Source organism: Lactuca sativa, chromosome 6 (assembly GCF_002870075.4).
Source record: "Lactuca sativa cultivar Salinas chromosome 6, Lsat_Salinas_v11, whole genome shotgun sequence".
NCBI classification, from domain to species: Eukaryota; Viridiplantae; Streptophyta; class Magnoliopsida; order Asterales; family Asteraceae; genus Lactuca; species Lactuca sativa.
Genome location: NC_056628.2, coordinates 38,384,531 through 38,456,619, shown reverse-complemented (window position 1 = coordinate 38,456,619; position 72,089 = coordinate 38,384,531). Strand labels below are relative to the sequence as shown.

Here is a 72,089-nt window from a genome sequence, read left to right as displayed (position 1 = left end):
TCACAAAAAACTCATTTATTTAATTTACAAATCACAACTCCATAATTGTTTGATTAAAATCCAGGATCCTCAAAATATAACTCTTTCATTGGTGTGTACAATCAAGCCGGTGCCTTCTTGCGATCCTGAGAAAAACCTGAAACATATAACACATAACACGGTAAGCATGAAGCTTAGTGAGTTCCCCAAAATACCACACACATCTCATTAGCCACTCGAGGCTATAACACAATAAGACCCTCCGATCAATGTGTCTCAGTGGGACCCTCCGGTCCCACAACTCGGGTGGACCCTCCTTTCCTAACTCAGTAAGAACAGAATAATACACAACATAAATCACATAGACATAATGCAAGATATCACAATACTCAATATACACACATAAGACCCTCCGGTCACACAAGAATTACCAATCTAGGTAAGGTATAGTAAGAAGACTCGCCTCAGATGATGAACAACCCCTAAAACGTTGCAGCTGTGCACCGACCTTTATCTCTGAGCCAAACCCACAAGTAACCAAATTAGGAACTAAGTCCAAACTCTCACTCATTAGGCCTAAAGATAGTCCACTAACCAGCCCATCAATAATCTAAAACCCATTGGGCCCACCAAGGCCCAAATCTCAAATCTAAATGGCAAGCCCAACACAAGGGCCCAAAGCACACACACACACACACATACACATATATATATATATATATATATATATATATATATATATATATATATATATATATATATATATATTCATGTGGTCCAAAACTCTAGTGCAACAAGCCCGAACTCCAGGCCTAAAATGAGACTTATCCCAAAGTCCATAGTGAGGTTACGCAGGACGTACCTCCCTTGGTATGCTCAGCGTACTCATGAATCCAGATTGGCCATCAGGGACACTTGGTCAGTACGCGGGGCGTAGAATTACGCTCAGCGTACGAAGGATTGTTTTTCCTACTCCTTTGGTCTTAACCCACTAAGAAATCAACTCAAATCCTAGATCTGGACTCCCTAATGGCTCTTACTCCATAAAGTCAGTGATTTTAAGCCTTTGCATGGCTGATAAGGTCACCAACACATAAAACTCTCATTCTTCTATCATAAAATTCTCATATCTTATGCATGGCTTGATTCCAACGTCCAAGTCTTGATTTTTATGACATTACATGACTTAATACACTCAAAGGGATTGATCAAAGTCTCTGGAGCTCAATGTCTCATAAAGTCTCCAACTTTTGGGACAAAACTCTAAAATGTTCTACTAAGATGCACAAATCAAAAGAGTGAGAAAGTTTGAAGCTTTATACCTCTATATGAAGCTCCCAACATAGATATGCTCAAATCCAAGGGCATGGACTCTCACTCCTTATTCTCCAAAGCTTCTTCTTCACTCCAAGAACACACAAAAACACTCAAAGGTTCTCAAATGCACTTGTAAGCTCCATGAACGAAGGTTTTGGGTTTAAGAGGGTTTCCAATTTGAGGATGGTGGCCAGGAATGAAGCAATCTCATTCTTTATATAGGGACACCCTCATTAGGGTTTTTCATTCAGTGCCTAGTACGCCCAACATACTAGGTGGCTCCGCTTAAAAATCACGCACATGAATACGCTAAGCGTACACACACGTACGCCCAACATACTCATGTAACAACCCAATTTTCATGACCAAAAATTTCGTTTTAAAAACATCACTTTTAGAGGATATAAAAGGACTAAAACATTGTCTGATCAAAATATCACACCAGTGAACCGTGTCTAAAAACCAAGTCATACATTTAATTAAAATATCAGAGTACAAATCCCAGTGAAGCTCGTAAATGCGGAAATCGGAGAGTGTGTGCGTGACGTGCCGCTACCGCGCCGGCTCCTTTCCCCTAGCTGAGGAGATACCTGAAACCAAAACTGAAAACTGTAAGCACAAAGCTTAGTGAGTTCCCCCATAATACCACATACCATGCAACAAATAACAACCATTATTCAGCTAGGAGTTACGGGCCTTGCCCACACTCGGGAAGATACGCGCCCTGCCCACACTTCGCTAGCCGGGAGATACGGGCCTCGCCCACACTCGTGAAGATACGGGCCCTGCCCACACTTCGCTATCTGGGAGATACGGGCCTAGCCCACACTCCGACCTCGGCGAGATACGGGCCCTGCCCACACTCAACCACTAACCCATAACATACAAGTATCACGCAGACAACAAGTATAAGCAATTCTATCATATTAACACATATACCGTACTTAACTACAACAGAGATACGGGCTCGGCCCACACTCTAGTACTATCATCTCGTCTACACGGGTCGGCCTTGGTGCCCTAGACCCGTTCCTACTGGGAAGGAAACTCACCTCGAAATAGCTGCTGGTCTGTGTGGAAACTGATCACCTACTACTGCTGCTGCTGCTCCGGAAACCCTCCGGCTGCAATTCCCACAATATACTCAATCAAACACTGCTCACTGACCTTTGGGTAAAATGACCATTTTACCCCTGACCTTGCCCCAAGTCAAAGTCAGAGTCAACTTTCAGTTGACCTCGACTCGCCGAGTTGGCTTTCCGACTCGCCGAGTCCCTACGCAAACGACTGCCCTGAATCCCGATCCTACCCGTCGAGTTAGGCGACGACTCGACGGGTTCGCCTTCAAGACCACTATTCAAGTCCTTCATCCTACTCGCCGAGTTGTATGAACAACTCGTCGAGTCCATCTTCATCCGAAGAACACCCATGCTAAGACTCGCCGAGTTGTATGAACAACTCGTCGAGTCTGTTCTTGATCTAAGGAGATTGCCTTGAACTCGCCGAGTCGGGGCATCGACTCGTCGAGTACCTCCATAGATGCGTTAAGCTTCCGACTCACTGAGTCACACCCTGTGACTCACTGCTCACACGACACTACAAAAAGGGGGACAAACTCGAAGACTCGCGAGCAGACTCGCCGAGTCACATGAACGACTCGCCGAGTCGTTGCCATGCACTCCTTAAATATACCTATTTGCTCGATTCCAGTCCATGCCATTCATAGATCTGGACTTCTAGGACACGAATCACACGTAAAGTTTCCAACTTTACGTGTGGATATTCACCAATATGGATTTTAGGGCTCAAAATGTCTCAAAAGGGTAGATCTAGGGCTAACAAGCCACATGGGGCCAAAAAGCTAACAGATCTGAGCTCCTGGAGCTCAATCTTGCATAGATCCAAAGGCCAAACGCCTTATTACGACATATAATGCACATACAAACTTGGGAAATTGACCAAGAAGGACCCAAATGAAGTTTTAAGCATAGAATCAAGGGGAAAACGGGTTATACCTCAAAGGAACTGCTGGAAGGACACAAATAATGCTTGGATGGCTTCCCTTCTTCTGGATCTACTTCCTTCCTCTTCCAAAGCCTTCAAAAACACACCCACTAACCTCAAACTCTCAAAGAATAGCTTAGAACGAGAGATACAGGGCTTTAAGGGTCAATGGGGGTCGGCTTGGGGCTGATAAGTCCTTTAAATAGGGTGCAAACCCCTGAAACTTAGGGTTTCATCCAACAGCTGTGACTCGCCGAGTCCAGGATATGGACTCGCCGAGTCACCAACTTAAACATGTCCCGGGTCCCGCATCCACTCGGCGAGTCGGACCTATGACTCGCCGAGTCCAAGGCTAAAAGAAAGGAAATACTCAAATAACATTTACGTACCAGGAACCGGGTGCTACAAATCTCCCCCACTTATTTTAGACTTCGTCCTCGAAGTCTGCCGCTCGATCTTGAAATAGCTCGGGGTAGTGCTCCATCATCTCGTCTACCGGCTCCCAAGTCCACTCCGAACCCTTGCGGTGCTTCCATTGCACCTTCACTAGCTCCACCCTCTTGTTCCTTAAATCCTTCGACTTTCTTTCGAGGATTGCGACTGGGCGCTCAATGTAGTTCAGGCTGTCGTCAACCTGAATATCCTTCAAAGGTACTACTGCAGAATCGTCCACTAGGCACTTTCGCAACTGCGAAACATGGAAAGTGTTGTGGATCTGGCTAAGCTCGGCTGGCAGATCCAGCCTATATGCTACCTTGCCCACCCGGGCTACGACCCTGAACGGTCCGATGAATCGCGGGCCCAACTTGCCCCGCTTCCTGAATCGGATGACGCCTTTCCACGGCGACACCTTCAGGAGAACCATATCCCCGACCTGGAACTCTAAATCGAATTGACGCTTGTCGGCATAACTTTTCTGCCGACTCTGAGCAGTCTGAAGCCTACTCCGGACCTGTTGGATCCTCTCAGTCGTCTTGAGCACCACTTCGGTGCTTCCCATGACTCTCTGGCCAACCTCACCCCAGCATATCGGGGTCCTACACCTCCGTCCGTACAACATCTCGAAGGGAGGGCGGTCGATACTCGCGTGATAGTTGTTGTTGTAGGAGAACTCGGCCAGGGGAAGATAGGTATCCCAGCTACCACCGAAATCTAGCACGCACGCCCGCAGCATATCCTCCAGAGTCTGGATGGTCCGCTCGCTCTGCCCATCCGTCTGCGGGTGAAAGGCAGTGCTAAAATGCAGACGAGTGCCCAACTCGTCATGGAATCTTTTCCAAAACCTGGAAGTGAAACGCACATCCCTGTCCGAGATCACCGATACTGGCACCCCATGTCGTGCCACAATCTCCTTGATATAGGTGTCGGCCAATTTCTCGGCCGATATGCTCTCCTGAATCGGAATAAAGTGAGCACTCTTGGTCAATCTATCCACGATGACCCAAATCGAATCCACCCCACGTGCGGTCCTGGGAAGCTTCGTGATAAAATCCATCGTGATATCTTCCCATTTCCACAGTGGAATATCCAACGGCTGCATCTTGCCATGCGGTCTCTGATGTTCGGCCTTGACCTTCCTGCAGGTCAAACATCGCTCGACATACCATGCCACACCCCGCTTCATGCAGGGCCACCAATAGTCTAGACGAAGATCCCTATACATCTTCGTCGCCCCGGGATGAATAGAGAATCGGGACTTGTGCGCCTCCTCCATCAAAATCTGGCGCACGCCTCCGTGATACGGCACCCACACCCTATGGTGTAGTGTCAATAACCCTCGGCTATCATAATCGAAGGAGGAAACCTGACCTACTACACGCTCGCTCTTCCGATGCTCCTCCTTGATAGCCTCCTGTTGAGCCTCCCGAATCCGCTCCAACAGGGGAGTCACCACGGTCATCCGCATGCAAACGTCCCTGATCGGCGCCGCCTTGCGGCTAAGCGCATCGGCCACCACATTGGCCTTCCCCGGGTGGTAAAGGATCTCGCAATCATAATCCTTCACCACATCCAACCACCGACGCTGCCTCATGTTCAGATTCGGCTGATCCATAAGGTACCTCAAGCTCTTGTGGTCCGTGTAGATGGTACACCGAACCCCATAGAGGTAATGTCGCCAAATCTTGAGGGAAAATACCACCGCCCCCAACTCCAAATCGTGCGTCGGGTAGTTCGCCTCGTGAGGCTTGAGCTGCCTCGAAGCGTAAGCAATGACATGCCCCCTTTGCATCAGCACCGCGCCCAACCCAGAAATGGACGCATCACAATAAACCACAAAATCCTCTACGCCCTCTGGCAGGGCTAAGATCGGCGCCTCACACAATCTCTGTCTCAGCGTCTCAAATGCAGCCTGCTGCTCGGGTCCCCACCGAAAGACCGCGGCTTTCTTCGTCAGCCGCGTCAGGGGCACGGCTATCTTGGAGAAATCCTGAATAAATCTCCGATAGTAGCCTGCCAATCCCAGGAAACTCCGAATCTCAGATGGAGACTTCGGAACCTCCCATCTCATCACGGCCTCGACCTTGGCCGGATCGACCAGAATCCCGTTCTGGTTGACGAGGTGTCCCAGAAATTGCACCTTGCGCAACCAAAACTCACACTTGGAGAACTTGGCATACAAGCTCTCCCTCCTCAGGGTCTCTAACACCTCTCTCAGATGCTCCTCATGTTCCTCCTGGGTCTTGGAATAAACCAAGATATCGTCGATAAAGACTATCACAGACCGGTCCAGCATCGGTCTGCATACACGGTTCATGAGGTCCATGAACGCAGCAGGAGCATTGGTGAGCCCAAACGGCATCACCACGAACTCATAATGGCCATAGCGCATCCGAAACGCGGTCTTCTGCATATCCTCCTCCCTGACCCTCATCTGATGATAACCCGAACGCAAATCAATCTTGGAGAACCAAGATGCGCCCTGAAGCTGGTCAAAGAGGTTATCAATCCTCGGAAGCGGGTAACGGTTCTTCACCGTTACCTTGTTCAGCTCCCGATAATCTATACACATCCGATGCGACCCGTCCTTCTTCTTCACAAACAGAATCGGGGCTCCCCAGGGCGAACTGCTCGGACGAATGAACCCCTTGTCTAGCAGCTCCTGCAGCTGCGTAGACAACTCCTGCATCTCGGGAGGAGCCAACCGATACGGTGCCTTGGCTATCGGAGCCGCACCAGGAACAAGGTCGATCCTAAACTCCACCTGTCGCTCCGGAGGTATCCCAGGAAGCTCCTCTGGGAAGACGTCTACAAAGTCCCGAACCACCGGAACCTCGCTCATCGATGCATTACCCGCCTTTCGGGTATCCATCACATACGCGACATAACCTGCGCATCCCTGCTGGAGATAGCGCCTAGCCCTCGCTGCTGAACATACAGCGGGTCTACACTGCGGCCTTTCTCCATGAATTACCAACTCTCCCCCACTTGGGGTCCTGACCCGCACTAGCTGCTGCGCGCAATCTATCACCGCCCCATTAGGGCTCAACCAATCCATGCCAATAATCACCTTGTTCCCACGCAACGGTATGGGAACCAAATCTACCAAGTAACGCTCCTCGAACAACCGCAGAACGCAATCTCGGAATACCATCGATGCTCGCACCGAACGATCATCAGCAATCTCTACCTCTAAAGGACAATCTAACTCTCCTGAAGCCTCATGAAACCTCTTGCTAAGCGCAAGAGAAACAAACGATCGGGATGCCCCCGAATCAAACAATACCTGAGCTGGGATGCCATTCACATGGAACGATCCTAAAGCATACAGAGCACATATCAATATCATAACATCATAAAAATAAGATAGAGGGAAAGAATCATACCCGTCACCACATCGGGTGCGGCGCGTGCCTCCTCGGTAGTCAGCTGAAATGCCCGGCTCCTCACCACTGGAGCCTCTGCCTTGCCCTGCCGACCATCCGTGATCCACAGGGTCGTTGGAGCTGGCGCCTTCACTGGCGCTGAAACTGTCAACTGGGGGCAATTGGCCTTCTTGTGGCCCCTCTGATTGCAATGAAAACACAGCAACTCCGATGTCTGAATAGCTGAAACTGGAGCAGTACAATCCCTGCTAAAGTGCCCTGCCTTGCCGTACTTGTAGCAGCCTACTGAACCCATCCTACATGCCCCCACATGCGACCTGCCGCATTTCCCGCAGCGGCTCGGTCCTGACTGACCTTTCGGCCTACCATCTGATCCCTTGGGCTTCTTCCCCGAAGCCCCTCCTGCTTGACCCTCCTCTAGTTTCCGTTTCCGGATGTGCTCCAAATCTATCTCCCTCTCCCTTGCCCTGGCAATCATGGAGTCCAGGGTAGGACAAGCCGAAAAGCTAACATGCTCCCGGATGTCAGCTCGTAGCATATCATGGTAACGAGTCCTCCTCATGTCCTCGTCACCGGCATACTGGGGCACCAACAAAGCCCTCTCCCTGAACTTGGTGGTGATCTCCGCCACAGTCTCCGTCGTCTGCCTCATGTCAAGAAACTCCCTGGCCAGCTACTGAAGCTCGACCGCCGGCGCGAACTCTGCCCTGAACCTGGTCACAAAGTCCGACCAGGTCATAGCCTCGATAGCTGAGGCTCCCAACGAGTCACTCACTGACTCCCACCAATCACGGGCTCGGTCCCGTAGACATCCCGCTGCATACCTCACCTTCGACCCCTCGGGGCAGAAGCTAGTCAACTGGGCAGACTCGATGTCTGCAATCCATCGCCTGGCAACAATGGGGTCTTTCACCCCATGGAAATCCGGCGCACCGCTGCCCCTGAAGTCCTTGAAGGACAGCGTGCGAGATCCTGATTGGCTAGATGCCATATCACTCCTGAATGCCCGAAGGCGATCCTCCATCAAATCCATGATCCCTTCCTTGATCGACCCAAAGATAATGGGAGTCGACTCAAGGATACCCCTGGTGATCTCTGACGCGATGAACTCGCGTAGCCCCTCATCAATTGGCTCGGAACCTGATCCCGAACCTGACCCCTCTCCTGAGCCGCCATCTACCGGCCTCGATCGGAGTACCACCATTCTGCAATACATCACAACAATCATTAGTGATACTGATACTCCCTGAGGGATCACATCTACTTACAAGTTCCCTGGTCTTATCTTGGCCATCCTTGGTTTGGGTACAGATCCTCTGCTTTCAGTAGTACGGGCCCATACTACCTTCCACATCTATCCGTACCTTCTTCAAGGATTGCCTCGACTCCACCAGATCCCTTTCACTATTGCTGATCACTGCTATACTCATCCTAGGCTTGCCCTAGGGAAATCTCTAGTTCCACTCTAACCAGTCCTCAGCTGCTACAGGCCTCCTTGTAATGCCAGTTAGCCATTACCCGAATACCATCACATGTGACGAGGCCCAAATAATTCTTCGAGTATCCGACTCGTCCCTACAACGGTTGGACTCAAACAAGAGCTGCGCAGTAGGATCAAATCCGGCACTCTAAGATTATTCAACCCTGGTCACACGTGGCGTGACGTATTCGCCTAATGGCTAACTCCCATTATTCAGAGTCCCACGAAGCACGAAGCAAGCAGCATTCAGATAAGGGGTAACAATCTCAACTAACTCTATCACCTTCAGGAACTGAGCTAGCATAAAGTGCTAAGCTCATACTACCAGGCATAACCTAATCAGGCTATCCTACTTACTGTCTACCCGATAACTAGCATGCAAATTTTCATACAACTAAAACACAAATAGCAGGCACATAAGGTATCACTCCTAGATCCTCAGTCCTATTCTAGCATGTTGTTCTACGGAAGCTGATAAACATAACATAAACTTGTATGGGTACTTTGGGGATAACTTACTCGAGCTCGGCCGGTCGCGCACATCACACACTTCGTTCTTCCTCAAAATTCTTTTCTCAATTTTCGAAAACATTTTCTTTTAGAAAATCTTTTAATCCCTCGATTTGAGTTCAGACACCCCCGAAGGTGTGTCCGAATCCCTCAAACCAGGGCTCTGATACCAACTTGTAACAACCCAATTTTCATGACCAAAAATTTCGTTTTAAAAACATCACTTTTAGAGGATATAAAAGGACTAAAACATTGTCTGATCAAAATATCACACCAGTGAACCGTGTCTAAAAACCAAGTCATACATTTAATTAAAATATCAGAGTACAAATCCCAGTGAAGCTCGTAAATGCGGAAATCGGAGAGTGTGTGCGCGACGTGCCGCTACCGCGCCGGCTCCTTTCCCCTAGCTGAGGAGATACCTGAAACCAAAACTGAAAACTGTAAGCACAAAGCTTAGTGAGTTCCCCCATAATACCACATACCATGCAACAAATAACAACCATTATTCAGCTAGGAGTTACGGGCCTTGCCCACACTCGGGAAGATACGAGCCCTGCCCACACTTCGCTAGCCGGGAGATACGGGCCTCGCCCACACTCGTGAAGATACGGGCCCTGCCCACACTTCGCTATCTGGGAGATACGGGCCTAGCCCACACTCCGACCTCGGCGAGATACGGGCCCTGCCCACACTCAACCACTAACCCATAACATACAAGTATCACGCAGACAACAAGTATAAGCAATTCTATCATATTAACACATATACCGTACTTAACTACAACAGAGATACGGGCTCGGCCCACACTCTAGTACTAGCATCTCGTCTACACGGGTCGGCCTTGGTGCCCTAGACCCGTTCCTACTGGGAAGGAAACTCACCTCGAAATAGCTGCTGGTCTGTGTGGAAACTGATCACCTACTACTGCTGCTGCTGCTCCGGAAACCCTCCGGCTGCAATTCCCACAATATACTCAATCAAACACTGCTCACTGACCTTTGGGTAAAATGACCATTTTACCCCTGACCTTGCCCCAAGTCAAAGTCAGAGTCAACTTTCAGTTGACCTCGACTCGCCGAGTTGGCTTTCCGACTCGCTGAGTCCCTACGCAAACGACTGCCCTGAATCCCGATCCTACCCGTCGAGTTAGGCGACGACTCGACGGGTTCGCCTTCAAGACCACTATTCAAGTCCTTCATCCTACTCGCCGAGTTGTATGAACAACTCGTCGAGTCCATCTTCATCCGAAGAACACCCATGCTAAGACTCGCCGAGTTGTATGAACAACTCGTCGAGTCTGTTCTTGATCTAAGGAGATTGCCTTGAACTCGTCGAGTCGGGGCATCGACTCGCCGAGTACCTCCATAGATGGGTTAAGCTTCCGACTCACTGAGTCACACCCTGTGACTCACTGCTCACACGACACTACAAAAAGGGGGACAAACTCGAAGACTCGCGAGCAGACTCGCCGAGTCACATGAACGACTCGCCGAGTCGTTGCCATGCACTCCTTAAATATACCTATTTGCTCGATTCCAGTCCATGCCATTCATAGATCTGGACTTCTAGGACACGAATCACACGTAAAGTTTCCAACTTTACGTGTGGATATTCACCAATATGGATTTTAGGGCTCAAAATGTCTCAAAAGGGTAGATCTAGGGCTAACAAGCCACATGGGGCCAAAAAGCTAACAGATCTGAGCTCCTGGAGCTCAATCTTGCATAGATCCAAAGGCCAAACGCCTTATTACGACATATAATGCACATACAAACTTGGGAAATTGACCAAGAAGGACCCAAATGAAGTTTTAAGCATAGAATCAAGGGGAAAACGGGTTATACCTCAAAGGAACTGCTGGAAGGACACAAATAATGCTTGGATGGCTTCCCTTCTTCTGGATCTACTTCCTTCCTCTTCCAAAGCCTTCAAAAACACACCCACTAACCTCAAACTCTCAAAGAATAGCTTAGAACGAGAGATACAGGGCTTTAAGGGTCAATAGGGGTCGGCTTGGGGCTGATAAGTCCTTTAAATAGGGTGCAAACCCCTGAAACTTAGGGTTTCATCCAACAGCTGTGACTCGCCGAGTCCAGGATATGGACTCGCTGAGTCACCAACTTAAACGTGTCCCGGGTCCCGCATCCACTCGGCAAGTCGGACCTATGACTCGCCGAGTCCAAGGCTAAAAGAAAGGAAATACTCAAATAACATTTACGTACCAAGAACCGGGTGCTACAACTCAGCTGCCACCTTTCTCAAATAAGGGATTAATCCTGCCAAAACTTCAAACTTCAATTGCTTACTCGATATAACTCCGTTTCCCATGAACCTTATATCCACATAAAGGTGACGATATTTCCCTACTCTTCTAGCAACTTGTCGCAACCCCACGACTTCCTCATGCCCGGGTTGCAGCCCACGAACCCTAATCACGGGTGATCCGAAACAGAATGTTACACTCTGATACCAACTTGAAACAACCCAAAAATTTCATTTTAAATCATTACCAAAAACCATGAATATCAAACTTCACATCAAAACATAAGTCATGTAACTCGAAACATCATAAAAATTTGTCAAAGTATCAGTCCCTGTTTATTTAATCGGTCTTTTTTGATCACTAAATTAATTTCAAATTAATTCTTGATCAATACTAATTAAAAACATATGATTTCTCAATTAATATATTATACTTATAGTATATTAATAAATCACAAATAACCTCTTTCTTAAATATCCATCTTATCAAATTATTCTGGTGAAGGCATGGACCATGCTACTATCAGGTCAAGTACATACACATTATAGTTATGGGCTTAGACACTTAATCCAACAATCATAACTCAAAATCTAACAGGATATCAATCCATTGGTCCGGCCTTGGTGACTTCGACCGACAAGTACAGTGAGGAAAACTCATCTCTCAATCTGAAGCGAATTTTGAACAGAATGCAGCTCCAAAAGTCAACACTACCGATCACCTAAATGGAACAAGGACTTAAGCTTAAATAATAATCCCAAGGCCTAAAATATTCAAACCACTTTTAGGTGAACATTGTCAAAGGTCAAATTCGACAACTATAACATCACGACTTTGATTTATTTTCAACTGTAACCCTATGTTTGAGTAAATATGGAAATTTATCCCTTGAGTGCAAGAAAGAGTGCAAAATGGCCCATTGTGATATTTAGTGCTAAGGAAAGTACGTCGGGCGTACGTTGTGTATGTTGAGCGTACTAGGGCGGACCCAGATCCAAAATCAAGGGACGTCTTAAGGGATAAACTGTTTGAATTTATCCATTTGCGTGTATTCAAGTGGGTAAAAACTCAAACCCTTGGTCCAAAAGTCACCCAAAACTCCCAAACTCTTGCATGGATTAACAAAAGTGTCCAAGCTCTCCTTTTTATGAATCTAGAAGCTCAAAACTATAGGAAACTACATTTCAAGGACATGGAGTAGCTCATATTCCATTAGACTAAACTATGAGACCAAAATGCATACAACCTCTAGACTAACAAGATCTAAGCAAAATGACACATCAAGATCCAAGCTTTAAACCTCCCAATGAAGATTGAGGGCAAGATACTTCTGAATCCAAGATGCCTTGAGATTCCAAGTTGATTCAACTTATTTCTTCTTCTTTCAAGATAACCAAAAGCACACTTTTAAGCTCAAAATGCTCACACAATGGGTTAAGGTTAGCAATGGATGATTTGGGAGATGGAGGCTGATGAGGGAAGAGGTCTTAGAAAAATAATGATGCCTAAATAGGGCTCAATCCCTAAAAATTAGGGTTTGACCCTCACGTACTTACACCCATCGTAAGTTGGAGTACGCCGAGTGTACTAGGAACACACGCGATTTCCACTTAAGGAGCCAACATACCAACTTTGCAAATATATTTCATATTAAGGGCATAAATGGGAAGTACTAGGATCACGGTGTTACACATCTAAAAACAGTTCTTAACAAATAAGTGTATACTTCATTTAAACGATGCATTAATACGACGCTCGAGTATAACACTTGTTACACTTACCACATAAACCTACAGCTAAAATCGTGGACATGATCTTCATAGGATTATATTTTTCTATTTGAAAAACAATTAAAATATATATATATATATATATATATATATATATATATATATATATATATATATATATATATATATATATATATGTTACCCATTTGATGGTTGAAATATATACATGAGCCGACTTACCAAATTATTTGGCATCTTGGATCCTTATCACATAACACCTTTTTCGATGTGAATCTATTATTAGATATTTTTATATTTTTGATAAGAAATTTATCGGTCTCCTTAATATGAACATCACTCGTCAAACTATTACTACTTTAGTGATCATTGTCATGGATGCATAATCATAAACATATTAATGTTGTAAAAATAAAAACTTCCATATGCGATATGCCGAAAGAACATTGAACATGTTATCACTATTAATCTAATCATATTAATATATATCCTCGATATGATGTCGTGTACCATATTATTTAACCTATTAACTTCATTATTTTTTTGTCGATGTATATCGTGTCTAATTATGTATGATTTGGTTGCTTATAAGGAAACAAACAACATATTTTTTTTGTTTGTTTATTTTTCTAAATAGATATATCCTATAGATATGACTACATCCAAAACCACATATATATATATATATATATATATATATATATATATATATATATATATATATATATATATATATATATTAATATTATTTTTACTCTCAAGTTAATTGTTTTTCCTTTACAACTTCAATGATAACAAAATAAAAACCAAAGCAAAATATATCTATCATTTTGTTTTTAAAAAAAGCATTCAGGACTTAAAAAAGGAAAAAAAATAAAAAAAGGAAATGGTTGGAAAATATCTTGGATTTTTTTTTCTTTATAAGCTGGGAGTGTTGGAGAGGGCTCCACATTCGTCAAATCCTAGGTTTTTAGGTCTTTCTTGTCTTTGCAGATTGATGCGGCTCAATCTTCCTCGAAGCAATTTATTTATTTATTATTTTTTTTAGTCCATCCTTTGTTCTTACAGATTGATGCGCAATCTCTTACATTTTTCTATGAATTGTTTGTCGCAGATTGATGCTCAATCTTACCTTTTTTTTCATCAAGCTCTTACCTTTTTTATGAATCAAATTTTGTTCTAGATTGATTTTGTTTTTAACAGATTGATGCTCAATCTTACCTTTTTTTTTATGAATCAATCGTTGTTTTCACAGATTGATGCTCAATCTTCGTCAAGCTCTTTCTTTTTTTATTTTTTTTTATTTTTTTTTATGAATCGGTGCTTGTTCTCACAGATTAATGCTCAATCTTGATCAAGCTCTAACCTTTTCTTTATGAATCAATTTTTGGACTAGATTGATGGCTCAATTTTCATCAAGCTCTCTTTTTTATTAATCAGTACCTGTTTTTAACAGATCGATGCTCAATCATCAGGCTGTTACCTTTTTGTATGAATCAGTGGCTTGTTTTCACAGATCGATGCTTAATCTTTGTCAACTGTTTCTCTTTTTATGAATCAATGCTTGTTCTCACAGATTGATTCTCAATCTTCATCAAACTCTTTCTTTTTTACGAATCAATCGCTGTTCTCATAGATCGATGGCTAATCTTCATCAATCTCTTTCTTTTTTATGAATCCGATTGATGATTCAGTCATCGTTATAGTCAATCATGAAGATCTCACTAGATCCGAATGTTAATAGTTTTGGTTCACCAATACTAAAAATAGAAAAAGAAAGAAAGATCTACGATCTGTTCTGGTATGGAGAACACCGTAGACGGTGTTCATTTCTTCCGGAAACGACGTTTAACAATCGAAGTCCAAATGATGACTTCGTAAATGTCGACAGATCCAAGGAATAAGAAAATCGTTGTGTTAAAAGTGGAAAGTATTAAGTGAAAAACGCGATTCAAACAAGGAAGCTTTTGGATCTGAAAGTTTGATGAAGATTGAGTTGAAAAATCTTCGATCAACATCAAGGAACAAGGTAGATTGCTTCCTCAGTTTCTCGTAATCATTATTTCCCTCATGATTTTTATAGTAACCAAAACCAGAAGTTATGTCAATTGTAAATGGTTTCAGGTCTTGCATGAATACATCTTAACCACTTAGAGAAACTCAAACTATGCAAAATTTGATAGTGTATGTACTATGTAGGACAACTATTTTGGTGTTATGGAAACTAGTTCCCGAAAGTACTATGTTATGCTCTTTAATGTAAGAGACTAATAGTTAATGTATAAGTTAGGTGCATGTTAGTTGAATTGTATAACTTACATGCTTGTTGCTTATTATATGGACACCCACTCTAGACTCTAGTATTTATGAATCTAATGTAAGAACTTAAAATGCTCATCGTATCTTGTCAAATTTCTAATATGAGCTCTTTCATTATTTTTGATTTTTGATTTTTCAATTCTTAAATAAATCGTATAACCTGTAAATACTAATGTAATCCTTTTGACTTGACCATTGCTGTAAATTTTTGCAGGTTGTTTTGTTGGTTGAAGGTTTTACAATACAATTAAAGTGAGGACCTTGTAAATGCAAAGTGAGAAAGGATTGTTGTCTTTGCAATTGTGCCGATGAGGTATTATTTCTTATGTCTTTTAGTATTATTTGGGTTCTTTGAGAAAAGTCATAATGATGACTAGTCATATGTGACACACACTCACACATACACAAACATGACTAGTTGCTACGATTAGGGTATTAATTTGAACCTTTTTTGTATTTTCATTTTTGTTGCTTTTGATCATAATCGAAATTGGAAGGTCTAATTTCTAAAGATTCTTTCCATTAGTTTTTAGATACACTCTCATTAATAATATTTATTATTAAGTTTTTAATGTTAATTATAATAGCATGTCTCATATGTGGGACCCTCTTTTGAAATAAAATAAATTATAAATTTGGGTGGTTGTTTGGCATTTTTGCTATATATTTTTAGTAGAAGTTTTGTGCATTAAATGTAGAGTAGCAGTTTCAATTTGGAACATTGTTTATTTCTAAAAGTTGTCCCTCTAAAACAAGAACACATTTTTTATGCATTAAATGCTTAAGTTGTATAAGTTAACAAGATAGGTTGTTAAGTTAGACAATCCAGGGATATAATTAAAAATCAATATTAATTAAAAAGTTGAAGGTAAAAAAAAAACAAAAAAAAAAGAAAAACTTTGGTGTTTTACGGGAGGTTTGGACAACATGAACTGCTTCAAAATGTGAGGGGCTAACCTGATAAAAGATTAAAATGAAAGGTTATTTTTTTTACTATGTATTTAAAAGTATAAGGGGTTAAGGTTCAAAAAGAAAATGCCTCGGTATTGTAGCAAAAACAAAATATTTCACGGTCTCAATTGTAACCTTTTAAGATTATATTAAAAAAAGAATGTTAGATGATTGGAATAATAAGTTGATTTAAAATTTCAAATTTGTTATAAAGTTTCTTTTTTTTCTTTTTTTTTTTTTTTGCTAAAATGAATTTGTTATAAAAGTTTACTACCATTCCATAAGAAATATATAAACTACTTTAGCTCCATTAGGTAACTCATCTTCTTGAGATACCAACCGATTCATTTGCTGATCCATTTATAAATGAACATCTCGAAAGACTAAAAAACAAAAAAAGAACGGTAATCATGTAGTTTATGGTTACCTCTTAAATCACACGATTAGAATGAAGAGCAACAATGAAGATATAGAAAATAAGAAAATATCTAATTAATACCCTAAGTGTAGCAACTAGTCATGCCCAATTTCCATTAAGATGAAGAGCATCAATGAAGATATATAAAATAAGAAAATGTCAAATTAATATCCTAAGTGTAGCAACTAGTCATGTGTATATAAGAGAGAGAGAGAGAGAGAGAGAGAGAGAGAGAGGGGGGGGGGGGGAAGAAAGAGAGTGCCACACATAACTAGTCATCATTATGACTTTTCTCAAAGAGCCATAATGGGGAAAAACATTATAGTCTAGTAGTGGATTTTAGTTCATAGGGCTTTGCCTTTTTAGGTTATATTGTAGTATTTGCATTTGTCAAAATTTTCTATTGGGTAAAAGGTGTAATGTATATCTGTTCATGTAGGTTGATACTAATGTACTCAACATGTATTCGTTCTATGGTTTATTTGTTATTTTAGGTTAATACTAAGAAACTTATCATAATTTCCTTATAATTTATATTCTATACTTTTATGGCTTTATCAAGGACTTAGCTTCAAATTTTCATTCTAACTAAAACAAAGAGGTGATAAGACTAATATTTGGAGCTTATAGAAACACATAACATAAATCACCAAAACATAATATCAATACGCTTAAATAATACTAAAATACATGAGAAGTATAATCTCATTGACACAATTGCAAGACCAACAATCCTCTAACTTCGCATTCAAAAACTTCTCACTTGCATTATATCATAATACCCTTGACCAACAGAACAAACTGCAAAATTTATAGCAACAATCAAGTCAAGAGGATTACATTATTATTTACAGGTTATGATTTATTTATGAAATTAAAGATAAAATATCAATCACTAACCTAGAACCCTCTGTCTCCATATTGAAATATACTTGATATTCAAGGCCAAAGTTTTGCATAATGAAGTGTTCATTAGCAAAAAAAAACATATAAAGTGGCCTAAATAACAACAAAAGTTCACTAATGGACAAAACTTTCTTTAAGGCTTTTATCATTGAAACGAGTCTTATATTGCTATACTTTATCATAAACACTTGATTTGAGATAGATAATATTCGTCTTTATTATAACAACTTTATGGCATGAATGAGTCGGCCACCAAATTCGGTTCCGAATTTCTCAAAAAACCTTATACATTTCAAAGTTCTTTATCTTCTAATAATACCTAAAGACTTTGATGTTTCAAATTTCTTAAAACACTCTTCAAAGTTGAAATTTCCAAATCCCCTGAAAAGCACTTCAAGTTTCAAAGTTCCAAATTACTCAAAACACCTTGCAGAATTCAAAGTCTCATATCCGCTAAAACATCATTCAGATTTCAAAGTTCAAATTCCCCAAAACACCATGCAAAGTTTAAAGTTTCAAATCTCTCTGAAAATCTGCATGCTTCAAACTTCAAAGTTCCCCAAAATGTCTTGCTAAATTCAAAATTCCAAATTTCCTATAATGACTTACAAATTTCAAAGTCCCGAATCCTCCATTTAGATTTGCAGATTCCAAAGATCCAAACTCCTCAAAAAGCCATACAGACATCAACAACTACACAAGTTAAAAAGGAAGCTATAGAAATCTTGGTAGTATATGTTCTTTTATTAACCTACATGATTATAATAAAGGGTACATATGTAAAAAATGCTCTTAAACTTATACTCTCTTTTGGCAATCGATTCAGGTCATCAAGGTCTACTTCTGGAATTACACCAAGCACAAGTGCAACTCAACGATCCTCACTGATCAAGAAAAACACAAAACTAAAATTTAAGATGATTTTTAATTCTAACCGTGTACCTCTAAAATCACATGATTAGAATTAAAGATCAAATTGAATTTTAGCTTTGTGTTTTTCTTGATCTGTGAGGATCATTGAGTAACACTTGTGGCTGATGGAATTCCAGAAGTAAACCGTCATTACATGGATCGATTGTCCAAAAGAGATTATAACTTTAAAGAGCATTTTTGACATATGTATCTTTTACTATAATCATGTTGTTTAATAAAAGTGCATTTACTACCAAACTTTCTATATCTTCCCTTTTAACTTGTGTAGTTGATAACTACGTGGCTTTTGGAGAGTTTGGATCTTTGGAATCTGCGAGGCTAAGTGGAGGATTCGGAACTTTGAACTCTGCAGGGTTTTTTGCGGAATTTGGAAATTTTAATTTAGCAAAGACATTTTGGGGAACGTGGAAATTTGAAGTATGCATGGTTTTCAGGGGGATTTGGAACTTTAAACTCTACATGGTGTTTTGGGGAATTTGGAATTTTGGAATCGGCATGGCGTTTTGGGGGATATGAGACTTTGAATTCAGCAAGGTGTTTTGGGTAATTTAGAACTTTGAAACTTGCAGGGCTTTTGGATGGATCTGGAACTTTGAACTCTACAGGGTGTTTTGAGAAATTTGAAACATTAAAGTCTGTAGAGATTATTAGGGGATAAAGAACTTTGAAATATATAAGGTTTTTTCAGGAATTTGGAACTGAATTTGGTGCCTACTCATTCATGCCATAAATTTGTCATAACAAAGACGAATATTATCTATCTCGAGTCAAATGCTTATGATAAAGTGTAGCAACATAAGACCGGTTTCCATGTTAGATGACTTAAAGAAAATTTTGTCCATTAGAGAACTTTTGTTTTCATTTAGGTCACTTTATATTTTTTTGCTAATAAACACTTAATTATGCAAAACTATGGGATTAAATATGAAGTATAAATCAATATGGAGACGTAAGGTTCTAGGTTAGTTTCTGATATTTTATCTTTCACTTGATAAATAAATCATATAGCCTCTAAATATTAATGTAATACTCTTGACTTTGATTGTTGCTGTAAATTTTGCAGTTTGTTCTTTTAGTCAAGGGTATTATGATACTAAAATGCATGAGAAATATAACCTCATTGACACAATTGCAAGACCAACAATCCTCTCTCTTTGCATTCAAAAGCTTCTCACTTGCATTGTATATCACAATACCCTTGACCAGCAGAATAAACTGCAAAATTTACAACAATAATCAAGTCAAGAGGATTACATTAATATTTACACCTTATATGATTTATTTATGAAGTGAAAGATAAAATATCTGAGGCTAACCTAGAACCTTCGGTCTCCATATTGAAATACACTTCATATTAAATGCCAAACTTTTGCATAATGAAGTATTCATTAGCAAAAAACATATAAAATGGCCTAAATGAAAACAAAAGTTCACTAATGGACAACTTTTTTAAGGCTTTTAACATCGAAACGGGTCCTATATTGCTACAGTTTATCACAAACACTTGACTTGATATAAGATAATATCCGTCTTTATTGTGACAACTTTATGGCATGAATTAGTAGGCCACCAAATTCAATTCTGAATTCATCAAAAAACCTTATAGATGTCAAAGTTCTTTATCCCCTGATAATACCTACATACTTTAATGTTTCAAATTTCCTAAAACACTCTACAGAGTTCAAATTTCCAAATCCCCAAATGCCTTGCAAGTTTCAAAGTTCCAAATTACCCAAAACACCTTGCTGAATTCAAAGTCCTATATCCCCCAAAACGCCATGCAGATTTCAAAGTTTAAAATCCCCAAAACAACATGCAAAGTTTAAAGTTCCAAATCCCCCTGAAACCTGCATGCTTCAAACTTCAAGTCTCCCAAAATGTCTTGCAAAATTCAAAATTCCAAATTCCCTAAAATGCCCTTTAAAGTTCAAAGTTCCGAATCCTCCATTTAGTCTTGCAGATTCCAAAGATCCAAACTCCCCAAAAAGCCATACAAACATCAACTACACAAGTTAAAATAGACGATATAGAAATGTTGGTAGTATATGTTCTTTCATTAAACTACATGATTATAATAAAGGCTACATATGTCAAAAATGCTCTTAAACTGATAATCTCCTTTAGGAAATCGATTCAGGTTATCAAGGTCTTCTTCTGGAATTACACCAAGCACAAGTGCAACTCAATGATCCTTACAGATCAAGAAAAACCCAAAACTAAAATTCAAGTTGATCTTTAATTTTAATCGTGTGATTTAAGAGGTACGCAATTAGAATTAAAGATCAACTTAAATTTTAGCTTTGTGTTTTTCTTGATCTGTGAGGATCACTGAGTTGTACTTTTGGTTGGTGTGATTCCAGAAGTAGAGCTTCATTACCTGGATGATTGTCCAAAAGATATTATAACTTTAAAGCGCATTTTTGAGATATGTAGCTTTTACTATAATCATGTAGTTTAATAAAAGTATATATACTACCAACCTTTCTATGTCTTCCCATTTTAACTTTTGTAGTTGATATCTACATGGCTTTTGGGGAGTTTGGATCTTTGGACTCTACGAGGCTAAATAGAGGATTCCGAAATTTAAACTCTACAGGGTACTTTGGGGAATTTGGAATTTTGAATTTAGCAAAGAAATTTTGGGGAACTTGGAAGTTTGAAACATGCAAGTATTTAGCGGAATTTGGAACTTTAAACTTTGCATGGTGTTTTGGGGAATTTTAACTTTGAAATCTACATGGTCTTTTGGGGGATATGTGAATTTGAATTCAGCAAGGTGTTTCGGGTAATTTGAAGCTTTTAAACTTTTAGGCTTTTGGGGGGATTTGGAACTTTGAACTCTGCAGGGTGTTTTGAGAGATTTGAAACATTGAAGTCTGTAGGGATTATTAGGAGATAAAGAACTTTGAGATCTTTAAGGTTTTTTGAGAAATTTGGAACCAAATTTGGTCATGCCATAAAGTTGTCATAGTAAAGACGAATATTATCTATCTCAAGTCAAGTGTTTATAATAAAGTGTAGCAATATAGGACCGATTTCCATGTTAAAAGCCTTAAAGAAAGTTTTGTTCATTAGTGAACTTTTTTGTCATTTAGGCCACTTTATATGTTTTTTTTTTCTAATGACCACTTCATTATGCAAAACTTTAGCCTTGAATATGAAGTATACTTCAATATGGAGATCAAAGGTTCTAGGTTAGTCTCTGATATTTTATGTTTCAGTTCATAAATAAATCATATAACCTTTAAATACTAATATAATCCTCTTGACTTGATTGTTGCTGTAAATTTTGCAGTTTGTTTTGTTGGTCAATGGTATTATGATACAATGCAAGTGAGAAACTTTTGAATGCAAAGTGAGAGGACTGTTGGTCTTGCATTTGTGTCAATGAGGTTATATTTATCATCATTTAAGTGTCTTGATATTATATTTTGGTGATTTATGTTATGTGTTTTTATATGGTCAAAGTATTAGTCTTACCACCTCTTTGTTTTAGTTAGAATAAAAATTTAAAGCTAGGTCCTTGATAAAGAGATAAAGGTAAAGAATATAAATTATAATGATTTCATGATAAGTTTCTTAGTATTAACCTAAAATAACAAATAAGCTATAGATTGAAATAAATGTTGAGTACATTGGTATCAACCTACATGAACAAGATATACATTACACCTTTTACCCAGTGGAAAATTTTGGCAAATGCAAATACTACAATACAACCCTAAAAAGGCAAAGCCCTTTATACCAAAATCCGTTACTAGACTACAATGTTTTTCTCAATTATGGTTCTTTGAGAAAAGTCATAATAATTTTAAGTCATGTGTGGCACTCTCTCTCATTTTCTCTCACTCATATGCACATGACTAGTTGCTACACTTAGGGTATTAATTTGACATTTTCTTATTTTCTATATCTTCATTGTTGCTTTTCATCATAATGGAAATTAGAAGGCCTAATTTCCAAGTATTCTTTACATTAGTTTCAAGATGCTACCACTTAAGATTGCTCATCATGACTCCCTCTGGATTACATGTGTATTACACTCTTACAAATAATCTTTATTGTAAATTTTTTAATGTTAATTGTAATAGAATATGTCTCATCGCTTCTATCCTATTTTGGAATCAAATAAATTATAAATTTGAGGTGTTATTCGGCATTTTTACTAAACATATTTACAGGTATGATTTATTTATGAAATGAAAGATAAAATATCAGACACTAACCTAGAACCTTCTGTCTCCATATTGAAATATACTTCATATTCAAGGCTAAAGTTTTGCATAATGAAGTGTTCATTAGCAAAAAAAAAACATATAAAGCGGCCTAAATGACAACAAAAGTTCACTAATGGACAAAACTTTCTTTAAGACTTTTATCATTGAAACGAGTCTTATATTGCTATACTTTATCATAAACACTTGATTTGAGATAGATAATATTCGTCTTTATTATAACAACTTTATGGCATGAATGAGTCGGCCACCAAATTCGGTTTCGAATTTCTCAAAAAACCTTATACATTTCAAAGTTCTTTATCTCCTAATAATACCTACAGAATTTGATGTTTCAAATTTCTTATAACACTCTTCAAAGTTCAAATTTCCAAATCCCCCGAAAAGCACTTCAAGTTTCAAAGTTCCAAATTACCCAAAACACCTTGCAGAATTCAAAGTCTCATATCCGCTAAAACATCATGCAGATTTCAAAGTTCAAATTCCCCAAAATACCATGCAAAGTTTAAAGTTTCAAATCTCTCTGAAAATCTGCATGCTTCAAACTTCAAAGTTCCCCAAAATGTCTTGTTAAATTCAAAATTCCAAATTTCCTATAACGACTTACAAATTTCAAAGTCCCGAATCCTCCATTTAGATTCGCAGATTCCAAAGATCCAAACTCCTCAAAAAGCCATACAAACATCAACAACTACACAAGTTAAAAAGGAAGCTATAGAAATGTTGGTAGTATATGTTCTTTTATTAAACTCCATGATTATAATAAAGGGTACACATGTCAAAAATGCTCTTAAACTTATACTCTCTTTTAGCAATCGATTCAGGAATTTGGAACTGAATTTGGTGTCTACTCATTCATGCCATAAATTTGTCATAATAAAGATGAATATTATCTATCTCGAGTCAAATGTTTATGATAAAGTGTAGCAACATCAGACCGGTTTCCATTTTAGATGACTTAAAGAAAATTTTGTCCATTAGTGAACTTTTGTTTTCATTTAGGTGACTTTATATTTTTTTGCTAATAAACACTTAATTATGCAAAACTATGAGATTAAATATGAAGTATAAATCAATATGGAGACGTAAGGTTCTATGTTAGTTTCTGATACTTTATCTTTCACTTGATAAATAAATCATATAGCCTCTAAATATTAATGTAATACTCTTGACTTTGATTGTTGCTGTAAATTTTGCAGTTTGCTCTTTTAGTCAAGGGTATTATGATACTAAAATTCATGAGAAATATAACCTCATTGACACAATTGCAAGACCAACAATCCTCTCTCTTTGCATTCAAAAGCTTCTCACTTGCATTGTATATCATAATACCCTTGACCAGCAGAATAAACTGCAAAATTTACAACAATAATCAAGTCAAGATGATTACATTAATATTTACACGTTATATGATTTATTTATGAAGTGAAAGATAAAATATCTAAGGCTAACCTAGAACCTTCGGTCTCCATATTGAAATACACTTCATATTAAATGCCAAACTTTTGCATAATGAAGTATTCATTAGCAAAAAACATATAAAATGGCCTAAATAAAAACAAAAGTTCACTAATGGACAACTTTTTTAAGGCTTTTAACATCGAAATGAGTCCTATATTACTACAGTTTATCACAAACACATGACTTGATATAGATAATATTCGTCTGTATTGTGACAACTTTATGGCATGAATTAGTAGGCCACCAAATTCAATTCTGAATTCATCAAAAAACCTTATAGATGTCAAAGTTCTTTATCCCCTGATAATACCTACATACTTTAATGTTTCAAATTTCCTAAAACACTCTACAGAGTTCAAATTTCCAAATCCCCAAATGCCTTGCAAGTTTCAAAGTTCCAAATTACCCAAAACACCTTGCTGAATTCAAAGTCCTATATCCCCCAAAACGCCATGCAGATTTCAAAGTTTAAAATCCCCAAAACAACATGCAAAGTTTAAAGTTCCAAATCCCCCTGAAACCTGCATGCTTCAAACTTCAAGTCTCCCAAAATGTCTTGCAAAATTCAAAATTTCAAATTCCCTAAAATGCCCTTTAAAGTTCAAAGTTCCGAATCCTCCATTTAGTCTTGCAGATTCCAAAGATCCAAACTCCCCAAAAAGCCATACAAACATCAACTACACAAGTTAAAATAGACGATATAGAAATGTTGGTAGTATATGTTCTTTCATTAAACTACATGATTATAATAAAGGCTACATATGTCAAAAATGCTCTTAAACTGATAATCTCCTTTAGGAAATCGATTCAGGTTATCAAGGTCTTCTTCTGGAATTACACCAAGCACAAGTGCAACTCAATGATCCTTACAGATCAAGAAAAACCCAAAACTAAAATTCAAGTTGATCTTTAATTTTAATCGTGTGATTTAAGAGGTACGCAATTAGAATTAAAGATCAACTTAAATTTTAGCTTTGTGTTTTTCTTGATCTGTGAGGATCACTGAGTTGTACTTTTGGTTGGTGTGATTCCAGAAGTAGAGCTTCATTACCTGGATGATTGTCCAAAAGATATTATAACTTTAAAGCGCATTTTTGAGATATGTAGCTTTTACTATAATCATGTAGTTTAATAAAAGTATATATACTACCAACCTTTCTATGTCTTCCCATTTTAACTTTTGTAGTTGATATCTACATGGCTTTTGGGGAGTTTGGATCTTTGGACTCTACGAGGCTAAATAGAGGATTCCGAAATTTAAACTCTACAGGGTACTTTGGGGAATTTGGAATTTTGAATTTAGCAAAGAAATTTTGGGGAACTTGGAAGTTTGAAACATGCAAGTATTTAGCGGAATTTGGAACTTTAAACTTTGCATGGTGTTTTGGGGAATTTTAACTTTGAAATCTACATGGTCTTTTGGGGGATATGTGAATTTGAATTCAGCAAGGTGTTTCGGGTAATTTGAAGCTTTTAAACTTTTAGGCTTTTGGGGGGATTTGGAACTTTGAACTCTGCAGGGTGTTTTGAGAGATTTGAAACATTGAAGTCTGTAGGGATTATTAGGAGATAAAGAACTTTGAGATCTTTAAGGTTTTTTGAGAAATTTGGAACCAAATTTGGTCATGCCATAAAGTTGTCATAGTAAAGACGAATATTATCTATCTCAAGTCAAGTGTTTATAATAAAGTGTAGCAATATAGGACCGATTTCCATGTTAAAAGCCTTAAAGAAAGTTTTGTTCATTAGTGAACTTTTTTGTCATTTAGGCCACTTTATATGTTTTTTTTTTCTAATGACCACTTCATTATGCAAAACTTTAGCCTTGAATATGAAGTATACTTCAATATGGAGATCAAAGGTTCTAGGTTAGTCTCTGATATTTTATGTTTCAGTTCATAAATAAATCATATAACCTTTAAATACTAATATAATCCTCTTGACTTGATTGTTGCTGTAAATTTTGCAGTTTGTTTTGTTGGTCAATGGTATTATGATACAATGCAAGTGAGAAACTTTTGAATGCAAAGTGAGAGGACTGTTGGTCTTGCATTTGTGTCAATGAGGTTATATTTATCATCATTTAAGTGTCTTGATATTATATTTTGGTGATTTATGTTATGTGTTTTTATATGGTCAAAGTATTAGTCTTACCACCTCTTTGTTTTAGTTAGAATAAAAATTTAAAGCTAGGTCCTTGATAAAGAGATAAAGGTAAAGAATATAAATTATAATGATTTCATGATAAGTTTCTTAGTATTAACCTAAAATAACAAATAAGCTATAGATTGAAATAAATGTTGAGTACATTGGTATCAACCTACATGAACAAGATATACATTACACCTTTTACCCAGTGGAAAATTTTGGCAAATGCAAATACTACAATACAACCCTAAAAAGGCAAAGCCCTTTATACCAAAATCCGTTACTAGACTACAATGTTTTTCTCAATTATGGTTCTTTGAGAAAAGTCATAATAATTTTAAGTCATGTGTGGCACTCTCTCTCATTTTCTCTCACTCATATGCACATGACTAGTTGCTACACTTAGGGTATTAATTTGACATTTTCTTATTTTCTATATCTTCATTGTTGCTTTTCATCATAATGGAAATTAGAAGGCCTAATTTCCAAGTATTCTTTACATTAGTTTCAAGATGCTACCACTTAAGATTGCTCATCATGACTCCCTCTGGATTACATGTGTATTACACTCTTACAAATAATCTTTATTGTAAATTTTTTAATGTTAATTGTAATAGAATATGTCTCATCGCTTCTATCCTATTTTGGAATCAAATAAATTATAAATTTGAGGTGTTATTCGGCATTTTTACTAAACATATTTACAGGTATGATTTATTTATGAAATGAAAGATAAAATATCAGACACTAACCTAGAACCTTCTGTCTCCATATTGAAATATACTTCATATTCAAGGCTAAAGTTTTGCATAATGAAGTGTTCATTAGCAAAAAAAAAACATATAAAGCGGCCTAAATGACAACAAAAGTTCACTAATGGACAAAACTTTCTTTAAGACTTTTATCATTGAAACGAGTCTTATATTGCTATACTTTATCATAAACACTTGATTTGAGATAGATAATATTCGTCTTTATTATAACAACTTTATGGCATGAATGAGTCGGCCACCAAATTCGGTTTCGAATTTCTCAAAAAACCTTATACATTTCAAAGTTCTTTATCTCCTAATAATACCTACAGAATTTGATGTTTCAAATTTCTTATAACACTCTTCAAAGTTCAAATTTCCAAATCCCCCGAAAAGCACTTCAAGTTTCAAAGTTCCAAATTACCCAAAACACCTTGCAGAATTCAAAGTCTCATATCCGCTAAAACATCATGCAGATTTCAAAGTTCAAATTCCCCAAAATACCATGCAAAGTTTAAAGTTTCAAATCTCTCTGAAAATCTGCATGCTTCAAACTTCAAAGTTCCCCAAAATGTCTTGTTAAATTCAAAATTCCAAATTTCCTATAACGACTTACAAATTTCAAAGTCCCGAATCCTCCATTTAGATTCGCAGATTCCAAAGATCCAAACTCCTCAAAAAGCCATACAAACATCAACAACTACACAAGTTAAAAAGGAAGCTATAGAAATGTTGGTAGTACATGTTCTTTTATTAAACTCCATGATTATAATAAAGGGTACACATGTCAAAAATGCTCTTAAACTTATACTCTCTTTTGGCAATCGATTCAGGAATTTGGAACTGAATTTGGTGTCTACTCATTCATGCCATAAATTTGTCATAATAAAGATGAATATTATCTATCTCGAGTCAAATGTTTATGATAAAGTGTAGCAACATTAGACCGGTTTCCATTTTAGATGACTTAAAGAAAATTTTGTCCATTAGTGAACTTTTGTTTTCATTTAGGTGACTTTATATTTTTTTGCTAATAAACACTTAATTATGCAAAACTATGAGATTAAATATGAAGTATAAATCAATATGGAGACGTAAGGTTCTATGTTAGTTTCTGATACTTTATCTTTCACTTGATAAATAAATCATATAGCCTCTAAATATTAATGTAATACTCTTGACTTTGATTGTTGCTGTAAATTTTGCAGTTTGCTCTTTTAGTCAAGGGTATTATGATACTAAAATTCATGAGAAATATAACCTCATTGACACAATTGCAAGACCAACAATCCTCTCTCTTTGCATTCAAAAGCTTCTCACTTGCATTGTATATCATAATACCCTTGACCAGCAGAATAAACTGCAAAATTTACAACAATAATCAAGTCAAGATGATTACATTAATATTTACACGTTATATGATTTATTTATGAAGTGAAAGATAAAATATCTGAGGCTAACCTAGAACCTTCGGTCTCCATATTGAAATACACTTCATATTAAATGCCAAACTTTTGCATAATGAAGTATTCATTAGCAAAAAACATATAAAATGGCCTAAATGAAAACAAAAGTTCACTAATGGACAACTTTTTTAAGGCTTTTAACATCGAAATGAGTCCTATATTGCTACAGTTTATCACAAACACTTGACTTGATATAGATAATATTCGTCTGTATTGTGACAACTTTATGGCATGAATTAGTAGGCCACCAAATTCACTTCTGAATTCATCAAAAAACCTTATAGATGTCAAAGTTCTTTATCCCCTGATAATACCTACAGACTTTAATGTTTCAAATTTCCTAAATCACTCTGCAGAGTTCAAATTTCCAAATCCCCCAAATGCCTTGCAAGTTTCAAAGTTCCAAATTACCCAAAACACCTTGCTGAATTCAAAGTCCTATATCCCCCAAAACGCCATGCAGATTTCAAAGTTTAAAATCCCCAAAACAACATGCAAAGTTTAAAGTTCCAAATCCCCCTGAAACCTGCATGCTTCAAACTTTCAAGTCTCCCAAAATGTCTTGCAAAATTCAAAATTCCAAATTCCCTAAAATGCCCTTTAAAGTTCAAAGTTCCGAATCCTCCATTTAGTCTTGCGGATTCCAAAGATCCAAACTCCTCAAAAAGCCATACAAACATCAACTACACAAGTTAAAATAGACGATATAGAAATGTTGGTAGTATATGTTCTTTCATTAAACTATATGATTATAATAAAGGCTAAATATGTCAAAAATGCTCTTAAACTGATAATCTCCTTTAGGAAATCGATTCAGGTTATCAAGGTCTTCTTCTGGAATTACACCAAGCACAAGTGCACCTCAATGATCCTTACAGATCAAGAAAAACCCAAAACTAAAATTCAAGTTGATCTTTAATTTCAATCGTGTGATTTAAGAGGTACGCAATTAGAATTAAAGATCAACTTAAATTTTAGCTTTGTGTTTTTCTTGATCTGTGAGGATCACTGAGTTGTACTTTTGGTTGGTGTGATTCCAGAAGTAGAGCTTCATTACCTGGATGATTGTCCAAAAGATATTATAACTTTAAAGCGCATTTTTGAGATATGTAGCTTTTACTATAATCATGTAGTTTAATAAAAGTATATATACTACCAACCTTTCTATGTCTTCCCATTTTAACTTTTGTAGTTGATATCTACATGGTTTTTGGGGAGTTTGGATCTTTGGACTCTACGAGGCTAAATAGAGGATTCCGAAATTTAAACTCTACAGGGTACTTTGGGGAATTTGGAATTTTGAATTTAGCAAAGAAATTTTGGGGAACTTGGAAGTTTGAAACATGCAAGTATTTAGCGGAATTTGGAACTTTAAACTTTGCATGGTGTTTTGGGGAATTTTAACTTTGAAATCTACATGGTCTTTTGGGGGATATGTGAATTTGAATTCAGCAAGGTGTTTTGGGTAATTTGAAGCTTTTAAACTTTTAGGCTTTTGGGGGGATTTGGAACTTTGAACTCTGCAGGGTGTTTTGAGAGATTTGAAACATTGAAGTCTGTAGGGATTATTAGGAGATAAAGAACTTTGAGATCTTTAAGGTTTTTTGAGAAATTTGGAACCAAATTTGGTCATGCCATAAAGTTGTCATAGTAAAGACGAATATTATCTATCTCAAGTCAAGTGTATATAATAAAGTGTAACAATATAGGACCGATTTCCATGTTAAAAGCCTTAAAGAAAGTTTTGTTCATTAGTGAACTTTTTTGTCATTTAGGCCACTTTATATGTTTTTTTTTTTCTAATGACCACTTCATTATGCAAAACTTTAGCCTTGAATATGAAGTATACTTCAATATGGAGATCAAAGGTTCTAGGTTAGTCTCTGATATTTTATGTTTCAGTTCATAAATAAATCATATAACCTTTAAATACTAATATAATCCTCTTGACTTGATTGTTGCTGTAAATTTTGCAGTTTGTTTTGTTGGTCAATGGTATTATGATACAATGCAAGTGAGAAACTTTTGAATGCAAAGTGAGAGGACTGTTGGTCTTGCATTTGTGTCAATGAGGTTATATTTATCATCATTTAAGTGTCTTGATATTATATTTTGGTGATTTATGTTATGTGTTTTTATATGGTCAAAGTATTAGTCTTACCACCTCTTTGTTTTAGTTAGAATAAAAATTTAAAGCTAGGTCCTTGATAAAGAGATAAAGGTAAAGAATATAAATTATAATGATTTCATGATAAGTTTCTTAGTATTAACCTAAAATAACAAATAAGCTATAGATTGAAATAAATGTTGAGTACATTGGTATCAACCTACATGAACAAGATATACATTACACCTTTTACCCAGTGGAAAATTTTGGCAAATGCAAATACTACAATACAACCCTAAAAAGGCAAAGCCCTTTATACCAAAATCCGTTACTAGACTACAATGTTTTTCTCAATTATGGTTCTTTGAGAAAAGTCATAATAATTTTAAGTCATGTGTGGCACTCTCTCTCATTTTCTCTCACTCATATGCACATGACTAGTTGCTACACTTAGGGTATTAATTTGACATTTTCTTATTTTCTATATCTTCATTGTTGCTTTTCATCATAATGGAAATTAGAAGGCCTAATTTCCAAGTATTCTTTACATTAGTTTCAAGATGCTACCACTTAAGATTGCTCATCATGACTCCCTCTGGATTACATGTGTATTACACTCTTACAAATAATCTTTATTGTAAATTTTTTAATGTTAATTGTAATAGAATATGTCTCATCGCTTCTATCCTATTTTGGAATCAAATAAATTATAAATTTGAGGTGTTATTCGGCATTTTTACTAAACATATTTACAGGTATGATTTATTTATGAAATGAAAGATAAAATATCAGACACTAACCTAGAACCTTCTGTCTCCATATTGAAATATACTTCATATTCAAGGCTAAAGTTTTGCATAATGAAGTGTTCATTAGCAAAAAAAAAACATATAAAGCGGCCTAAATGACAACAAAAGTTCACTAATGGACAAAACTTTCTTTAAGACTTTTATCATTGAAACGAGTCTTATATTGCTATACTTTATCATAAACACTTGATTTGAGATAGATAATATTCGTCTTTATTATAACAACTTTATGGCATGAATGAGTCGGCCACCAAATTCGGTTTCGAATTTCTCAAAAAACCTTATACATTTCAAAGTTCTTTATCTCCTAATAATACCTACAGACTTTGATGTTTCAAATTTCTTAAAACACTCTTCAAAGTTCAAATTTCCAAATCCCCCGAAAAGCACTTCAAGTTTCAAAGTTCCAAATTACCCAAAACATCTTGCAGAATTCAAAGTCTCATATCCGCTAAAACATCATGCAGATTTCAAAGTTCAAATTCCCCAAAATACCATGCAAAGTTTAAAGTTTCAAATCTCTCTGAAAATCTGCATGCTTCAAACTTCAAAGTTCCCCAAAATGTCTTGTTAAATTCAAAATTCCAAATTTCCTATAACGACTTACAAATTTCAAAGTCCCGAATCCTCCATTTAGATTCGCAGATTCCAAAGATCCAAACTCCTCAAAAAGCCATACAAACATCAACAACTACACAAGTTAAAAAGGAAGCTATAGAAATGTTGGTAGTATATGTTCTTTTATTAAACTCCATGATTATAATAAAGGGTACACATGTCAAAAATGCTCTTAAACTTATACTCTCTTTTGGCAATCGATTCAGGAATTTGGAACTGAATTTGGTGTCTACTCATTCATGCCATAAATTTGTCATAATAAAGATGAATATTATCTATCTCGAGTCAAATGTTTATGATAAAGTGTAGCAACATCAGACCGGTTTCCATTTTAGATGACTTAAAGAAAATTTTGTCCATTAGTGAACTTTTGTTTTCATTTAGGTGACTTTATATTTTTTTGCTAATAAACACTTAATTATGCAAAACTATGAGATTAAATATGAAGTATAAATCAATATGGAGACGTAAGGTTCTATGTTAGTTTCTGATATTTTATCTTTCACTTGATAAATAAATCATATAGCCTCTAAATATTAATGTAATACTCTTGACTTTGATTGTTGCTGTAAATTTTGCAGTTTGCTCTTTTAGTCAAGGGTATTATGATACTAAAATTCATGAGAAATATAACCTCATTGACACAATTGCAAGACCAACAATCCTCTCTCTTTGCATTCAAAAGCTTCTCACTTGCATTGTATATCATAATACCCTTGACCAGCAGAATAAACTGCAAAATTTACAACAATAATCAAGTCAAGATGATTACATTAATATTTACACGTTATATGATTTATTTATGAAGTGAAAGATAAAATATCTGAGGCTAACCTAGAACCTTCGGTCTCCATATTGAAATACACTTCATATTAAATGCCAAACTTTTGCATAATGAAGTATTCATTAGCAAAAAACATATAAAATGGCCTAAATGAAAACAAAAGTTCACTAATGGACAACTTTTTTAAGGCTTTTAACATCGAAATGAGTCCTATATTGCTACAGTTTATCACAAACACTTGACTTGATATAGATAATATTCGTCTGTATTGTGACAACTTTATGGCATGAATTAGTAGGCCACCAAATTCACTTCTGAATTCATCAAAAAACCTTATAGATGTCAAAGTTCTTTATCCCCTGATAATACCTACAGACTTTAATGTTTCAAATTTCCTAAATCACTCTGCAGAGTTCAAATTTCCAAATCCCCCAAATGCCTTGCAAGTTTCAAAGTTCCAAATTACCCAAAACACCTTGCTGAATTCAAAGTCCTATATCCCCCAAAACGCCATGCAGATTTCAAAGTTTAAAATCCCCAAAACAACATGCAAAGTTTAAAGTTCCAAATCCCCCTGAAACCTGCATGCTTCAAACTTTCAAGTCTCCCAAAATGTCTTGCAAAATTCAAAATTCCAAATTCCCTAAAATGCCCTTTAAAGTTCAAAGTTCCGAATCCTCCATTTAGTCTTGCGGATTCCAAAGATCCAAACTCCTCAAAAAGCCATACAAACATCAACTACACAAGTTAAAATAGACGATATAGAAATGTTGGTAGTATATGTTCTTTCATTAAACTATATGATTATAATAAAGGCTAAATATGTCAAAAATGCTCTTAAACTGATAATCTCCTTTAGGAAATCGATTCAGGTTATCAAGGTCTTCTTCTGGAATTACACCAAGCACAAGTGCACCTCAATGATCCTTACAGATCAAGAAAAACCCAAAACTAAAATTCAAGTTGATCTTTAATTTCAATCGTGTGATTTAAGAGGTACACAATTAGAATTAAAGATCAACTTAAATTTTAGCTTTGTGTTTTTCTTGATCTGTGAGGATCACTGAGTTGTACTTTTGGTTGGTGTGATTCCAGAAGTAGAGCTTCATTACCTGGATGATTGTCCAAAAGATATTATAACTTTAAAGCGCATTTTTGAGATATGTAGCTTTTACTATAATCATGTAGTTTAATAAAAGTATATATACTACCAACCTTTCTATGTCTTCCCATTTTAACTTTTGTAGTTGATATCTACATGATTTTTGGGGAGTTTGGATCTTTGGACTCTACGAGGCTAAATACAGGATTCAGAACTTTAAACTCTACAGGGTACTTTGGGGAATTTGGAATTTTGAATTTAGCAAAGAAATTTTGGGGAACTTGGAAGTTTGAAACATGCAAGTATTTAGCGGAATTTGGAACTTTAAACTTTGCATGGTGTTTTGGGGAATTTTAACTTTGAAATCTACATGGTCTTTTGGGGGATATGTGAATTTGAATTCAGCAAGGTGTTTTGGGTAATTTGAAGCTTTTAAACTTTTAGGCTTTCGGGGGGATTTGGAACTTTGAACTCTGCAGGGTGTTTTGAGAGATTTGAAACATTGAAGTCTGTAGGGATTATTAGGAGATAAAGAACTTTGAGATCTTTAAGGTTTTTTGAGAAATTTGGAACCAAATTTGGTCATGCCATAAAGTTGTCATAGTAAAGACGAATATTATCTATCTCAAGTCAAGTGTTTATAATAAAGTGTAGCAATATAGGACCGATTTCCATGTTAAAAGCCTTAAAGAAAGTTTTGTTCATTAGTGAACTTTTTTGTCATTTAGGCCACTTTATATGTTTTTTTTTTCTAATGACCACTTCATTATGCAAAACTTTAGCCTTGAATATGAAGTATACTTCAATATGGAGATCAAAGGTTCTAGGTTAGTCTCTGATATTTTATGTTTCAGTTCATAAATAAATCATATAACCTTTAAATACTAATATAATCCTCTTGACTTGATTGTTGCTGTAAATTTTGCAGTTTGTTTTGTTGGTCAATGGTATTATGATACAATGCAAGTGAGAAACTTTTGAATGCAAAGTGAGAGGACTGTTGGTCTTGCATTTGTGTCAATGAGGTTATATTTATCATCATTTAAGTGTCTTGATATTATATTTTGGTGATTTATGTTATGTGTTTTTATATGGTCAAAGTATTAGTCTTACCACCTCTTTGTTTTAGTTAGAATAAAAATTTAAAGCTAGGTCCTTGATAAAGAGATAAAGGTAAAGAATATAAATTATAATGATTTCATGATAAGTTTCTTAGTATTAACCTAAAATAACAAATAAGCTATAGATTGAAATAAATGTTGAGTACATTGGTATCAACCTACATGAACAAGATATACATTACACCTTTTACCCAGTGGAAAATTTTGGCAAATGCAAATACTACAATACAACCCTAAAAAGGCAAAGCCCTTTATACCAAAATCCGTTACTAGACTACAATGTTATTCTCAATTATGGTTCTTTGAGAAAAGTCATAATAATTTTAAGTCATGTGTGGCACTCTCTCTCATTTTCTCTCACTCATATGCACATGACTAGTTGCTACACTTAGGGTATTAATTTGACATTTTCTTATTTTCTATATCTTCATTGTTGCTTTTCATCATAATGGAAATTAGAAGGCCTAATTTCCAAGTATTCTTTACATTAGTTTCAAGATGCTACCTCTTAAGATTGCTCATCATGACTCCCTCTGGATTACATGTGTATTACACTCTTACAAATAATCTTTATTGTAAATTTTTTAATGTTAATTGTAATAGAATATGTCTCATCGCTTCTATCCTATTTTGGAATCAAATAAATTATAAATTTGAGGTGTTATTCGGCATTTTTACTAAACATATTTACAGGTATGATTTATTTATGAAATGAAAGATAAAATATCAAAGATAAAATATCAGACACTAACCTAGAACCTTCTGTCTCCATATTGAAATATACTTCATATTCAAGGCTAAAGTTTTGCATAATGAAGTGTTCATTAGCAAAAAAAAAACATATAAAGCGGCCTAAATGACAACAAAAGTTCACTAATGGACAAAACTTTCTTTAAGACTTTTATCATTGAAACGAGTCTTATATTGCTATACTTTATCATAAACACTTGATTTGAGATAGATAATATTCGTCTTTATTATAACAACTTTATGGCATGAATGAGTCGGCCACCAAATTCGGTTTCGATCTCAAAAAACCTTATACATTTCAAAGTTCTTTATCTCCTAATAATACCTACAGACTTTGATGTTTCAAATTTCTTAAAACACTCTTCAAAGTTCAAATTTTCAAATCCCCCGAAAAGCAATTCAAGTTTCAAAGTTCCAAATTACCCAAAACACCTTGCAGAATTCAAAGTCTCATATCCGCTAAAACATCATGCAGATTTCAAAGTTCAAATTCCCCAAAATACCATGCAAAGTTTAAAGTTTCAAATCTCTCTGAAAATCTGCATGCTTCAAACTTCAAAGTTCCCCAAAATGTCTTGTTAAATTCAAAATTCCAAATTTCCTATAACGACTTACAAATTTCAAAGTCCCGAATCCTCCATTTAGATTCGCAGATTCCAAAGATCCAAACTCCTCAAAAAGCCATACAAACATCAACAACTACACAAGTTAAAAAGGAAGCTATAGAAATGTTGGTAGTATATGTTCTTTTATTAAACTCCATGATTATAATAAAGGGTACACATGTCAAAAATGCTCTTAAACTTATACTCTCTTTTGGCAATCGATTCAGGAATTTGGAACTGAATTTGGTGTCTACTCATTCATGCCATAAATTTGTCATAATAAAGATGAATATTATCTATCTCGAGTCAAATGTTTATGATAAAGTGTAGCAACATCAGACCGGTTTCCATTTTAGATGACTTAAAGAAAATTTTGTCCATTAGTGAACTTTTGTTTTCATTTAGGTGACTTTATATTTTTTTGCTAATAAACACTTAATTATGCAAAACTATGAGATTAAATATGAAGTATAAATCAATATGGAGACGTAAGGTTCTATGTTAGTTTCTGATATTTTATCTTTCACTTGATAAATAAATCATATAGCCTCTAAATATTAATGTAATACTCTTGACTTTGATTGTTGCTGTAAATTTTGCAGTTTGCTCTTTTAGTCAAGGGTATTATGATACTAAAATTCATGAGAAATATAACCTCATTGACACAATTGCAAGACCAACAATCCTCTCTCTTTGCATTCAAAAGCTTCTCACTTGCATTGTATATCATAATACCCTTGACCAGCAGAATAAACTGCAAAATTTACAACAATAATCAAGTCAAGATGATTACATTAATATTTACACGTTATATGATTTATTTATGAAGTGAAAGATAAAATATCTGAGGCTAACCTAGAACCTTCGGTCTCCATATTGAAATACACTTCATATTAAATGCCAAACTTTTGCATAATGAAGTATTCATTAGCAAAAAACATATAAAATGGCCTAAATGAAAACAAAAGTTCACTAATGGACAACTTTTTTAAGGCTTTTAACATCGAAATGAGTCCTATATTGCTACAGTTTATCACAAACACTTGACTTGATATAGATAATATTCGTCTGTATTGTGACAACATTATGGCATGAATTAGTAGGCCACCAAATTCAATTCTGAATTCATCAAAAAACCTTATAGATGTCAAAGTTCTTTATCCCCTGATAATACCTACATACTTTAATGTTTCAAATTTCCTAAAACACTCTGCAGAGTTCAAATTTCCAAATCCCCCAAATGCCTTGCAAGTTTCAAAGTTCCAAATTACCCAAAACACCTTGCTGAATTCAAAGTCCTATATCCCCCAAAACGCCATGCAGATTTCAAAGTTTAAAATCCCCAAAACAACATGCAAAGTTTAAAGTTCCAAATCCCCCTGAAACCTGCATGCTTCAAACTTTCAAGTCTCCCAAAATGTCTTGCAAAATTCAAAATTCCAAATTCCCTAAAATGCCCTTTAAAGTTCATAGTTCCGAATCCTCCATTTAGTCTTGCGGATTCCAAAGATCCAAACTCCTCAAAAATCCATACAAACATCAACTACACAAGTTAAAATAGACGATATAGAAATGTTGGTAGTATATGTTCTTTCATTAAACTATATGATTATAATAAAGGCTAAATATGTCAAAAATGCTCTTAAACTGATAATCTCCTTTAGGAAATCGATTCAGGTTATCAAGGTCTTCTTTTGGAATTACACCAAGCACAAGTGCAACTCAATGATCCTTACAGATCAAGAAAAACCCAAAACTAAAATTCAAGTTGATCTTTAATTTTAATCGTGTGATTTAAGAGGTACGCAATTAGAATTAAAGATCAACTTAAATTTTAGCTTTATGTTTTTCTTGATCTGTGAGGATCACTGAGTTGTACTTTTGGTTGGTGTGATTCCAGAAGTAGAGCTTCATTACCTGGATGATTGTCCAAAAGATATTATAACTTTAAAGCGCATTTTTGAGATATGTAGCTTTTACTATAATCATGTAGTTTAATAAAAGTATATATACTACCAACCTTTCTATGTCTTCCCATTTTAACTTTTGTAGTTGATATCTACATGGCTTTTGAGGAGTTTGGATCTTTGGACTCTACGAGGCTAAATAGAGGATTCAGAACTTTAAACTCTACAGGGTATTTTGGGGAATTTCGAATTTTGAATTTAGCAAAGAAATTTTGAGGAACTTGGAAGTTTGAAACATGCAAGTATTTAGCGGAATTTGGAACTTTAAACTTTGCATGGTGTTTTGGGGAATTTTAACTTTGAAATCTACATGGTCTTTTGGTGGATATGTGAATTTGAATTCAGCAAGGTGTTTTGGGTAATTTGAAGCTTTTAAACTTTTAGGCTTTTGGGGGGATTTGGAACTTTGAACTCTGCAGGGTGTTTTGAGAGATTTGAAACATTGAAGTCTGTAGGGATTATTAGGGGATAAAGAACTTTGAAATCTTTAAGGTTTTTTGAGAAATTTGGAACCAAATTTGGTCATGCCATAAAGTTGTCATAGTAAAGACTAATATTATCTATCTCAAGTCAAGTGTTTATAATAAAGTGTAGCAATATAGGACCGATTTCCATGTTAAAAGCCTTAAAGAAAGTTTTGTTCATTAGTGAACTTTTTTGTCATTTAGGCCACTTTATATGTTTTTTTTTCTAATGACCACTTCATTATGCAAAACTTTAGCCTTGAATATGAAGTATACTTCAATATGGAGATCAAAGGTTCTAGGTTAGTCTCTGATATTTTATGTTTCAGTTCATAAATAAATCATATAACCTTTAAATACTAATATAATCCTCTTGACTTGATTGTTGCTGTAAATTTTGCAGTTTGTTTTGTTGGTCAATGGTATTATGATACAATGCAAGTGAGAAACTTTTGAATGCAAAGTGAGAGGACTGTTGGTCTTGCATTTGTGTCAATAAGGTTATATTTATCATCATTTAAGTGTCTTGATATTATATTTTGGTGATTTATGTTATGTGTTTTTATATGGTCAAAGTATTAGTCTTACCACCTCTTTGTTTTAGTTAGAATAAAAATTTAAAGCTAGGTCCTTGATAAAGAGATAAAGGTAAAGAATATAAATTATAATGATTTCATGATAAGTTTCTTAGTATTAACCTAAAATAACAAATAAGCTATAGATTGAAATAAATGTTGAGTACATTGGTATCAACCTACATGAACAAGATATACATTACACCTTTTACCCAGTGGAAAATTTTGGCAAATGCAAATACTACAATACAACCCTAAAAAGGCAAAGCCCTTTATACCAAAATCCGTTACTAGACTACAATGTTTTTCTCAATTATGGTTCTTTGAGAAAAGTCATAATAATTTTAAGTCATGTGTGGCACTCTCTCTCATTTCCTCTCACTCATATGCACATGACTAGTTGCTACACTTAGGGTATTAATTTGACATTTTCTTATTTTCTATATCTTCATTGTTGCTTTTCATCATAATGGAAATTAGAAGGCCTAATTTCCAAGTATTCTTTACATTAGTTTCAAGATGCTACCACTTAAGATTGCTCATCATGACTCCCTCTGGATTACATGTGTATTACACTCTTACAAATAATCTTTATTGTAAATTTTTTAATGTTAATTGTAATAGAATATGTCTCATCGCTTCTATCCTATTTTGGAATCAAATAAATTATAAATTTGAGGTGTTATTCGGCATTTTTACTAAACATATTTACAGGTATGATTTATTTATGAAATGAAAGATAAAATATCAGACACTAACCTAGAACCTTCTGTCTTCATATTGAAATATACTTCATATTCAAGGCTAAAGTTTTGCATAATGAAGTGTTCATTAGCAAAAAAAAACATATAAAGCGGCCTAAATGACAACAAAAGTTCACTAATGGACAAAACTTTCTTTAAGACTTTTATCATTAAAACGAGTCTTATATTGCTATACTTTATCATAAACACTTGATTTGAGATAGATAATATTCGTCTTTATTATAACAACTTTATGGCATGAATGAGTCGGCCACCAAATTCGGTTTCGAATTTCTCAAAAAACCTTATACATTTCAAAGTTCTTTATCTCCTAATAATACCTACAGACTTTGATGTTTCAAATTTCTTAAAACACTCTTCAAAGTTCAAATTTCCAAATCCCCCGAAAAGCACTTCAAGTTTCAAAGTTCCAAATTACCCAAAACACCTTGCAGAATTCAAAGTCTCATATCCGCTAAAACATCATGCAGATTTCAAAGTTCAAATTCCCCAAAATACCATGCAAAGTTTAAAGTTTCAAATCTCTCTGAAAATCTGCATGCTTCAAACTTCAAAGTTCCCCAAAATGTCTTGTTAAATTCAAAATTCCAAATTTCCTATAACGACTTACAAATTTCAAAGTCCCGAATCCTCCATTTAGATTCGCAGATTCCAAAGATCCAAACTCCTCAAAAAGCCATACAAACATCAACAACTACACAAGTTAAAAAGGAAGCTATAGAAATGTTGGTAGTATATGTTCTTTTATTAAACTCCATGATTATAATAAAGGGTACACATGTCAAAAATGCTCTTAAACTTATACTCTCTTTTGGCAATCGATTCAGGAATTTGGAACTGAATTTGGTGTCTACTCATTCATGCCATAAATTTGTCATAATAAAGATGAATATTATCTATCTCGAGTCAAATGTTTATGATAAAGTGTAGCAACATCAGACCGGTTTCCATTTTAGATGACTTAAAGAAAATTTTGTCCATTAGTGAACTTTTGTTTTCATTTAGGTGACTTTATATTTTTTTGCTAATAAACACTTAATTATGCAAAACTATGAGATTAAATATGAAGTATAAATCAATATGGAGACGTAAGGTTCTATGTTAGTTTCTGATACTTTATCTTTCACTTGATAAATAAATCATATAGCCTCTAAATATTAATGTAATACTCTTGACTTTGATTGTTGCTGTAAATTTTGCAGTTTGCTCTTTTAGTCAAGGGTATTATGATACTAAAATTCATGAGAAATATAACCTCATTGACACAATTGCAAGACCAACAATCCTCTCTCTTTGCATTCAAAAGCTTCTCACTTGCATTGTATATCATAATACCCTTGACCAGCAGAATAAACTGCAAAATTTACAACAATAATCAAGTCAAGATGATTACATTAATATTTACACGTTATATGATTTATTTATGAAGTGAAAGATAAAATATCTGAGGCTAACCTAGAACCTTCGGTCTCCATATTGAAATACACTTCATATTAAATGCCAAACTTTTGCATAATGAAGTATTCATTAGCAAAAAACATATAAAATGGCCTAAATGAAAACAAAAGTTCACTAATGGACAACTTTTTTAAGGCTTTTAACATCGAAATGAGTCCTATATTGCTACAGTTTATCACAAACACTTGACTTGATATAGATAATATTCGTCTGTATTGTGACAACTTTATGGCATGAATTAGTAGGCCACCAAATTCACTTCTGAATTCATCAAAAAACCTTATAGATGTCAAAGTTCTTTATCCCCTGATAATACCTACAGACTTTAATGTTTCAAATTTCCTAAAACACTCTGCAGAGTTCAAATTTCCAAATCCCCCAAATGCCTTGCAAGTTTCAAAGTTCCAAATTACCCAAAACACCTTGCTGAATTCAAAGTCCTATATCCCCCAAAACGCCATGCAGATTTCAAAGTTTAAAATCCCCAAAACAACATGCAAAGTTTAAAGTTCCAAATCCCCCTGAAACTTGCATGCTTCAAACTTTCAAGTCTCCCAAAATGTCTTGCAAAATTCAAAATTCCAAATTCCCTAAAATGCCCTTTAAAGTTCAAAGTTCCGAATCCTCCATTTAGTCTTGCGGATTCCAAAGATCCAAACTCCTCAAAAATCCATACAAACATCAACTACACAAGTTAAAATAGACGATATAGAAATGTTGGTAGTATATGTTCTTTCATTAAACTATATGATTATAATAAAGGCTAAATATGTCAAAAATGCTCTTAAACTGATAATCTCCTTTAGGAAATCGATTCAGGTTATCAAGGTCTTCTTCTGGAATTACACCAAGCACAAGTGCAACTCAATGATCCTTACAGATCAAGAAAAACCCAAAACTAAAATTCAAGTTGATCTTTAATTTTAATCGTGTGATTTAAGAGGTACGCAATTAGAATTAAAAATCAACTTAAATTTTAGCTTTATGTTTTTCTTGATCTGTGAGGATCACTGAGTTGTACTTTTGGTTGGTGTGATTCCAGAAGTAGAGCTTCATTACCTGGATGATTGTCCAAAAGATATTATAACTTTAAAGCGCATTTTTGAGATATGTAGCTTTTACTATAATCATGTAGTTTAATAAAAGTATATATACTACCAACCTTTCTATGTCTTCCCATTTTAACTTTTGTAGTTGATATCTACATGGCTTTTGGGGAGTTTGGATCTTTGGACTCTACGAGGCTAAATAGAGGATTCAGAACTTTAAACTCTACAGGGTATTTTGGGGAATTTGGAATTTTGAATTTAGCAAAGAAATTTTGGGGAACTTGGAAGTTTGAAACATGCAAGTATTTAGCGGAATTTGGAACTTTAAACTTTGCATGGTGTTTGGGGAATTTTAACTTTGAAATCTACATGGTCTTTTGGTGGATATGTGAATTTGAATTCAGCAAGGTGTTTTGGGTAATTTGAAGCTTTTAAACTTTTAGGCTTTTGGGGGGATTTGGAACTTTGAACTCTGCAGGGTGTTTTGAGAGATTTGAAACATTGAAGTCTGTAGGGATTATTAGGGGATAAAGAACTTTGAAATCTTTAAGGTTTTTTGAGAAATTTGGAACCAAATTTGGTCATGCCATAAAGTTGTCATAGTAAAGACGAATATTATCTATCTCAAGTCAAGTGTTTATAATAAAGTGTAGCAATATAGGACCGATTTCCATGTTAAAAGCCTTAAAGAAAGTTTTGTTCATTAGTGAACTTTTTTGTCATTTAGGCCACTTTATATGTTTTTTTTTTCTAATGACCACTTCATTATGCAAAACTTTAGCCTTGAATATGAAGTATACTTCAATATGGAGATCAAAGGTTCTAGGTTAGTCTCTAATATTTTATGTTTCAGTTCATAAATAAATCATATAACCTTTAAATACTAATATAATCCTCTTGACTTGATTGTTGCTGTAAATTTTGCAGTTTGTTTTGTTGGTCAATGGTATTATGATACAATGCAAGTGAGAAACTTTTGAATGCAAAGTGAGAGGACTGTTGGTCTTGCATTTGTGTCAATAAGGTTATATTTATCATCATTTAAGTGTCTTGATATTATATTTTGGTGATTTATGTTATGTGTTTTTATATGGTCAAAGTATTAGTCTTACCACCTCTTTGTTTTAGTTAGAATAAAAATTTAAAGCTAGGTCCTTGATAAAGAGATAAAGGTAAAGAATATAAATTATAATGATTTCATGATAAGTTTCTTAGTATTAACCTAAAATAACAAATAAGCTATAGATTGAAATAAATGTTGAGTACATTGGTATCAACCTACATGAACAAGATATACATTACACCTTTTACCCAGTGGAAAATTTTGGCAAATGCAAATACTACAATACAACCCTAAAAAGGCAAAGCCCTTTATACCAAAATCCGTTACTAGACTACAATGTTTTTCTCAATTATGGTTCTTTGAGAAAAGTCATAATAATTTTAAGTCATGTGTGGCACTCTCTCTCATTTTCTCTCACTCATATGCACATGACTAGTTGCTACACTTAGGGTATTAATTTGACATTGTCTTATTTTCTATATCTTCATTGTTGCTTTTCATCATAATGGAAATTAGAAGGCCTAATTTCCAAGTATTCTTTACATTAGTTTCAAGATGCTACCACTTAAGATTGCTCATCATGACTCCCTCTGGATTACATGTGTATTACACTCTTACAAATAATCTTTATTGTAAATTTTTTAATGTTAATTGTAATAGAATATGTCTCATCGCTTCTATCCTATTTTGGACTCAAATAAGTTATAAATTTGAGGTTAAAACTACAAACTAAGAATATTATAAAATTAAAAGAGCATGTGTATGATATAAAATGTTATAAAGCTTAACTAAGTATGAAGAGAAAATCACAAATTTGGTCCCTGTGGTAGTGTGATATATGGTTTGTTTTAGGTTTTGTCCAAGGTTAAAATGGTCATTTTAAAAAAATAAGTTATGTTGTTTTCATTTCTGATTGTTAGATTTATCCCCCATTCCTTGCAGTGTGAGAGGGAATATCATATTGGCTATTTGAGGGAAGATAAGAAGATTGATCTGATGGTGTGTGAATTTGAATTTAGTTATTTATTAAAGCTTCCTATTTTTTTCACTCAATTTAATATGATCGATTGTTGATGTGTTACAATTGCTACTAGTGAAACCAACCAAAGAAAGGTAAACGTGCTTTTTTACACATTATCAACATCATATGTCTATTTTATTTATTTATATATAAAAAAAATTGTATGAATACATTGATTGAATTCATGGCTACTTCCAACTTTTCTTCAACTGCTTTGAGAAGCTACTTGCATATCTCAAGGTTAAGAAGATGGTGATTCCAGCTGCTGAGGATGTTGAGTCCATGTGGATTCGGAAATTTGGTTTTGAAAAAGTAACCCAAGCTCTGGTATTATTTTTTTTATTAAGTAGTTTCTTAATTCTTATTATAATGTTACAGATAACTTATATTATATATTATATATGTCTACAGCGGAGGGAGTATAGACAAAAATTGACATCAATCGTAGCATTTGAAGGAACATGTTTGTTAGAAAAGGAAGTAGTGGGGCCTTATGGTGGAGTTACTTTTCAAGATGGTTTTTGTTTCAGTCTTTCTAAGCAGAAGCAAATTAAGCAATGAATGAATAATACCCTTTTGGTGGATTTGTGTTTTATTTATGGTTAAAACTACAAACATCCATCTAAGGTAAGATAGATGTTTTTAATTTTAATGTTATATGATTATAAATGGTTTGTGGTATGTAGAATTTTGAAACATGTTTGGATTTGTTATGACCAGGGCCTGTCCAAGCAAAAATGAGGACCCACAAAATTTAGAAAACATCCAAAGATTTTATATATTAAAGGGCTAACATGGAGCAAGCAAATACAAATACATAAAATGAGCATGTGTACTAGTCAAAACTATCTTCTGAATATCAACTCTATATATAAGCAAACAATAACATCAGTATTTGTACATTATCTCAAAAAGACATTCCACTTTAACAGGTTTTTAACCCTCCAAACAATGTTAAACCAAACAACTTCTCCGAAATGATCCCAATGATGCGACTGATTAATTTAAACCCATTCATAGTTGTGTTGATGCATTTTCCGATTTCATAAAGCCATCAAACATCTATACTCATCAAGACATCAAACATCTACCAGACCAATATGAAAGCATTTTTCAAGACCCAAAATGATTACCTCCTTTTAATAAGTTGTTGGAACATTGTTGGTTGCTCGATCGGTCAATTTGTGTTGGTGATTTTAGTGTCACCATATCATTTTATGTAACTGAAACTAACATGTGAGCTAAGGGGCTTCTTAATTTGTACTCTAATATATGTACGGGATGGTGCAGAGTACACACATGTATAAGATCGAATTAGAAGCCTATTCGACGACTAGTCGGGGTCCGGGGGCAGCGCCCTTGGGTCCGGGGTTTCCAAAGGGGCAGCGCCCCTTTGGCCGGGTCTAAGGGCAGCGACCCTAGCGGGGTCCAAGGGGCAGAGCCCCTGGCTCCAAGTCAGCGGGTGGGGTCGAGGGGCAGTGCCCCCGCGGGGTTTGGGGCAACACCCCAAAACCTCACCGAAATTTACATATGGGAACATAGTGGAAAATTCAATTTCTTGAGGGTGATTATGGTAAAACTAAAGAAACTCATTAGTTTTGGTAACCCTAAATCCTCATTAAATTCAGATTATCCTAATTTGCTTCCAATACAACTAATGACGGCCTAACCCTAATAAAACCCTAATCTTGTTTAATATATAAACAACTCTTCAGTCTCAGAAGATGGTTACGAATTTTAGCTCTCATTTTCATCAAACTCTCACAGAATCTCTCTAGAAAATTGGCTTACGATTTCTGTGCCTAGAATCGTAAGTGTCCACTTGGATTATCCTAGGCTGAATGTCTTGCAATATAGGCATAGGGTAGAAATATTAGTTCGAAAAGTGCTCTCACGATCTAAGTTGGTATCCAGATCTCCATCATAAACCCTAGTAAATTCTTACAATTTGTAGCCTTTAATTCAAAAGGACATGATAGAGCAACTCATATAAGTGTCAATCATAGCAACTCATACATCTGAACTTCCTGAAATGAACCAAGGAAGACCAAGGTAGGTAGGTGTGTGTGTGTGTGTGTGTGTGTGTATATATATATATATATATATATATATATATATATATATATATATATATATATATATATATATATAAAATCCTTTATTTCGGTTTATGAAAAAACAATAGTGTTTTACATTATGGAATAAATATTTAATTTAACAAGTTATCTTTCTCGTTCAATCTCCTTGCCTCTCATCCTTTGAGAATCATAAAGATCGTTTTCAAGTTTGAATTTGTTTATTTAGAATATAAGTTCTTCTACTTCATTTTTATTTATTTACTTTATTGATTTTTATTAAACAATAATATTTTTGCCTCTATCTTTTTATATTATTCCTTAAATCCCATTGAGTTATATCCCCAAACCAAGTGTAACATGCATGAAGGCGTTAGACACTTCTTTTATTGTTTTCCTTGACACAGTTGCATCATCCAAGACTTGAATTAATAGATTTCTTTTAAGGAGCGATTAATTCATTCTTCCCGTATGCAACGTACAACTCTTTGTTGTAATGCCCTCTCCAAGTGTGTTTGTCTCCCTTTTTTAACTTACTATGGCAGACATTTGTGAAATAATTCCGATAAGAAGAAAAAAAAGGCATTAAGAACCCTCTTGGCATAACCCTAGACATTCTTAGATCCTTTTTAAAAGGCGTTATGAAGAAAAATATTTGTGAAATATTTCTCATAAGAAGAAGAAAAAGGCATTAAGAAACTCACTTGGCATAACCCTAGACATTCTTAGATCCTTTTTAAAACCTGCTCTGGTTTTCGCTATATAGAAAAGAACATAATAACCATTACAACACCCGGTGGAAGACACAGAAAGAAAAATTAGGGGTTACACAAACTATTTAGGAGTTACACTACTAGAATTAAAAAAAAAAAAAAAAAAAAAAAAAAAAACTTATTCCCTAAGGTAGTTTTCGTCACTAAAAGGTTTTTACCGACAAATTTATGTTTGTCAGATTTTTTGATGGATTTCCAATAGATTTGTGAAAGATTTATAGAATTTTACACTTCTAGGACAAAATCGAAGGGTTGCACATGCAACTTTGAGACACCTGCTATGGACGCCTCCGCCCCTTAGGTTTTTGTGTTTGTCTCCCTTTCTTAACTTATTATGACATGTATTTGTAAAATAATTTTGATAAAAAGAAATAGAAGAGATTTGTGAAACATTTATAGAATTTTACACCTCTAGGACGAAATCGAAGGATTGCACGTGCTACCTCGGGACACCTGCTATGTCTGACTCTGGCCTCAGAATACCAACATAATTTGTAAATGATTTACAAGAAAAAAAATGTTAATTGACATTTGTTTTTATTAAATCAAATACTCTCTCCGCCCCATATTAATAGTCAATGTTTCATTTTTGGTTTGTCCCAAAGTAATAACCTACTTCTAAAAGTAAATATCATTTTACTAAACTACACTTTATTATTAATTAACCTACCATGAAATTAAATGCAACAAAAAGGTAAAACTATCATTTCATTTAATAATGTTAATGGTAATTAATGTTTTCTTAATCTGTTTGTGTGTTTTTGTCTGTAAAGTGACAATAATTTTTGGGACAGATGCACACAAGTTACTTTGTATTAAGATTTCATATTTTTAGAAATCGTAGAACATAAAAACCAAAACAATAAGTTTTACTCAAACAAGACAAATGTCTCCATCAATAGTAACACAATGTTTCTATTTGTATGCTAACACACTTTTATTTACATAAGGTTGTTTGGTATGCCTCTTCCTTGATTGGTAAGAGGTTGGGACTCATTGTTAGATTCAAACTATTTGATACCACAATTAGAAAAGAGTCAAATTCAAACAATTTGACATCATAATTAGAATTCAAACTATTTGATACCACAATTAGAAAAAAATCAGATTCAAACCATTTGATACCATAATTAGAAGCTTCTGGTTCGGTCCTAAACATAACACATGCTGCCTCACTCAGATCAATGCTTAATCAACAACTATCAACCACAAAACCTTCCCACAAAGGCATCTTCATATTCTGTTGGAATACTTGGTAAATCAAATTCAATATGAAATGTTGGAATACTTACAAAACTTAAAAACTCATTTAAAGTGCAAGTTTAAATCTTGAGTTTATAATTTATGCATTGACTAATTGCATAATACAAGTTCATACAAAACAACTTCCAGAAAAACACCAGATCTCAGGCTAATATCATGTATTGTAATCAAAGTTCTGTTTCAATTTCAACTATTTATCCACCATAAATAACAAGAAACCACCAACCTCTTTCTAGAAAAACTGAAGTTTTCAAACATAGAAAATGATCAAAACATTTGTGAACGTTTCTTCCCAAAGATTGCCTCCCAAACCAAAGGCGAAAATGGACCTTTCTTCTCCATGAAATCTGTAACACCTTTTTCATCAAATCCAAACCCTTTCTCTTTCAAACTCTTAATCATCATTTCAGCAGCTTCCAAATCTCTTTCTCTACAAAACCCATTCACCAAACCTGTAAAAGTAGCCAGATTTGGTGAATGACCAGCTTCCACCATCTCCAAACAATATTCAAGAGCTTCATCTAATCTCTTCCCTTTAACCAAACCCTGAACAAGAACACCATAACTAAATGCATTGGGTACAATACCATTGTTCTGCATTTTCCTGAAGATCCTGATAGCTTCATCTGGCTTCTGAGACTTGCAAAACCCTTCAACCACTGCTGTGTATATCACCACCTCGGGGATGGATCCTCTTTCACGCATTACACCAAACAGCTTCATTGCTTCTTGAACCAATCCATCGCTACACAAACCATGGAGCATCGCTACTGCATTTGGGATCAGCCCTGTTTCTTTCATTTTCCTAAATAGCTCATCAGCGTCTTCTGGTGGTGGTGGTGGCGGTGGTTGAGGCTCCCCGGTCACTACTTCTCCCTCTCCGGCAGTATTGCTGGTATCTGATTTGTCAGAAATGGGATTACCTTTTTCTTCATCTAATCCAAGCTTGAATCTATCGAGGAATCCATCAACGTCCTGAATCTTAGGATCTTTAACTCGTGGAGTATGAGAAAATTGGGGCTTCTGTTCGTCATCATCATCAAATGGGACATAAGAGCTGTTTGTTTCAGATTTCCGACTATCGGTTCTGTTAACTTCCGATGATGCTCTGTTACTCGGTCTATACCTACTATCATCATCGTACTTAGGTCTTCTGTTGCTGTCGATATCCCTTCTTCCTCCTGTGTGTCTTCGATCCCTATTATCGCCGGCGTCTCGGTCATCGTTACCGTGGTTGAATCCAGAAAGCCGTGACGAAGAAGGAGTTCGATCTGATGTGCTGAATCCATCGCCGGAGCGTCGTCTTGGTGGTGGTGATCGACCACCACTGTAACCATCGTTAGACCTGTTATTGTATGACGACGAGGAGAAAAATCTACTTAACAATGGCGAATCTACACTACGATGAGTTCGAAAATGAGATTGGTGATGATGAGAATAATCCGAGATGCTGAAAGAAATTAATTTTGAAATCCTAAACCCTTTCTTTATCGTCTCCATTTTGCAGCTCGCATAAACCCTAACCCCTTCTCAAGTGAGCCTGACGGAAGACAACGTGGTAGTCCCTCGCTAGAATAAAAAAAATAAAAAATAAAAATCCAATATTTGAAAAAAAAAATACAAAAATACAATATTTATTTGAATATTAATTTTAGACTAAATTACATGAATGGTCCCTGTGATTTGAAATAATATGCATCTTTGATCCGACATTTTACTTTGTTATACCGTCTGTCCCTATTTTTACTTTGTTACCCTTATCAACACAATCAACTGTTTCAATAATTAGAGAGTTTTTATGAATAAAACTAATATAATACTTTCTTATAACAGAAATATAATAAGCTATGTTATTCTGAAATTTCTCTTTTGTTATTAGTTTTACGCTTATTATCTACTTTTTAAAACTCATGACTTCTTAAAAATGAAATTAAAATTCATCAAGTTTTACGATTACATAAAGTTAAACTCATATTTTATAAAAACGACAAAAAATGTAATTATCTTTATTAAAAAAATCAATATATAATTAAATAAATATATTATCTTCGTGTTTTATTGCCATGAATTCCATGTTTCTTACGACAACGACTTTTCAAAAGCTGTCCATTTTGATAGAAGATTCAAGACTGATCATTCTACGCGAACATGAAAAAACTGAAACAAAATTTCTAAAATCGAATTCCTAATCACCAATTATCAACCCTCAATCTCCAAAAGTTTTCCATGGCTTCCGAATCCACGTATGAGCTTCACTTCCTCTTGATTCCATTCCTAGCCCCTGGCCACACCATCCCCATGATTGACATGGCCAAATTACTCGCACAGCAACCAAATATTACTGTCACAGTCGTCACCACACCCCTCAACGCCGTTCGATACAGTCCCATCCTCAACAAACCCGGACTCCCGGTGGGTTTCCTTCAACTTCCGTTTCCATCCACGGAGGTCGGATTACCAGAGGGATGCGAAAGTCTAGACGCTCTCCCTACTCCCGATCTAGCGCTGAAGTTTTCGGCTGCAGTTGACATGCTTCAATGGAAACTCGAGCAAAATTTCCATACTTTAGAACCTCGACCAAGTTGTATTATATCTGATAAGTACCTCGCTTGGACTGCTGATACTGCAGCTAAATATCAGATACCCAGAATTACTTTTGATGGAATGAGTTGTTTCAAACAGTTATGTGCTCACAGTTTGTATGCATCCAAGGCGTTCGATGGTTTGCCTGAGTCAGAGAAGTTTGTGGTGCCTGGATTGCCTGATCGCATTGAGTTAACAAGAGCACAGCTTCCGGTTGAGTTCAATCCAAGCTCACGAACCTCAAGTGAGCGTCTTGAACTGGTGAGGAAAACCGATTTGGGATCTTATGGAATGGTGATCAATAGTTTTGAAGAACTGGAACAAGAATATGTCAATGAGTACAAGAAAGTTAAAGAAGGTAAGGTCTGGTGCATAGGTCCATTGTCACTATGCAATGATAGTGAAAAAGATAAGCTTCAAAGAGGAAAAAGTTGCACAATTTCTGAACAACAATGCTTGGAATGGCTTGATTTGCTCCCACGTGGGTCCACCATCTATGCTTGTCTTGGTAGTGTGAGTCATGTGACACCTCTGCAACTCATCGAGCTTGGTTTAGGTCTAGAAGCATCAAATCATCCTTTCATTTGGGTGATTAGAGACAATGAAGTTGAGAAGTGGGTAATAGAAAGTGGGTTTGAAGAGAGGATAAAAGATAGGGGTTTCTTGATTCGAGGTTGGGCCCCACAAGTGTTGATTTTGTCCCACCCTTCAGTTGGAGGGTTCTTGACACACTGTGGATGGAACTCCATACTTGAAGGAATATGTGGTGGTGTAGCCATGATCACATGGCCTCAGTTTGCAGATCAGTTTTTGAATGAGAAGTTGGTGGTGGAAGTGTTGGGGGTTGGGGTGGGTGTTGGGGCTGAGGGTGTTGTGCATTGGGGGGAAGAAGAGAAGTTTGGAGTGAAAGTGAAGAGTGAGGATGTGAAGAAGAGTATATTAAAGGTAATGGATGATGGGATTGAAGGAATTGAGAGAAGAAAGAAAGTGAAGGAACTTAAGAAGATAGCAAATAGAGTGATGGAGGAAGGAGGATCTTCTTACATGAACTTGAGACTACTAATACAAGATATAAGGGAACATATAAAATTATAAATTGAGGTAAAGAGGTTGTTTTTGAGACATGAAACTTAACAACAAATAATCACTCCCAAATGATATGTTTAATCAATGTTTATGAAACAAAATTAACCACACAATCGTTTGGTTGTATTTACTATTAAGCATATTTTGTGAGATTTCTTGAAGCACAACACGCATACAGTTGGAGCACAATAGGCATAACATAGTATTTGACAAAAGCAAAACACAAAAAGGATAAAACACAACCTTGTAAACAAAGACTATAGTCCAACAAACTTATCAAAACACAAGGTTTATAAAAATATCTTTTTATTTAGCATCTTAGCCGGCTTTCTGTCTTTCTAATAAATATATTATATTCTTTAATTTAATTTTCCGCCTTTGGATTTTTCCCGATTAGACAAAACTTGTAGCAACCTCCACCTTCCTCTACAAAGTTATGTTTTTTTTATTGTGTAAGCAAATAATCGCTTATGCATACGCTTACCTCATCACGGATTTATCTAATAAATTAAAGAGGGGAAGGGAAAGGAGAAGAGAATGAAACCCTTTATTTAGAATGCAAATGCAATTCCATTATCCCACATAGATTCAATCCCTCAAAAATGGCTTTAGAAGAATCACAAGAACATAACCAGCTTCATTTTCTTGTTATACCCATGGCATCCCCAGGCCATTATATTCCCACCATTGACATAGCCAAGTTACTATCTCAACATGGTGTCCGAGTCACCTTCATCACCACCCCTGTAAACGCCCTAAGATTCGGTTCCATTCTTGATCAAGCAATCAAATCAGGTCTTCCCATTAATTTTCTTGAATTCCCATTTCCATCTATGGAATTTGGATTACCAGAAGGCTGTGAGAGCTTAGATACTCTCCCTAGTTTCAACTTGATTGGATCACTTTTTCAAGCCTATAATACACTACAAGAAAGAGTCGAACAATATATAGAAAATCTGAATCCTAAGCCAAGTTGCATAGTATCCGACTCGTTTCTCCTATGGCCAGCCGAAACAGCAAAAAAGTTTCAGATTCCAAGGATTATATTTGATGGAATGAATTGCTTCACACAGATGTGTAACCATGTTTTGTACCTCACTAAGGTATATGAAACTGTGGGTGAGTTGGAGTCATTTGTTTTACCTGGTTTGCCTGATCGTATTGAACTAACAAGATCCCAACTGCCTATCGTATTCAATTCAGGCTCAAAAAATTTAGATAGTTTTCATGAAAAGCTTCGGATATCTGAATCCGAAGCATATGGAGTAATCATAAACAGTTTTCAGGAGTTAGAACAAGGATACGCGGATGAGTATCAGAAACTCAAAGGAGGTAAAGTTTGGTGCATAGGGCCATTATCGTTATGTTACAAAGATGTATCAGAGAAAGCCCAAAGAGGTAACAAGTCGTCAATTAACAAAAACGAATGCCTCAAGTGGCTAGATTTTCAAGAAAATGGTTCGGTGATCTATGCATGTTTAGGAAGTGTTAGTCGTGTTGAACCTACACAACTAATTGAGCTTGCTTTAGCTCTAGAAGCAACTAGAAGGCCATTTATTTGGGTAGTTCGGGCAGGTCATAAGACGCAAAAGATAGAAGAATGGATAGATGAAGAGGGGTTTGAAGAGAGAACAAAAGAGAGAGGTCTATTGATCCGTGGGTGGGCTCCACAAGTGTTGGTTTTGTCCCACTCTGCGATTGGAGGGTTCTTGACACACTGTGGGTGGAATTCGACTCTAGAAGGAGTGTGTGCTGGTGTTCCCATGGTGACATGGCCTCAGTTTCAAGAGCAGTTCTTGAATGAGAAGTTGGTTGTACAAGTGTTGAGGATTGGAGTTAGTGTTGGTGCTCGAGATGTTGTCCATTTGGGTGATGAAGAGAAGTCGGGAGTGGGAGTAAAGAGGGAGGAGCTGAGGAAGGCTATAGAGATGGTGATGGAAGAAGGGAAAGAAGAAGAAGAGAGAAGAAAGAGAGCTAAAGAACTAAGTGAGATGGCATATAAAGCAATAGAAGAGGGAGGATCTTCTCACGGGAATATAACACGATTAATTGAAGATATCATGCAACAAGCCACTAGTAGGAAATTATAAGATTATGTTCAATTTCCTCAAGTTCCATGTATGAACCATGGTCTTTCATGGGTATGATAATCTCATAAGTTGGTAATTTTAGTGTTATAAAGTATTTTAGGTGGTTGGAATTCACCCAATGAGTTTTTGAGCAATGACCTAACATTTTTCTTGTTATCAAGTTTTTCCAACAAAAACATGGGGAGGTTAATGTCATCCTTAATATAATAAGGATTAGCGTGAGAAGAAAGTGATTATGACATCTCGATTACATTACATTGAGAAAATTCTCAATAAATATAATTATAGAGATTGTTTTCCGATTAGCACTCCCATGGATATGATTGTGAAGATTATGCCCAATATGGGCAAATCAATTTTACATTTGAAATACCACATGGTTATAGGATGTTTGATGTGTATCATGACAAATACTAGTCCATATATTGCTTTGAGTAGGTATGATAGAATCCTAGTACTTCATTGGAAAGCAATCAGAATGGTTTTCAAATCTTTAAAAGAAGCCACAGATTATGATTTGTCGTATTTTTGGATATCCGTAAGTTATACATGATAGTTGAGGAATGTTGGATAACCAATGTAAAAGATGATGTTCCACAAGTGGTTGGAAATTATATATCGAGGGAAATGCCATTTTGTAGGCCTCCAAAAGAAACCTACATTACAAATTCAACAATCGCATCCAAATTTGTAACATTAGTAGTTGTAGTAAAGAGACAAAATGGATAAAGAATATAGATTTCGTTGTGATTGCGACCGATATCATAAATTTCTATCCGTTGTGATAATGGAGCAACTTTGACTAAGAAACAAAACCAAGTTTATAATGGAAAGTCTCAAACACCTAGACATCAGGGCATCTACAAACAACATGATTCATGAATTATTCAATCAGAACAATGAATTATTTATTGAGGCTTATATTTAACTCGGTATGATTACCTTGGAAAAATTTGTTAAAAATGTGTTATGTTAAAGGTTGTAGATTTCCTACAATCCTAATTACTGAAACTCATGAATGGGTGCTACTCCTAAGTTACTTTGGTTAATGCAGATTTGTTGAGGGACTGAAGTGGAATAAGGTAGAGGTTCATGGGTTGTCTTGAAGATGATATATAGCTGAGCAGGATATATTGCAAGTACAACTAAGCAATGTGTGGATACATTAAAGGATATGAAGCTCCACAAACTATCTACAATTGTATTTGTCCCACGTCGAGTACAAATGCAATTTCTCTACTCTGTTGCCTACTGTATATTTAGAGCTTATTACATTGAGATAATAAGCATCGTATACATTATATATCACATCCAAGGTTCTAAAAAGTTCGTCATGGATCCAAGACTTGTGTTTGCCGTCACGCTTTAACAAAAAGTCACCTTAAGTGATATGTATGTAAAAATGAATTATAGTAGAAAATATATACAAACTTATTAATTATATACAACACGCCTTACAAACGGTGTGACTTACCATGGTTCGTAAAAGTTTGATGTTTGACATTGCCGCCAAGTTACGCCCACCATTATTTAGAACCTTATCATAACACATATGGAAACCCTACAAAGTAATTATCATCAACTTCAAATTTTTGTATCTGTGATTATTCTCCTTTGAATATTCATAGGTTGTTTGTGTAATATTGGGAGGTATGTTTCCTTTTTGTTAGTTAAATAACACAGAAACATATGAGTGTTCTTTGTTAGGTTAGATTGATTTGTATAGGATTAGAGTAAGGATTTCTTGTGTAAAAGTATCTGAAGATCTTTTAATAAAAGTGTCTTCTTCTTACTTCTTATTTATGTTGTGTTCCTAATGTTATCATTAATCATGAACAATGTGATTTTGGTGGAATATTTTTGGACTAAATAAAATTGTTAGAGCAGTTGTCAAAGGGTTTACTTAGGGACTTAGTTCGCAAGACTTTTATCTTCATGGAACAAAATGTTGGTGATTTTAGTGTCACCCTGTCATTTTATGTAACTAGAACTAACATGTGAGCTAAGGGGCTTCATAATTTGTACTCTAATATATGTATGGGTTTGTGCAGAGTGCACACATGTATAAGATTGAATTAGAAGTTGGTTCGATGACAAGTCGGGGGTCGGAGGGCAGCTCCCCTGGGTCTGGGGTTTCCAAATGGGTGGCGCCCCTTTGGCAAGGTCTAGGGGCAGCGCCCCTAGAGGGGTCCAAGGGGCAGAGCCCTTGGCTGGGGTCCCGCTGATGAAATTTTTCAGTTTTGGAAACCCTAAATCCTCATTAAATTTCGAATTTCCTGGCTTGCTTCCAAAGCAACCAATAACGGCCAACCCTAATAGAAACCCTAATCTCGTTTATTATATAAACAACTCTTCTCTTTAAGAAGATACACAAAATTCTTAAGCTCTCTTTTTTCATCAAACTAACAGAGAATCCTTCTAGTAATTTGGCTTACGACTTCTATGCCTAGAATCGTAAGTGTCCTCTTGGATTATCCTAGGATGAATTTCTTGCAACCCAGGCATAGGGTAGAAATATCAGTTCGGAAAGTGTTCACACAATCCAAGTGGTATCCAGATCTCCACTACAAACCCTACTTTTTCTTACAATTGAACTATATTCTATGTTCCTGGAGATGGGAGACTCAATCCACGAGATGACTATGAAGTTTGCAAAGCTGGAGAAGTTCGAAGGCGTCGACTTCAGGCATTGGAAGAAGAAGAAGCACTTCATGTTAACTACTTTGAAAGCAGCATATATGCTGACTACTCCAAGACCAGCGGAGGCTGAGGAAGGTGTTGTTAAGACAATTGAAGAGATAAGGAGGAGACAAAAGTGGGACAAAGATGACTACATTTGCAAAGGCCACATTTTGAACGGCATGTCTGATGCTTTATTTGATATCCATAGTGAAGCCTTATGTGCCAACGAGTTGTGGGACACCCTTGAATTGAAATATATCATTGAGGAGGCTTATAGAAAGAGGCTTTTGGTTAGTGACTTTAATAATTATAAGATGGACGATTCAAGGTTTGTTACTGAACAATACAATGAACTCCTTTGCATATACGATCAGTTTAAACTGCACCGTATGAATATGGATGAATCCATTGTTGTGTCAACCATCATTGACAAACTGCCTCCATCCTGGAAAGACTTCAAACATAACTTAAAACATCAAAAGGAGGAACTGTCTTTGGTTAAACTTGCTAGTCACATTCGTATTGAAGAATCTCTTCATGCGAAGGAAAGTGACAAACTGATAAACCCAAAGGAAAAGTTGAATATGTACAGCCCTCGGTTCATATGGTTCAAACAAATCAAGGAATCAGAACCACAAAGGACATGGAAAATGTAAGCAGGAACATGTCCCAAGCAACTCCAACAAAAAGAGAAAGGATCTGGTTTGTTGGAGGTGCAATCAAGTTGGGCATTGAAAGCATGATTGTCGTGTGAATTTAGGCAACAATGGTGTTGGAAACAATGGAACCAATGGGAAGGTGAACGGGTCTTCGCCCCAAGTTGAAGGAGGTCAGTTTTTTACTAACTTTGATAATTCTAATCAGAATTATGTTTACTATTTTTCATTCATTCTAGGATCATTCTATATACAGGATGATAATGTTGATTGGTGGATCGACTTTGGGGCAACGAACCATGTATGTAAGGATAAACGGATGTTTGAAACATTAACTCTCCTTGAAGATGGGTCGGTGCTAACAATGGGAGACGATTCATTTATTCCTATTTGTGGTGTTGGTGTTGTGTGTCTTGAATTTACTTCTGGAAAGACAATTAGGCTTTTTGATGTTTTGTTTGTTCGCAAGATTCGCGAGAATCTTGTTAGTTCTAGTTGTTTGAATTCTGATGGTTTTAAACAAGTTATTGAGTCGGATAAGTTTATTTTGTCTAAGGGTGGAATGTTTGTTGGCTTTAGATATTTAAACAATATAATGTTTCATTTGAATATTGTTGAAAAATTATTACCTGTTCAAAATTCTGCATTTTTAACTTCTGCTTCTAACGTTGATAAATATATGCTTTGTAGAGAGGAAGTAATTGAGTGTAAAGAAACTTAGGCTATAAGTGATGAACAAGTTTTGTATCTATGTTAGCAGAGGCTAATATATGAGAGCAAAGAAGTATGTACCGAAGCTTATTGAAGGTACTCTTGTAGAGCACTATGCAAAACTATGGTCATATGGTCATAAGATATTGAGGACAAATCCAGGATCAACTGTGAAACTAGAGTTGGAGAATGGTCTAGATGGGAAGAAGTATTTTAGCAAGTTCTATGTGTGTTTTCAAGGAGTGAAACAAGGTTGGATTGAAGGATGTAGAAGGATAATAGGATTTCATGGCTGTTTCTTGAAAGAGATTTGCAAGGGGGATTGCTTTGTGCAGTTGGGAGGGATGAAAATGACCAGATATATCCTATTGCTTGGGCAGTGGTTTGTATGGAGAACAAGCAAAATTAGAAGTGTTTTTTTAGATCTTCTTATTGATGATCTCAATTTTAATTTAGGAAATAGATACAATTTAATGTCATATCAACATAATGTGAGTTTATTATATAGTAATACATTCCTATTTATAGTGTGAAGTTGGTACTAAACCTTATTATTATTATTATTATTATTATTATTACTATAGGATTTGATTGGGGTCGTTAAGGAGTTGATGGCATTTATATAGCACATGCAGTGTGCTAGACATATTTGCCAAAATTTGCAAAAAAAGATACATTGGGTTTTTATTCAAAAATTGCTTCAAAAACATAAACATAGCAATGGAAGACTTTAGATTTGAACAAAATATCATTTTGCAACCTTTGAAGACTTTGATTCTCGTGGGATATTGGAAGTTGTTGAAGTGTAACATGAAACTTCAAGGTAGAAGTTCTCTAGAGATATCCACCAAAAGTAAATCAACTTGATAAGATGTTAGTCTTCTTCTTGTAATAAAAGAATCTCTTAAGCTCTTAAGACAAAGAAATTACTTTGCGTTAAAAGAGACTATTCAATTATCATCTTCATCTTTATGTTCTTAACATTTTAAGAGACAAAAACCAGAGACAATATGGAGATGGGAAGCCATAAATTTCATGGTTTTTGGCTTTTCAAAGAAGGGAGAAAACTAGTTCTTTTAAGTCCTAACTCTAAGCCTTTATCTCATGGGTCTTAGCACTTTAAGGCCCGTGTTTTATCAAATCAACTAGCCATGCTTTCTAAGAGCATGGTGTGTTGAATAAATTAATCAAAAGCATGTCTTCTTTCTTCTTTATGGTCTCCTTGAATATTTTATAAAAAGAAGAAGCTAGTTTTTATATAAAAACTCTTCTAATTTTTATAACTTATAAAACATATAAATCCATATAAACGAAAAACCTTTTCATCCAAAAAGATGTACATGACAAAATAAATCATAACCTATGATATATTTTGACACTTAACATTGAAAATTAATATTTCCATGAAACAAATAATGTATAACTAATTACTATATATATATATATATATATATATATATATATATATATATATATATATATATATATATATATATATATATATATATATATGACATCCCCAAATTCACGGTCATTTTAAAAAATTTATTTATGCTTATTTAAAAATCAGAGTATCCATTTTACAGATTAATATTACGGAATTTGTTCCCAGAAAACATGATAAATATATTATCAAAGCATTTCCGAATAAATGTATTTTGTTTATATTTAAAACATTGGGATGTTATCGTCAATACATAAACATAAGCATAAACAGACCTTACATTCATTTACACTAATGATTTACATCTCTGTTAATCTCTCAGTGCAATATAGTTTCGTATCGACACCTATGATACAAATAAACTGAGTGGGTCAGGTTGGGAAACGTGGTGAGTACATAGGGTTTTCAACCCACAATAAAATAATTATTATGTTTAATCATCAAACAATTAACCTAATTTCCCATCCCGATTATCTTCTTTATTCTTAAGGATCTACCCTAAGAATGATTTATCCTTCATTGATTCATTCATTCCTAAGGATTGTCCTAAAGAATAGGCACGAAGTCCATCGCTGTCAGGGTTTATCTAACAGACACTAAGTCCATAGCTGTCGATGTTATCTATTAGGCACTAAATCCATAGCTGACAACGTTCATTTGTAAGGCACTAAGTCCATAACTGCCAATGATTATCTATAGGGCACTAAATCAATAGCTGCCAACGTCCATTCATAAGGCACTAAGTCCATAGCTGCCAGGGTTTTTAGAGTACATATGGTGAACACGTAGTTCAAAGATTATCTATTAGGCACATCTGCCAATATTATCCATTAGGCTCAGTTGCCAAGATATTTCGAGTACATCTGGTGAACATATAGTTCAAAAACACCTACAGGTTGCGAGCCTGCTAGCGTTCCACTGGACTGTCTAGAATAGTCTGTGGTTGTCATCTATACTCTACTAGATGATTGGATCATCGTTTATGTCAAGGCTTCTCATCATCTTTTCACCTCTCAACGTCTATATCATCTTTCATCTCTCATCATCCATATCATCTTTCATCTACCTATCTTTACCCAATATTTATAGAAATATTGGTATAAAAATACATATACAGTTTAAATCGAATAAAACATGTATATTTCGTTCATCCAGCATAAATATCAAGAACACAGATAATATGCACACATAGCACATAATTTATATTAAATACTTCATATCTATGTGTATGATGAAAGTAAATATGCACTCACTTGTTAAAGTGATGACTCGAAATTCTGGCAGTGCTTCGCTTCTATTAATTTTCGTTTCCTTCGACAAAACCTAGTATCATTATTACTAGATTTTAGTCTAGTATTTATTGCGACTAATTATTAGTCTAGATTCATCATTAACTCAAAGTCTACTTTCATGATCTATCAAGTAAACATCAGCCATGCAGGACAGTTGGGAGGCAGGGCCATTTCGGCATATAGCTTTTCTGAAATCCAACAACCAAGCCAACATGACCATTCTAGACACCTCTCATATAAGTATATCAATTAGTATAACAACTTTGAATCACTGATAAATCTTTTTTATAGGTTCATAATAACGATAATGAACTTAAACGTAAGTTATACTTAAAGTAGGGTAAGCATAACTCGATTACAAGGGAGTTTGGCGAGGAACCGGGCTCTTATGGGCAGAACTTCTAAGCCGAAAGCTCTTCTTCTCAAGGCCTTCTGGCGCTCCTGTACTCGCTCCTATCACTTAAGAAGTACTAGGGAAACACTTAAGAAGTACTAGGGAAACAGGAAGAGGGTTTGGAGTTATTTGGGAGAGAAGTGTGAGAAAGATGTGAAGAAAAATGAGGAAAAACGCCTCATATTTATAGGTCGGAGGATCGAATTACGTTGGGTGTAACTTTAATGTATATTGGGAGTACTCGGTACGCGGGGCGTACCAGGCGCTATGCGGGGTGTACACAGCCACATGTCAAGATTCGGTGGCAAGGCGTGGGGAGAAATCAATGGTCAGGATTTTGCCACGTGTCACCTCGCATCTTAACCCCAAAATTAATTATCTTCTAAATTCCGTAACTTTCGCATACGATCTTCGTTTTTTTACGTTCTTTATATCCACGTGTAGGTAGTGACGTCATCTACAACTTTCATTTAGACTCCTTTGGCTAAATTTGATTTTATTTTTAAAGTTATATTTTAAAAGGCTTAGACAGTTAAAGTCCGTTAAAAATTCATAACATTGTGATCAGACGTCTGTTTTCGTCTGTATTTATACCGTTGAGCTCCTATTAATGAGATATTCAATTCTCATTTAGGTTGTTTCAGCTAAAAATCGATCGATCTAAAAGTCGATTCTCGGGTTGCAGACTACTATGCCAAATCTTAGAAAATCATAACTTCCTCATACAAAGTCAGATTTGGATGTTCTCTATATGCACAATTTTGGTTTGACGTCCACTACGACTATTGTTTAGATCGCTAAGGATAAAAAGTAGTTTATCAAAAATTCACTTTTTACGATACGTGGCGTCGTGTCGGTTTTGTCTCAAAACTTCAACGGGTCATAATTTCTTCGTTATAAGTCAGATTTCAGCATTCTTTATATGTACGAAATCTTTGTGACATATACTATAGATTAGTTTAGATTATTCACTTTAATAATATTCTATAAAAAAAGTCGTTTTTTACGCGTATTATCTCTAAATTGACTAGCCCGAATCTGCGAGCGTTACAATAAATACATACATACATACACACACACACACACACACACACACACACACACACACACATATATATATATATATATATATATATATATATATATATATATATATATATATATATATATATATATATTTACATCAAGTTGTTGTTAGTGTGATCCTTTAGGATCGTATATTATCTAGCAATATCATTCTATAATAACTCTTGGACATATAGATCTTTCAATCTCCCACTTGCACACAACTCATCATAGATTAATATAGACAGTGGTGAACGTATTGCAACATTTCACTGCCCTAGTAATATATGACTTAGTGCAATTCTTTCAATATCAAATTCCCAAAAGCGCACAGAATCAATTAATGTATAAGGTAAGCTTATCAGTTATCCCTTTTTCACAAACATCCTATTGACCATGAGACTTAGATGGAAATCAATCTCATTTGTTACTTTGATACTTAAGATTAAAAATTAATATTTCCATGAAACAAATGTTGTATAATTAATTACAAGATATATATATATATATATATATATATATATATAGGGCAAGGTTCCTGTGTTTCTTATATTTATTACTAGTTGTGAGACCCGTATATTATACGGGTTGATTAAAACATAATGTTAAATAGGAGTGATTAATGAGAAGTTTATTTGAATTTGAAATATGAAATAAGTGAAAAATTATGACAAAAAAAACATGAAAAAATTAAATTAACTAAAATTATGTGTTTAATTGTCAGACACGTGTACTAAACAAGTTATTATAACAAAATGTTAAATACAAAGGTTAAAGTGTAAATTTATTTGAAATTGAAATTAAAATTTCAAATTTCAAATTTGAAATTAATAGTCACTATGGTAGGTTTAATTTATGGAAACTAATTATTGATATATTGGAAATGAATAATGAAGTAATGACAAGTGGAAAATTAATATATCTCAAAATTATGACAAAATGACATGTGGCCAATTAAATGAGAGAATGACAAGTGGCAATAACATTTTCATTTATTAGGATAGATTTGCTAGATGCACCAATGGGAATTTAATAAAATTAAATAATTATTTAATTAAATAAAGATAGATATTAAATGATTTCCATAATTGTTTGTATGTTAAATTATATCCATAATTATGATTCTCTTTTTATAGAAACTAATTAAATCCGTCGTTAATGTCAACAATAACAATATTTCATAATGAATTCGCATCGAGGTTTTCATGTATGGGTTCATGTTTTGTTTATGGACCCTCTCATTTAAAATACAACAAAATTGCATTGAATATGAAGAACAAGAGTGTCTTCTACTAGAATATACTCTCATTCTGTTAGAATTAACTCTCATTCTTCTCGAATAAACTCTCATTTTGCTATAATACACTCTTGTTCTTCATATTTCAGACAAATTTGTTGTATTTAGAGTGAGTGAGTCGTGAAACAAAATATGTACCCATACACGAAAATCTAGATGCAAATTCATTCTGAAAGAATATTACTATTGATATTAATGATGAATTTTATTAGTTTCCATAAAAAAAATTATAATTATGGATATCGTTTAATATACATATAATTATGGAAATCATTTAATATCTTATTTGATTAAATAATTAAGAAATCATTTAATATCTATCTTTATTTAATAAATAATTATTTAATTTTATTAAATTCTTATTGGTGCATTCTAGCACATAATAAATGTAAGAAACACATGAACCTTGCCCAATATATATATATATATATATATATATATATATATATATATATATATATATATATATATATATATATGTATATATATATATATATATATATATATATATATATATATATATATATATATAGAATCAAGATCAAATAAGAAGGAAATTTTTGGTAAGAAAGTAAGAAGTTTTTTTTTCTACATATTTTTTTCGCGAACAAACAAAATAAATCATTAGATGATTCATTTGTAAGATGATTCACAAGAAGAAATTCTAAAAAAAAACGTCTCGATGATTCATTTATACAATGATTTTGTTATTATTCACTAAAATTGTCACAAAAGTGAATTTTTCTTAATTTACTTAAAAATGAATCATAAAGATGTTTTTTTGGGAATTTTTTTCTTGTGAATCATGTTACAAATGAATCATCTAGTGATTCATTTCTTTTGTTCGTCAAAAAAATATGTAGAAAAAAAACTTCCTACCTTCCTATCAAAAAAAAATTCTTATCGGATCTATATCCAATATATATATATATATATATATATATATATATATATATATATATATATATATATAGAGAGAGAGAGAGAGAGAGAGAAATTAAATATCCTCCTACTTTTGTTCCTACAAATCCTCGTAGCTACCCAATTAAATGATGACATGTGTTATTTTAATATATATACTAAAATATCATTAAATGAGCATTAAATGTGACACATATCATCATTTAATTGGGTAGGTAGATTTGTAGGAACAAAAAATAGGAGGATATTTAATTTCTCATATATATATAGGGCAAGGTTCATGTGTTTCTTACATTTATTATGTGCTAGAATACACTAATAAGAATTTAATAAAATTAAATAATTATTTAATCAAATAAAGATAGATATTAAATGATTTCCATAATTATATGTATATTAAATGATATCCATAATTATGATTCTCTTTTTATGAAAACTAATTAAATTCATCGTTAATGGCTGCAATAACATTCTTTCAGAATGAATTCGTACCTAGATTTTCATGCATGGGTTCGTGTTTTGTTTATGGACCCTCTCATTTAAAATACAACAAAATTGCATTGAATATGAAGAACGAGAGTGTATTCTAATAGAATATACTCTTATTTTGTTAGAATATACTCTCATTCTTCTAGAATAAACTCTCATTATGCTATAATACACTCTTGTTCTTCATGTTTCAGACAACTTTTTTGTATTTTGAGTGACTGAGTCGTGAAACAAAATATATACCCATACACGAAAATCTAGATACAAATTCATTCTGAAAGAATATTATTACAAATATTAACGATGAATTTAATTAATTTCCATAAAAAAAAATTATAATTATGGATATCGTTTAATATACATATAATTATGAAAATCATTTAATATCCATCTTTATTCGATTAAGTAATAATTTAATTTTTACTAAATTCTTACTGGTGCATTCTAGTACACAATAGATGTGAGAAACATATGAACCTGACTCTCTCTCTCTCTCTCTCTCTCTCTCTCTCTCTATATATATATATATATATATATATATATATATATATATATATATATATATATATATATATATGTATATATATATATATATACAAGGTGTGAGACACATGTATTATATGAGTTTATTTAAAAAAAATTAAATATGAAATTTTAACAATTTGAAAAGTTTGAATTTATAACAAAAAATAAGAAAAATTTTGAATTATTAAAACTAACGAGACTTTAATGTATTGAATACATTACATATATAAACCATTTTTAATAAATACCTTACATATTAGATGTGGAATTTTAATTTAATAAAATGATAAATACAATAAAATGACAAATGGAAAATAAAAAATTCAAAAATTCTAGAAAATGTCATGTGTACAAATGAAGGAGAAAAAGACATGTGGCAAAAAGTTCTTTATTTATTTAGGAGGATATATATATATATATATATATATATATATATATATATATATATATATATATATATATTATGTGCTAGAATACACCAATATAAATTTAATAAAATTAAATAATTATTCAATTAAATAAAGATAGATATTAAATGTTTTCCATAATTGTATATATATTAAATGATATCCATAATTATGGTTCTCTTTTTATGAAAACTAATTAAATTATCATTAATGTCAGCAATAACATTCTTTCAGAATGAATTCGCATCTAGGTTTTCATGTATGGGTTCTTGTTTTGTTTATGGATCCTCTCATTTCAAATACAACAAAATTGCATTGAATATGAAGAACGAGAGTGTAATCTACTAGAATATACTCACATTCTGTTAGAATATAATCTCATTTTTCTAAAATAAACTTTCATTCTGCTATAATACACCCTTGTTCTTCATATTTCAAACAACTTTGTTGTCTTTTGAGTGAGTGAGTCGTGAAACAAAATATATACCCATACACGAAAATCTAGATGCAAGTTCGTTTTGAAAGAATATTATTGTTGATCCTAATGATAAATTTAATTAGTTTCCATGAAAAAGAATTTTAAATATAGATATCATTTTATATACATATAATTATGGAAATAATTTAATATCTATCCTTATTTTATTAAATAATAATTTAATTTTTACTAAATTCTTATTGGTGCATTCTAGCACACAATATATGTAAGAAACATTTGAACCTAACTTTCCCTCCGTCTCTCTCTCTCTCTGTCTCTGTCTCTCTCTCTCTCTCTCTCTCTCTCTCTCTCTATATATATATATATATATATATATATATATATATATATATATATATATATATATATATATATATATATATATATAGGGAATGGTCCATGTGTTTCTTACATTTATTATGTGCTAGAATGTACCAATAGAAATTTAGTAAAATTAAATAAAAATAGATATTAAATCATTTCCAAAATTGTATATATATTAAATGATATCCATAATTATGATTCTCTTTTTATGGAAACTAATTAAATTCGTCATTAATGTCAGCAATAACACTCTTTCAGAATGAATTTGAATCTAGGTTTTCACGTATGGGTTCGTGTTTTGTTTATAGACCCTCTCATTTCAAATACAATAAAATTGCATTGAATATGATAAACGAGAGTGTATTCTACTAGAATATACTCTCATTCTGTTAGAATATACTCTCAATCTTCTAGAATAAACTCTCATTCTGCTGTAATACACTCTTGTTCTTCATGTTTCAGACAACTTTTCTGTATTTTGAGTGAGTAACTTGTGAAACAAAATATATACCCATACATGAAAATTTAGATGCAAATTCATTCTGAAATAATATTATTGCTGATAATAATGATGAATTTAATTCCTTTCCATAAAAACGGAATTATAATTACGAATATCATTTAATATACATATAATTATGGAAATCATTTAATAGCTATCTTTATTTGATTAAATAATAATTTAATTTTTATTAAATTCTTATTGTTGCATTCTAACACACAACAGATATGAGAAACATTTGAACCTAACTCTCTCTCTCTCTCTCTCTCTCTCTCTATATATATATATATATATATATATATATATATATATATATATATATATATATAGGAATTTAATAAAATTAAATAATTATTTAATTAAATAAAGATAAATATTAATTGATTTCCATAATTGTATGTATATTAAATGATATCCATAATTATGATTCTCTTTTTATGGAAACTAATTAAATTCGTTGTTAATGTCAACAATAACATTCTTTCAGAATGAATTCGCATCTAGGTTTTCATGTATGGGTTCGTGTTTTGTTTATGAACCCTCTCATTTAAAATACAACAAAATTGCATTGAATATGAAGAACGAGAGTGTATTCTAATAGAATATACTCTTATTCTGTTAGAATATACTCTCATTCTTCTAGAATAAACTCTCATTATGCTATAATACACTCTTGTTCTTCATGTTTCAGACAACTTTTTTGTATTTTGAGTGACTGAATCGTGAAACAAAATATATACCCATACACGAAAATCTAGATGCAAATTCATTTTGAAAGAATATTATTGCTGATATTAATGATAAATTTAATTAGTTTCCATAAAAACAGAATTATAATTATGGGTATCGTTTAATATAATTATGGAAATCATTTAATATCTATTTTTATTTGATTAAATAATAATTTAATTTTTACTAAATTTATATATATATATATATATATATATATATATATATATATATATATATATATATATATATATATATATAGGGAAGGTCCATGTGTTTCTTACATTTATTATATGCTAGAAAACACCAATAAGAATTTAATAAAATTAAATAATTCTTTAATTAAATAAAGATACATATTAAATGATTTCTATATTTGTATGTATATTAAATGATATCCATAATTATGATTCTTTTTTTTATGGAAGCTAGTTAAATTCGCCGTTAATGTCAACAATAAAATTCTTTCAGAATGAATTCATATCTAGGATTTCATGTATGGGTTCGTGTTTTGTTTATGGACCCTCTCATTTCAAATACAACAAAATTGCATTGAATATGAAAAATGAGAGTGTATTCTACTAGAATATACTCTCATTTTCTAAAAATATACTCTTATTCTTCTAGAATAAACTGTCATTCTGCTATAATACACTCTTGTTCTTCATGTTTCAGACAACTTTGTTGTATTTTGAGTGAGTGAGTCGTGAAACAAAATATGTATCCATACACGAAAATCTAGATGAAAATTCATTCTGAAATAATATTATTGCTGATATTAATGATGAATTTAATTAGTTTTAATAAAAAGAAATTATAATTATGGATATCATTTAATATACATGTAATTATGGAAATCATTTAATATCTATCTTTATTTGATTATATATTTATGGAAATCAATTAATATCTATCTTTTTTTAATTAAATAATTATTAAATTTTATTAAATTCTTATTGGTGCATTCTAGCACATAATAAATGTAAGAAACACATGGACCTTGCCCTACATATATATATATATATATATATATATATATATATATATATATATATATATATATATATATATATATATATATATATATATATATATATATATAGGGCAAGGTCCATGTGTTTCTTACATTTATTATGTGCTAGAATGCACCAATAGGAATTTAATAAAATTAAATAATTATTTAATTAAATAAAGATAGATATTAAATGATTTCCATAATTGTATGTATATTAAATGATATCCATAATTATGATTCTCTTTTTATGGAAACTAGTTAAATTCGCCGTTAATGTCAGCAATAACATTCTTTCAGAATGAATTCGCATCTAGGTTCTCATGTATGGGTTCGTGTTTTGTTTATGGACCCTCTCATTTCAAATACAACAAAATTGCATTGAATATGAAGAACGAGAGTGTATTCTACTAGAATATACTCTCATTCTGTTAGAATATACTCTCGTTCTTCTAGAATAAACTCTCATTCTGCTATAATACACTCTTGTACTTCATGTTTCAGACAACTTTTTTGTATTTTGAGTGAGTGAGTCGTGAAATCAAATATGTACCCATAGTCCCATACACGATAATCTAGATGCAAATTCATTCTGAAAGAATATTGTTGATGATATTAATGATGAATTTAATTAGTTTCCATAAAAACGGAATTATAATTATGGATATCGTTTAATATACATATAATTATGGAAATCATTTAATATCTATATTTATTTGATTAAATAATAATTTAATTTTTACTAAATTCTTATTGGTGCATTCTAGCACACAACAGATGTAAGAAACATTTGAACCTAACTCTCTCTCTCTCTCTCTCTCTATATATATATATATATATATATATATATATATATATATATATATATATATATATATATATATATATATATATATATATATATATATGAATCAAGTTGTTGTTAGTGTGATCCTTTAGGAAGATATATTATCTAGCAATATCTTTCTATAATGACTCTTGGACATATAGATCTTTCAATCTCCCACTTGCACACAACTCATCGTAGATTGATATAGACAGTGGTGAACGTCTTGCAACATTTCACTGCCCTAGTAGTATATGACTTAGTGCAATTCTATCAACATGCAATTCCCTCCCTTTGTCACAGAGATCCTGTTGCACATGAGACTTGGATGACAATCAATCTCATTTGTAGTTCAACTTTGGGTAACATGTGTTAGATGTCTAACTCTAAACACATAAGAGGACAAATCCCATCTTGACTACATAAGCCTCTTGCATAGTTCACACCATACCTGAAAATGGCTTTTATAACTCTCATGTAAGGATTAACATTTGACCATATCAAATTCCAAAACTCCCAACACTTAGGTCCCACTATGTATCTGAGGTGTTAAGGATACAAAGATAGTACCTTTAATCAAATATCACTCACAATTATGATCTATGAGTTGATCTTGATATGGGTTCGTTCAATAGTAGTTTTATGATAAGTACCTATGAAACTTGGTTACAACCATTTGCCTACTTTCATCCAGTGAGAGTCAATTAATCCAATTTATATTAATCTTACTTCATAATTTCTCCCACAATTATAACTGACTATGAACTTTTAGAATAATAAGATTATTCACGGATTAAACATGTTAAGATTATTCATAATTTTCCATGTGCCCCTCGTTGCCACACATGTAGCAGATAGACCCTGACCAACACGATCCCTCATGCCCCTTGCCGCACTTACTGCAAGTGTAGCCCTTTTGGCCTCCAACTCTCGAGTCAGTGGGTTTGAGCCACTTAGTTGTCATCTGTGATTGCACTAGCCTCCTATCTCTCCCCCGAGACTCCCTCTCCTCTCACTCTTGAGTCTCTAGCTCAATCTCTCTCATCCTGGTATTGGTTTGTGGCTCAAACAATGTCTGATACAAAGTGTTCGCCACAACTCACGAATATCTTTCCTCAGGATACTCCGATACCGACTCACGTGTGCCTGCTCCAAAGTCATGTGCCCAGGGAAAAGTAGGTCCCTCTCATGGAGGTTCCTGTTGATCTCTGTCACCGTCTCTATCTTTTACTTGAGAGACAGGAACTCCTGGGCCAACCTCTCTTTCTATCTCTCTTAAGCACCGACACAAACTCATCTTTGAACATCTCCGTAAATCTCTCCAAACTCATCTGGAATGTACTTGACCTGGTTGCCATGGTCCATTTGGGTTGCATGGCATTGCAACATTTGGATAGACTATATGAGAGAAAGGACACTTAAGGTTTATTAATATATTATAAGTTCTAATATATTAATAATATTATTTAATTAGTATTGATCAAGAATTAA

At 34.3% G+C, this 72,089-nt stretch overlaps 4 protein-coding genes and 1 long non-coding RNA gene across 6 annotated transcripts; 4 read left to right on the top strand and 1 right to left on the bottom strand.

The window, feature by feature from the left end:
* The first annotated feature begins 14,251 nt into the window (after window positions 1–14,251).
* On the top strand, window positions 14,252–45,865 carry LOC111894172 (uncharacterized). 2 transcript variants are annotated; one of them, XR_006184186.2, is made up of 5 exons: window positions 14,252–15,157; window positions 15,662–15,760; window positions 44,896–45,301; window positions 45,386–45,601; window positions 45,695–45,865. It is a non-coding gene; the product is annotated as an uncharacterized LOC111894172 (long non-coding RNA). The 2 variants fall into 2 exon arrangements; XR_006184185.2 differs by lacking the exons at window positions 44,896–45,301; window positions 45,386–45,601; window positions 45,695–45,865 and having other exon boundaries at window positions 15,662–16,019.
* Window positions 45,866–49,130: 3,265 nt separating this feature from the next.
* LOC111894119 (pentatricopeptide repeat-containing protein At4g38150) lies at window positions 49,131–50,697 on the bottom strand. The gene has a single exon (XM_023890202.2). It carries the CDS (start codon window positions 50,583–50,585, stop codon window positions 49,353–49,355), a length of 1,233 nt encoding a protein of 410 aa, XP_023745970.1. The 5' UTR covers window positions 50,586–50,697; the 3' UTR covers window positions 49,131–49,352.
* A 474-nt stretch (window positions 50,698–51,171) lies between these two features.
* Window positions 51,172–52,918, top strand: LOC111894118 (UDP-glycosyltransferase 73C3). The gene has a single exon (XM_023890201.3). The coding sequence runs from the start codon at window positions 51,312–51,314 to the stop codon at window positions 52,761–52,763; it is 1,452 nt and encodes a 483-aa protein (XP_023745969.1). The 5' UTR covers window positions 51,172–51,311; the 3' UTR covers window positions 52,764–52,918.
* A 301-nt stretch (window positions 52,919–53,219) lies between these two features.
* Window positions 53,220–55,149, top strand: LOC111894127 (UDP-glycosyltransferase 73C6-like). Its single transcript, XM_023890211.3, has one exon. The coding sequence runs from the start codon at window positions 53,357–53,359 to the stop codon at window positions 54,842–54,844; it is 1,488 nt and encodes a 495-aa protein (XP_023745979.1). The 5' UTR covers window positions 53,220–53,356; the 3' UTR covers window positions 54,845–55,149.
* Window positions 55,150–57,459: 2,310 nt separating this feature from the next.
* Window positions 57,460–58,182, top strand: LOC111894190 (uncharacterized). The gene has a single exon (XM_023890272.1). It carries the CDS (start codon window positions 57,460–57,462, stop codon window positions 58,180–58,182), a length of 723 nt encoding a protein of 240 aa, XP_023746040.1.
* The last annotated feature ends 13,907 nt before the right edge of the window (window positions 58,183–72,089 follow it).

Bases quoted from the DNA above. Each gene is read 5' to 3' on its own strand.
- LOC111894119 (XM_023890202.2), bottom strand. From the start codon at position 50,585: ATGGAGACGATAAAGAAAGGGTTTAGGATTTCAAAATTAATTTCTTTC.
- LOC111894190 (XM_023890272.1), top strand. From the start codon at position 57,460: ATGGGAGACTCAATCCACGAGATGACTATGAAGTTTGCAAAGCTGGAG.
- LOC111894118 (XM_023890201.3), top strand. From the start codon at position 51,312: ATGGCTTCCGAATCCACGTATGAGCTTCACTTCCTCTTGATTCCATTC.
- LOC111894127 (XM_023890211.3), top strand. From the start codon at position 53,357: ATGGCTTTAGAAGAATCACAAGAACATAACCAGCTTCATTTTCTTGTT.